Consider the following 72,089-nt stretch of genomic DNA (forward strand, 5'->3'; position numbering starts at 1 on the left):
AAGACTTTAGAGAACTGAAATTGCATTTGCATGCCAAGCTTCCAGGCATACCATGTGGCAATAGAAATCACTGGACTTTGACCTCCCACATTGGATAATTCTGAAATCCTGTTAAAATCGCACACTGCTTAATAAGACATCTTTGCTCCCCACAGCAGAGGGGACATTAAGCATGCAGTTGAAATGCAGAACATGGGAATAACTACCAGTTTACCAGTCAGAAATCCACAGGAATAAGGTGATATTTCCCAGAGTACATCAAGCCACATCCAATGCTACGAGCCAGCAAGTTTAGTAACAAGGGAAATCTGCTTACCAGTTGTGTCTTCCAATTAGGTACTAAAAATGCAGCAAATGAGACGTTTTATGCTGGTCATTACAGTGTTTTTCATTCAGGGGTAGCGTGGCTGGTTCACAGTGTAATTTATGTGCTAAGCATCTTTTTTCTCAGGGCCCGTATCATATTGCAGGAACATGGAGGGGTATTTTGGCATGTAGGCAAACAACTTTCTCATCAGTGCAAGCCTAACCAAAGTGACATCACTTGCTACCCAAGAACCAAAATCTTACACGGGCAAAATAAAATCCACACTCCAAATGATAATTGTGGAATAATCCAAAAAAAGAAATCATCTTCCCTGTCACTAAGGAAACGCATCAGCATTTATACTTAGTCAATTTTTCCCTTGATTGACATAATTTCAGGAAAAAAAAAAAAACAGTAAACAGTCCAAGTCAAAATGCAAGCTGGCTTTGCTATGTCACAACTCAACGCAAAAAGGTGACAATTCAAACTGCCAGTACTTCTAATCAAATATCTATGGAAAACAGCCAATACACAGAAACAAACAGCAGTGGAACTAACTAAAATCCAATTATTTAATAGGAAAATGTTTAATTACCAAATTAATTATTAAATTTGATAGCCCAATATATTCATCATTTACTTATCGTTTTCCATAAAAATGGGACCCTTGTGCTTTCTTTAAAAAAGTTATTTAAAACAATATGACTAACTGCTGTGCAATTAAGATTGAAGAAAAACCTTTTTACATTTTTACAATATTTACATATTTTTTCTGCCTAATTATGCATTTTGTTCCTCTTTAATATGGGGGTATATGATTCATACTGCACACAATTTCAGCACTGCTATCACTATAAGCCTCTTAAATTCCCATTACTAAAATTAGTGTGCAGACGCATGTGTGCGCATTAGTAAGGAGGAGACATTTTCTAGACTTTATGGCTGTTATTTAGCGATAAGAAGACTTTATTTGGCCTTTATTGTACTTTGCACCATCAGCACATGCTGATAAAGATCTGCCTGCATGTCTATGAGCTCAGATGATGTCTGCACAGGCGTTTCCCCCTCTGACGGACTCCTCACGATGGCCCATCACACAGGGCACAGCAGCATAGAGCTGTGTCTCTGTAATATGGAGTTCCATTTCCTGTATTAGAGGGTACTGTGCACAGGGCATTGGTCCTCGTGTACAGAGATATTGGCAGAATTTGGCGCAATTGCTGGTGAAGGAATCAGACTCTGGACCCAGGGATCTACTATTGTAGTTGTCACAGTAATGTAGATTTATTAACTGATTACAGTTTGCATGCAGTATATGACAGCTGTAACTGATGTTGTGGGTCACTTGTTTTTTCTGACAAGCTGGCGGAATGAGTCCAATGTAACCTGTCTGACAGCATGAGTCCAGCATCTAAATCACCATGACTAAGTAAAGCAAAATTACCTATATCCTGTATCCACTGTGAGAAAACAGGAAGTAGCACTACTGTGCTGTGAATCTGTCGCCCAGTTCAGAAGTCTCAGAGGTCTACCTCTGAGACTTCTATCTAAAATCTATAGTACAATTTTCATGCCCCGCGGCATAAGTGTGCTGATACTGGTGGTTATCAGTACGTTATCTTAGCTCGGGTTTACGATGTGACCTTAGCTCCTGAGATTAATATAAGTACAGACAGCCTGCATTATGTCTTTCATTCTGCAGCTGTAGCTCACGCTCTCTAGACATCTGTCTCGGTTACCGGGCGACACTGCCATGGGTTGCTGCAGCGTGAGGTGTGGGCTCATCGCCGGGGCGACGATAGGGGCTCTGCTGGCCGTCCTTGGGGGCGTCCTCATCCCGGTGGGCAACTCCATCATCAAGGACAACGTCAAGAAGGTACACTGACGGAGCGCATGGTTTCTGAAAGCAAGCAACCGACGGTTGCATAAAAAAAAGCGGGTCCGTTCGCTGTGTCGATTTGATCACAGCTGTGCGCCTCTCGATAGACAAAGTGCCTGTGGCATGCAGCCTGTATGTACAGAACTAAACCACGTGGTCTGGATAAGAAAAATCCACAGCTTGAAAGGGTTTAGAAATAAGTCACAATAGCGGCAGCAATTAGCCATAATGGAAGCACCCAATGGAAACAAGGCCTTGCTGAATTTGCAGGGAGTAAAATGGTTAACAGTGTGAGGCTGTGCTGAGATTTTAAACTATGCAGGAGGTTTGTCTTAATGTGCGTATCCAATCTGGACATTTTTTTCCTTTTTCACACTTTCACTCTTGAGTTACGCCGTGATTTTCTGCACTCCAGGAGGCTGTCATAGAGAACGGCACCACGGCCTACGAAAACTGGGTTTCCACAGGAGGCATCGTGTACAGACAGTTTTGGCTGTTTGATGTGAAAAATCCCTTGGAAGTATTACAGTATGGAGCGAAGCCAGTTCTGACTGAAAAAGGACCGTACACATACAGGTACGCATTTTCATTAAACCGTTTCACATCACAAGCACAGTAAAAATATAATGTATCACATACAAATTTTGGGCAACCTCAACTTCTTGTATCTTATTGTAGGTTTTCTTTTCTTACAAAGAAAACATATGTGCTGTCTTTTTTAAATGCATGATTTAGCAGAGCTGTGCATAAGCAATTTCACGGTTCCAGGCTGATATAGTGCATAACATATGCAGCTATGGTTGCTTTGGAGGCCTATCATTCTTTCACACGGAGGGTCAAAGGTCAAAGCAGTGGGCAGAGGAGTGAAATACCAGACTTGCTGATGTTTTCTGCGCTTTCCCTGGGCTGCCCCCCCAGGACCCGCTACCTGCCCAAAGAGAACATCACTGCCCACAGCAACCACACCATCGCCTTCATCCTGCCTGCCGGTGCCATATTCGAGCCCTCTCTATCTGTCGGACCAGAAGAGGACAATGTTACCTCTCTCAACCTCGCTGTTGCCGTGAGTTAATGTCACCTGTCTGACCCTCGCAGTCACAACAACCTTATGTCACACCAATATACAGCGTTGTGACATCCTCTGATACGCTCTGGTCAGCTGCTGTCACCTCTGAAACTGTCTGAAGCTTCATTCTTTCTCCCTTTTAGCTATACAGACAAAAAACTGACATCTGGGTTTACACCAGTACTACACAGCGGACGGTTTGTGCTGAAGTACTGTCTAGAAACAACAGCAGGAGAACATTTATGCCAGTCTCCAATAACAATGCGATACTGATTAAGTTAATTACATGATTAAGCAATTCCTCCCAGCGTCTCTGATATGGGCTTTAAAGTCATAAAAGTGGATTTCCTTTGATCGTCAATTCCTTCTTATCTAAGGGAACCTTGAACAGCACAAACAAACGTGTGTTTGCATGTGTGTGTATGTTTTGCATTAAAATGAGTTTCCATTACATTTCAATGCTAATACGTATCAGGCAGTTTATATGTAAAGTATTATTTGGAACTGTAAAATGAAACTCATTTCCTTTCTCTTTCAGGGTGCATACTCTCTCGTCCCCAAAGAGCTTCACGGCGTACTGAATTTGCTAATACAAGCAAACAAAGCCTCTCTCTTTCAGTACAGGACAGTAAAAGAAATCCTTTGGGGCTATCAGGACCCAATACTAAGTGACATAGTGGGAGTTTTTGCTCCAGTAGGTACAGCATATTACATATATATTACATATTTACATATTACATTATTAATATGATTTTAACAGTTTTGATGATTGCGGTTTTCTACTTTGTAGAAGGTACATCTATAAATGTATATTTTTCAGTGGAAACTGCAAATAACCTTAATTAATGTATGTATGATGTTTCAGTGATGCATTTCCAATGTGTTGTGTTTCATCCAGTACAACGGCACGTATGATGGTTATTATAATGTTTTCACTGGAAAGGATGACATCTCAAAAGTGTCTATTGTAGACAGATGGAAGGGTGAAAGGTGAGTGACCTTTGACCTTTACATTAAGATTTAATTAAGCAGGACAGTCCTTCACATTTTGTGTGATGCTGAAAAGCAATATTAAATGTGTCATTAACCCATAATTTGCACAGGTAACAGTTATGGCTGATGTACGTTTTTTGGGTTAATGTTGACATTTTGATTCCTATCACTTGTTGGTTATTAGTTGCACAGGTCACAGGCTCATTCATGTCTTATAGGCAGCTGAACTTCTGGAATGACACATACTGCGACATGATCAATGGTACAGGTGAGCACAAATACAGTAATGCATCTATAAGCACTAGCAGTGAGTGATTTATAAATAGTTATTAGCAGAGGTCTGATTAGTGATCAATTCATAATTACTTGCAGAGGCCTAGCAGAGGTCTGATTAGTGACTGATCTATCCATAGTTATTAGCTCAGTTCTGATTAGTGACTGATTTATCCATAGTTATTACCTCAGTCTTGATTAGTGACTGATCTATCTATAGTTATTAGCTCAGTTCTGATTAGTAACTGATTCCTCCACAAAGCAGAGGTCTTGCAGATGTCTGATTGGTGGCTAGTTTATCAATCCATCTGATTCCAGTTTTTTGTCCCTGTAATTACCAGATGCTTCCTCATTTCCTCCATTCCTGGACAAGAAGAAGCAGCTGTACTTCTTCTCCTCAGACATTTGCAGGTAATTCACCTTCAGTTCAAGTTATGTGTGTATGTGTATGTATGTATGTGTATGTGTGTATGTACTTTCCCCAGTGTGGGCGGCAGCATAGCATAGTGGTTAAGGAGCAGGATTTTAACTGAAAAGTTGTTGGTTTGATTCCCTGCTGTGGCACTGCTGTTGTACTCTGGGAAAGTACTTAACCCACAATTGTTCTGTAAATATCCAGCTCTATAAATGGATAACATTGTAAAAAAAAAAAAAAGAAAAAAGAAAAACATAAGTCACTCTGGATAAGAGCATCTGCAAAATGTCAATAATGTGACTATCAACATTTCTTTCAATAGTAAGGACTCAGATTTACATCCTATGGTGTTTTAAATGGTTTCATTTTAAAGCTCAGGCCACTGGCAAGTAGGTAATGACACACTGCATGTGCCATGCCACTGTTTTTAATTACAAAGATACTGAGGCGGGTGTGTTTTTCACTGATGGCAGCGAAAGAGTAGCCACTGCAAGGGTAATGTGACAATTCTGAGCTGATTCCACATAATTTAATAAAAGTTCAGAGGAGTTCTGCCTGGCTGATCAAAAAGAACAAAAAAAAAGAGCAATGTGACTCTCTCTCTAATGTGACTCTCATTCACTGTCTCTGAGTGTCAAGTCACCTCTAACAGTGTTAGTTTTGTTTTCAGCCCTGCCACATTTTGGCACCCTCTTAAATGACCATTGGTCCTTGTGTATGACTAGATAAACAGCTGCCTTTATCTGGGGGTAATCAGCACGGCTCAGATTGTTACATATAACCCTGTAATATGCAAGCTGGATGTAGCTAACATCACTCTGTCCAACCCGTGGATTCAAACCTGGAGCCTCCTGTTCACAAGAGCAGCTCTTTCGCCGCTCCCAGACGCTGATCCTATAGCCACAGCTATGAGAAAGGAGAACAGAACAAAAATAAGCCCAGTTCTGAATTTCTGGTGAACGTGCAACTGCAACATGGCCCTCTAATGTCACAGATAACCTGTCAAAACTGTGCGCGCATTCTTTTTTCAGGTCTGTTTCAGCGGAGTTTGACAGCAGTCAGGACCTGAAAGGGATTGAAGTGTACCGTTTCATGTTGCCCGCCTTAACGCTGGCCGCTCCCTCCACCAACCCAGATAACCTGTGCTACTGCAAGGACACACTGGTTACCAGAAACTGCACCATGGCAGGGGTCCTGGATGTCAGCTCCTGCAGGGATGGTAAGTGTAAGCAAAATCGGTCACTAAGACCAATATGTGCGAGTGAGATAAGTGAGACCATTGGGACTACAGAGTGTAAAAGATATCAGTTAGGACATTTGGATTACTGAGTATAAGACAGATCGGTTAAGTTATTGGGACTACTAACCAATGTAAGTGACATTAGTTGGGTCATTGGGACAATAAAGTGGATTATTGGGGTTAGAGGGTGTGAGTAGGATAACTTTGGTCATTAGGACAATAGAATCACGTCCAACAGGATAATATCCAAGGACATCATATTTTTCTTGTCAATTCAAGAGGTGATACAATTGGGAAATACAAGCAAAATAAATAGCAGAAAATAATAATGAACATTGGCCTGTCATCTCCCCATTTCCAGGAGCACCCATCTACATCTCCCTGCCCCACTTCCTGCATGGCAGTGCTTTCCTGAGGGAGGCTGTCATTGGTCTAAACCCCAGCGAAGACCAGCACTCCACGTTCCTGGACGTTGAACCCGTGAGAGTTTCCTGTCCTTGACTTTTAACCTCTGCGTCTTCCCCCTCCCACACCGCTCTTTACCAGTCCTCTTCAACCACCTGTCCCCCCAAAGCAGTTTCTATCTATTGTCACAGGGTTTTTTCTTTTTAAAGAGCGGGTTAAACGAGTGAGCTGCAACCTGAGAATACTAGTGAAAAAGGCCTTTTCATCTCTGGTGTTTGTTCAGTAGCCTGCACTGCTGACATTCAGTGTGAGCTGACATTCAAGACACCACTGTCATACTGTTAACAGTTAGCCTCCCCAACTTATTTTATGTGAGGTGTCTGATTGGTTATTGTGCTGTCAATCACACGTCCCTTTGGGTAGGCCAATGCGAAACAGGCAACCCTTTCCATACTGAGAGGTAACTATCCAACACTATTTGTCAAGTGAGAGGACTGAGTTTTTTGTAGGGATGGGGTAAAAGGGTATTTTTGTGCTGACACAAACTACCTCTCCTCTGTATTGCATTCAGATCACTGGGTTCACTATGAGGTTTGCGAAGAGGCTTCAGGTCAACATGATGTACGGGCCCTCCAACACGATAACGTATGTCGGAAAAACATCTGCCCATTAACTCCCTGTGTGGTTTTTAATGTCTTCTAACCAGCTGGTGCAGGCTAGATATTTTACAGTACGTCTTTTTTTTCCTCAGTGTGTTGAAGCAAATTAAGGACTACACCATCTTCCCTGTGTTGTGGCTGAACGAGGTGAGGGTTAACTGGGAAAGGCATTACATCCTTGTGAAACAGACATGACAAGGGGCACTTTTATACTTGTAGGCATGAGCCAGCTGTCTTCAAATAGATCACCTCAACTTTAACATTAGCACAACATCTGTACATGTTAAAGTAAGTGCTATCAAGTTGGGGTATATTTTGGGGCAGCAGTGTAGCATAGTGGTTAAGGAGAAGGACTCGTATCCGAAAGGTTGCCAGTTCAGTACGGCACTGCTGCTGTACCCTTGGACAAAGTACTTAACCCGGAATTGCTCAGCAAATATCCAGCTGTATAAATGGATAACAATGTAAAAATCTGTAATTGATGTAAGTGGCTGTGGATAACAACATCTGCTAAAAGCCAATAATGTAATGTAATTGTGCCATGGAAAAACACATAGAGAGCCATGAAAACCAGCCTAACTGTTGGCTGGGCTTACTTGTTCAGTCCTCCTACCTCCAGGGGGCGCTGTGGAGCAGCCCTGCAGTCTCAAAGTTCTCCTTGATCTGCTCGGCTCTGTCCGTTTCCTCTCTGTAACCGCGCCCGATTTTCTGTGGCGGACAGACCGCGGCTCTGGACGACGAGACGGCGGACATGTTCAAGGCGGAGCTGACGTCACGGATCCAGTTGCTGGAGGCGGTGCAGGTGGCGCTGCTCTCCGTGGGCAGCATCGTGTGCGTGCTCTGCAGCATCGCCAGCTGCGTGGTGGACAGGAACAGCCTGAGCAAACTGGTGTGAAGCTTAAGAGGAGCGCGTGACATCACAACAACATCACAGCAACGCTGCGAGAACGTTATGTGGACTGAATGAGCATGGCCATGATCACATGCAGCCATGCGCCCGCTCACTGTATTAAAGTCATTTAGAAGAGTGCATTGTAAAGTATTGATTTAAATGCATTGTCCCCAGATCTAGTTGTATATTACATTATCCTTAATTTATTTTCAGAAGCATGTCCTCCAAATGATCATTTGACAATCTATCAAGAAGTCTGTAGAGGTTTAACCATTTGGGAGGAAAAGAATAATACAGATAGTCAAAATTGCAGTGCTCCACATACTAATTGTGCAGGACCATGTACACAGAATTCAAACTATTCTCTCTATTCTCTGCACTGTGACTGTTCTCACTTTTACACATTGCTGAAAGCAATAACTAACTTTTGAGACTTGTCCGATAATCCAGGGACAGAGGCTCAGTTTGAGTTGGGAAGGGTGAAATGTTCATGCTAGTGTTTCTCAATCCTACTCCTGCAGCACCCCTGTCCTGCATATCTTCAGTCTATCCTTGCTCCAATCACACCTGATTGAAATGATTAATGCTCTTGATTAAATCAGGTGTGCTCAGCTAGTCAAACGTGCCACTGATGAGTTCAGTCAGGTAGGTAGAGCAGGGGAAGATGGAAAACGTGCAGAGCAGGGGGGCCCCCAGGAGCAGGATTGAGAATCAGTCCTCTAAATTAAATCCCTAAAATGCTCTTATCTGTCAGGTGTACCTTGTTTTATATATTCATAATAATTATATTTAATAATCAAATATGTGCTGGTGTTTTGATTCTCATTCATTACACTTTAGTACTGTAAAACACCTAAAATAAGCAGCAGCAGCCAACACTGGCTTCGGTTATCAAAACATAAAATGCATGTTCTGTCAGATCTTAAAACAAGCAAAAAACACAAATACAGACACAATCTGAGGGAAAACAATGTGGCCTTTCTGAAACTGACAACACTACCATCTGTTAAAATCTATGAAAGGAAATATTAAGATTTAAGATATTTTTGACACAGGTTTGGTAATTATTTCAGTTTTTTTGATTAAAATACTATACAACATGGTTTACTACAAAAGGCATTACATTTGTTCCAGTTTCAATATAAATGGAAGCATTTACACTCTCTCAATTGTATTTGAGAATGAGAATTTCATGTAGGCTGCCTGCACTGAAAACTATGTGGCTACATTTGTGTTGTATTTCATATGAAACCTGAAAGTCTCTCCCATTGACTCAAATCACAGACAAATACCAGCTTTTCAGAACTCACCAGTTCCACGAGGATCTCAGGCAAATTCACCTCTTCTTCCTGAAGATGATGTGGTGTATTTCACATGGCTAAACCAGAAAAACGCAAAGGCAATAAGGTACACTTGAGGTCCACAGCTTTGTGGGGTTCATTCCAAACCCTGATCATGATGATCTAATCAGCGCAGTATAGTTTGATTCACCTGTTGCAGCAGGTGTCAATCAGCCACTGTTTGTCAGGGCTCTAAAAAGCTCAGGACTGTGGGCCTTCAGAAGTTGTGGTCAGCAGTAAAAGGTAGTCTAAACACCTGAAGGCCACTGTAGATGATATCAGGGTATGATACACAGGAAGCAGCTACAAATTTTATGGATATTTTACTTATTTTACTTCTACTTGTTCTGGTACTTTTGTCCCAAGCCTGGACCCCAGACATGGATTGATTCCCTTTAATTTTCTCTCTCTCTTTCTCTCTGTATATGTATATATGTGCAAATATGTATACACACACTATATATATGTATATACATAATATCTATAATGTAATATAATATATTGCTCTGGAACCCACATATCCTTGAGATATGGTGTTGGTGATATATCAGGAAATTTCCTTGTGCCTGTTCAGGGGGCTTCCCATCAGCACTTGACAATTTTACATTTACATTTATTTATTTAGCAGACACTTTTATCCAAAGCGACTTACAAAAGTGCATACAGTAAGTATAGCGACAGTACGGGGACAGGATGTGTACAGTTCCACAATGAGACAGTTCTCAGCTGAGAGCAAGGTCTGTTGGAGGACACAGTACTATCAGATTTGTACAACTACAGCGTATAGGGCAACTAACACAATTCTGCATGGTAGACACAAAAAACCCATCCCAAGTCTGTGTGCTTATTGTCTGTGCGGCGTACCCCACATGTAAAACACAGTACACTGTGTACCTGCCTCTGTGACAAAATGCTCTCATCCTTTAGTTTGCTCAGGACTTGTTTATTTCACCAGCAACAAACAGCAAAATCGTCAACTAGTCAACAGAAAGCAAAGAAACCATCACAGAAAGATTTAGTAACCACTTATTACCAGTTTAATGATTTCATATTATTTCGGACTCACTTGGATTACATCGACACCCATGTACTGCATATAACTAAACGGAACTTATTAATTATACAAGTATGAATCATGCATAGGTAACATTTTTAGCATTAAGGGATAATGAGGAATACGGCACTAATACTGAGCAATATCTAACAGGAAAAAAAAATGTGATCCTCACTTAGTACTTCAGAAAGGAAAGAAAACAGCAACAGGAAAAAAGAACAAGAATAAAGACAGAAATAAGAGGAATATAAGAGTCCTTGTAAAAACAGGTATCTTGTCCGTTGTTCACTATTCACCCTACATGGCTCTAACAGCCTCGGCGGCACATCTGATTCTTCCGGTGTTATCTTTGACTGGTGACTACAGGGAGGTGGGGATGACATTCCAGTCCCTCTGCCATCTTCCACAGGGCTTTCAGGGCTGGACACCACCGCTGAGCGATGCAGCTCCAGGACAGGTTTAGCCTCGAGGGCGGGGAGGCAGCCAGCACTGCTCACCACCTCCAGGTGCTGGATCCGGACGTCAGGCAGAAGGGGTAGCTAATCAATCAGGCTTCACTGAAAGTGTCTTTGTGACACTTTGTGACAATATTCAGAGACAGAATAAAAGGACAAAGTAAAGTCATGTAATGGAAGTAATTCTACCTTGTGTTGCTCCGTCTTCTGTCCTCCCATCAGACTCAGCCATCAGTCTGATTATTCCGACCCACAACCTTTTGTTTTGAGCTATGAAATATGTTTTGGGTATATACTGCATGTCTCTACTCTATGTGTCTATCTGTATTCATTGGAATTGAAGAAATAGAATGTGTCAAAAACAAAGACTGGTGATTAAAGCGAGATGAAAGATTAGTGCAAGAGCATTGATTTTCAGGATCGATTACATTTAGTTGAGTCTTCTTAAACTACTACTGCATGCATGCTACTGTTACTCTTGCTTTTTTATTCACTGGTCTTCGCCAAAGGCTATTGATCTTGCCAGGCCTAAACCCTGAGCAATGGCAGCATCACGCATTTCATTGACAGCGTGAGCCGCTTTCCTAATGGCTTCTGACACACTTCTTGCGTCTGAGGCGGCAGAATGCCCCACACACGCTCCAGCAAAGCCCCCTATGCCACCTGCTGCTCCACCTGCTGCAACAGCTATGCCCATCCCTGCTGCCGCATTCAGTGCCACGTCAGAAGAAATCTGTGATGCAAGACCTGCAACCACATGTACTGAGGCATTCACACCGCTCTCCGACACCCTTTCCATGCCATTCCCATGAAGAACTCTGTAAACCCTCACTATGACTGCTCCAGGAAGAATCAGCATTGCTGTGCAACCCATTACCACTCCATAAAATGCTCCAAGCAGCGCCCCCGTTCCCATCCCTGCTAATTCTATTAGCAGGGCATCAATGAAGCGCCATATATCCTTTAAGCTCTGTAGCAGTGGTACTGCTCCCAGCATCTCGTTAGTGTAGCAGCCTCCTCCATTATGCATCACCATGACATCTATCTTCCTCAGTAGCTCTAGGACTTGGGCCCGATTTCCCATATCTGTGGCGTTGAACGAGTGGTACCTGCCTCTACATGCCACATTGACCAGCGCAGATAGATCGTTATCCTCTGCCACAAACTCCTCGATGGTGAGCCCCTCTCGTTGGAGATCATCTTTACGTGTGAAAAGCACCACAGCGTACTCCAAGACCTTCTTTCCAAAAATTCTCCTGATCTGCCGGATCGTGTCTCTTTCTTCAGGGGTGTATCGATGTACACCTAACACAATGAGGAAGGCGTGGGGGCCGGGAGCGCAATAAGTAATGCACGTCACTATAGCGCGCCTTAATGATTTCTCTGTGATACCAGCATCAAAGAAGCCTGGGGTATCAACCACAACAATATTTCTCCCATTGACTACCCTTTCTTCCCTCTGTGTTGCCTGTGTTACAGGGCGTGGAGACAGCCTGGCTTCAAACACCCTCTCTCCCAGGATGGTGTTCCCTGTGCTGCTTTTCCCGTGTCCGGTTTTCCCAAGTAGCACAATCCTCATCTCATTGGCTCCTGTGGGAAACAGCATGGTCACATGACCCTTACTTTCACAAAATTGTTTTCCCGCACCATTCGGACAGAAACATTCAAGGTCAGCATGATTTGTTACAGGGACCACAGAACATGTCAATATTATTATATATGTGTACATCCTCCCTACTTAAAAAAAGTTTACTGTAGATTATTTCAAGGGTGATTGTCAATGACATACACTTAAATTCCAATATTTGCCCACTTATTAAGAGTCATGTAAATACATTACCCAGACTTTTGATTGATTTTGAGCAGTATACCCTATAGGAATAACATACAATGGAGCTGCTTATTAGCCTAAAGGAATGCTATAACACCTCATGTTCTCATATTTTGAGTAATTGACGGCATATGCATGTCTTCACAGACTAACACACCTTGATAAAGTGATGCTGTTATGAAAATGGTGCAGGTAAGGGTACCAAACTGATGACAATTACTGTTATAATTTATGCACACACCTGAATTCATCAAGGAACATCATTACAGAAATTTGTATCATGTCAATTCATCATATTGGAATGAGGGACTTTATTTTCCATATTTTATCATTATAAGCTATATTCAGCATTTTTTATTGGCTGTATAACCTTGTATAACGTAATGTATAACGTAATGTACTTATATAGATCATGAAAATATATTATTCTGTTGATGCAAACTGTTCCACGTTTCAGGTTTTCAGAAAAAGAAAACATTTTGGGAGAAAGAAATGTGAATGTGGGGGGTAGGGACTGGGTTGTTGTGTCCCTACCAATATTGAAACCAAACCTACGCCCTTGGTTAGCAGTACCTAATGTCTTAAAATCTAGAAACACTCACCCGGCATCGCGCAGTCCTATGACTTGCAGAAGTTCTGACGAAGAGATCGTAAACGGCTGTCGTATGACAATGCTATTATTCCTATTGTTATTATACCTTTCAGAAACGCCTGCTTTCACAACAAAAGATGATCAGCGTGTAATGTACCGTAACGCGTTCTGGCGTGGAACTTGGAATATCTGCAAAGATGCACTTTCACTTTCGTTCGATGTCAAGGAAGACGGGTTGCCAGATATGCAAGAACGGCCAAGACAAGTCTTTTCCATGTTTTGTACGTCTTTAAGATTCGTTCTTTTGACTCACCAGTCAGGCACGTACCGGAGCCAAGACATATTTTTAGCAGTATCACAATTAATCGAAAAAGCTTACCTATGCGTAGAATGAGAAAAAATTAGAAAAATAGTTATTCAACCATTTCATGCATTCATATTATCAACAGGGCCACACTGTGGAGATGAAGCTATTTCTTTAGTTAGTTATTCTATAACGTGGTATTTTATATATGCCTTCAGCTGGCATTGCATAATCAGCTACACCAAGAAGAACTGAGAGAGTCGAAGAAATCTGTGATCATTAACTGAAGAACTGCGCTTGGAATTGCATGGGAGTCATGAGCACTTAATATAAATTGTATGAAAATTATATGGTGTCTCTGTCTGTGTGCTGGTTTTCAGGATCTACAGACAGTTTTACAGACCAAGGGCTTTTTATTCATGAAAATATACAGACATCACAATGCTATACAAATGTCTGCCATACATAGGTATTACACACAGCCTGTGTAATCAACGTCCAAATATCTCAAGATTCCCCAAGTCAATAACAATCCCTCAGATATCTTGAGGACTGTCTCAGAAGATCAACATTGTGCAGACAACCTCTCTGGTTTTCAGTTAACTCCATGCCAATGGGGAAAACTGTGATATGTTATGATTCCTCTGATACCAAGGGCCTAAATCATCTACCTGTAGTCATACATTGGTAATATACATTTGTCATAGTTACAAAGAGGACCCACTTTTAATGTAATAATAAAGTTACAATTGCTTAACATGACAGTGTTTGAAATGCAGTTACAAGAATGTTTCATAGTCAGTGACTTAATGGCCCAACAAGTCCAAATTACATTCGGTTAACTAGTAAAAACCTTAACGGGGTGCTAAAAACAAAGCAAAATCAGTTCTAACTTATTTAAGGTGTCCTTACAATAATACCTGTTCAGGTTCTGATACTACAGGTGGGTTTGGCAACCACTGCTAGTCAGGACTAATTCCCACTTCAAAGGAGAGAAGATGGGAACTCCACCCATTCAAGAAATAGTCACAGTCATAACCACACCTGTCAGGAATGTTACCTTGATTGGAATTGTGATAGTGTCACATGTAAGACAGAACAATGCTCCATACAATGGTTATTATACAATGTTTTCACTGGGAATAATTAAAAAGTGGCTATTGTGGACAGATAGAGGGTTGAAAGTGACCACCTTTCACCTTTACACTTAGATTCAATTAAGCAAGACAGTCCTTCTTCACATTTTGTGTGCCATTGAAAAGTAATACTAAATGTGTCTAACCCATAATTTGCACAGGTAACAATTATGACTGTTGTACGTTTATTGGGCTAACGTTGACATTTTGAGTCATGTCACTTGTTAGCCATTAGTTGCACAGGTCACAGGCTCATTCATGTCTTATAGGCAGCTGAACGTCTGGAATGCCACATACTGTGACATCATCAGTGGTACAGGTGGGCACAAGTACAGCAATGTATCTATAATTATTAGCAGGCATCTCATTAGTGACAAATTTATAAATAGTTGTTACAGAGCTCTGATTAGTGACTGATTAATCCACAAAGTGGCTGATTTATCAATAGTTACTAGCAGAGGTCTTGCAGAATTCTGATTAGTGACCCATCTATCTGATTCCATTTTTGATCCCTCTAATTACCAGACGCTTCCTCATTTCCTCCATTCCTGGACAAGAAGAAGCAGCTGTACTTCTTTTATAAGACACCAAGACACCAGACACTCATCACACCAAGTCTGTGTGCTTATTGTCCGTACCACATGTAAAACAGAGTACACTATGTGCCTGGCTCTGTGACAAAAAAAAAAAAAGCTCATCCTTATGTTTGTTCAGGACTTGTTTATTTTGCTGTTTGTTGCTGGTGAAGTAATCAACAGAAAACAATGAAACCATCATAAGATCATTTACTAACCACTTACTAGCCATTTAATGATTTCATATTCTTTCAGACCCACTGGGATTACATTGGCACCCATGTGCTGTATATATCTAAACAGAACAAAATTAATAGTATGAATTATGCATTGGTAACATTTTTAGCATTAAGGAAAATTAAGAATATGACACTAACAATGAGCAGTGTCTAACAGAAAAAAAAATTATGATCCTCACTTATTACCTCAGAGATGGGAGAAAACAGCAACAGGAAAAAACAGAACAACAAGAATAAAGACAGAAATAAGAGGAATATAAGAGTCCTTGAAAAAACAGGTATCATGTTCGTTGTTTACTGTTCACCCTACATGGCTCTACCAGCCTCAGAGGCACATCTGATTCTTCCGGTGTTCGCAGGTTGAAACTTATCTTTGGCTGGTGACCACAGAGATGCCAAACACAGTAGAATGCGGGAAACGAAATACATCACAATACCGCATATAAAATAAACATCAGTCCGAGAGGTGGCAGGTGTTAGGGGGCGGCGATGGAGGTGGAAGAGATGGGTCTTTAGTCTGCAACGGAAGATGGCCAGCGATTCCGCTGTCCTGACCTCCACTGGGAGTTCATTCCAGCACTGAGGGACCAGTACAGACAGGGATGGTGTCTGAGAGGAATGACCCTGTCGGGACGGGACAGTCAGTTGCCCAGTAAATGCAGAGCATAGCGATCTTTGCAGAACATAGGTTTTGTTGGGTTTATGAGGGGGCTGTCCCATCCACTGTCCTGTTTGCCAGCACTAAGGTTTTGAAGGAGGAGCGGAGTAACTTGACTACATTTAGGGAGATTGTAGACAGGTCACGCAGCTGCGTTCTGGATGAGTCGGAGGGGAAACATAGCATTGATGCTCAGCGTTCACTGAATTCAGCTTCATTAACTTAAACTGGTACCGGATGCGGTTTCCTGTTCCTCTTGCCTTTGCTCTTCTCCGAAGGCTACTGTATGTGCCAGGCGGAAAACTCGAGCGACGGCATCCTGATGCACTTCACTGACAGCATGAGCCGCTTTCCTTGAGGCTTCTGACACACTTCCTGCATCTAAGGCAGCGGAATGCCCCACACACGCTCCAACAAGGCCCCCTGCTATGCCCCCTACTGTGCCACCTGCCATGACAACTTTCCCTATTCCCACTGCCACTCTCTCTACCACATCTAATCCAGTCAGTCCTGCTGGTGGGAGGTCATCGGGAGTAAGGGGTGCAGCAAGTTGATCAGGAGACGGAAGGGGTGGGGCAGGCTGATCGGTAGAAGTCTGTGGTTGAAGTCCCATCATTGCTGCAGCTACACTTAACACACCATCCACGGTGTGGTCTGATACCCTTTCCACGATACTGCTATGAGCAGTTCTGTAAACTCCCACTATGACTGCTCCAGGAAGGATCACTGTTGCTATGCAACCTACCTGCACCCCATAAAATGCTCCAAGCAGCGCCCCCGTTCCCATCCCTGCTAATTCTATTAGCAGCGCATCAATGAAGCGCCATATATCCTCTGGGCTCTGTAGCGGTGGTACTGCTCTCAGCATCTCATTAGTGTAGCAGCCTCCTCCATTATGCATCACCATGACATCTATCTTCCTCAGTAGCTCTAGGACTTGGGCCCCATTTCCCATATCTGTGTTGTTAAACACATGGTACCTGCCTCTACATGCCACATTGACCAGCGCAGACAGATCGTCATCCTCTGCCACAAACTCCTCGATGGTGCGCCCCTCTCGTTGGAGCTGATCTTTATGTGTGAAAAGCACCACAGCGTACTCCAAGACCCTGCTTCCGAACACTCTCCTGATCTGCCGGATCGTGTCTCTTTCTTCAGGGGTGTATCGATGTACACCTAACACAATGAGGAAGGCATGGGGGCCGGGAGCGCAATAAGTAATGCACGTCACTATAGCGCGCCTTAATGATTCCTCTGTGATACCAGTATCAATGAAGCCTGGGGTATCAACCACAACAATATTTCTCCCATTGACTACCCTTACTTCCCTCTGTGTTGCCTGTGTTACAGGGCGTGGAGACAGCCTGGCTTCAAACAGCCTCTCTCCCAGGATGGTGTTCCCTGTGCTGCTTTTCCCGTGTCCGGTTTTCCCAAGTAGCACAATCCTCATCTCATTGGCTCCTGTGGGAAGCAGCATGGTCACATGACCCTTACTTTCACAAAATTGTTTCCCCCACCATACTGAGAGGAACATTCAAGGACAGCATGATTAATCACAAGGAGCACAACACATGTTAATGTTGTTACTTATATAATTATATCCTCCCTACTTTAAAAAAGAGAAAAAACAGGTTAAAAAGGTGAAACCAATGACAATTTCTTTTATAATCATGCAAACCTCTGACTTCATCAAGGAACATAATTACAGCAATTTATATGTCAATATATCATTTGTTTAAAAACAAACAACAGCATGAAGTTACAATGCAGATGAATTTCATTTTCCATATTATATAAGTGTACAATATATTGAGGATTTTCTTATTGGCCGCATATCCTTGTGCTCCCCATGACTAAAAACACAGTATTGCAATACTCCTATTAAGCATTCTGACTGTGTAAGACTTATTTAGGGAGTCAGAACTCCCTCCCTCTTCAGAGGACAAAGGATGGAAATTCCAAGCAGAGACAAACATTCAAGAAAAAGTCCCAGGCATTACCGCACCTGTCAGGAATGCTGACATGCACCCTGTAGAATACTCAAGTTACCAATTTGCACTTTAACTGGACAAAATTGCTCTAAGTGTCTATACAGCGAGACAGTTACTTGCAATTTAATAAATAGGAGTGAAAGCTTCAAGGAAGCTGATATAAAAAAATAGTCATTATTTTATTTCATGACAAAAACATGGAGACGTGGGTGTGTATATATACACACACACACACAATTCTGTATGCCAGACACCAAACATCCCAAGTTTGTGTGCTTATTGTTGTCTCTGCAGTGTACCTCACATGTTTAACACTGTGCCAAGAACATTCGTCCTTAAGTTTGTTCAGGGCTTGTTTATTACCTGAGCACTATTTCTTGTGAGAAATAGCAGAGAAATGCTTGCAAGAAATATTACTTGTGCACTACTTTTTTCACCACTTTTATGAGCAAGCAGCTGAATGTGTTTGATCCTATGGAATAAAAGACTTAAATCACACCATGCATGTTCATGGTTTAGCCTCCAAAATAATCTGTCAGCTTCCTCCCCTGTCCTCCCTTTTCCTCCTCCTCTATTCATCTTTTAAAGATGTCGAGGTAAAATACAGTATTTTTCCAGCCAGAGGAACTTTCAAAAATAATCATACAATCTGAAGAGGCCAATCTGAAGAGCTCTGGCTACCTAAACACAGATCTTAAAATCTAAAAAAAAAAAAAAAAACTCACCAGGCATCGTGTAGGGCTATGGCATGCAGAAGGTCCTGAGGAAGAGACTGAAAATGGCTCTCTTACAGCAATGTTATTAGGTCACAATTCAGACACTTTTCTTATCGTGCTACTTCACATCAGAAACTCCTGTTCTCACAATAAAAGCTGGATCAGCTTGGATTATGCCTCAACACGTTCTGATGTGGAACTTAAAAAATCTGTTCCACATCAGAACGTGATGCTCCGTGCCGTGTCGAGTGCGACGCGTCGTCAGATACGCACCCCAGTTTTTTATATCGTCCCAAAACCCTTGGGTCCGTTGGAGTTCCTATTGGTGGCCAGTGGATATGGCCAGATCACAGGACAAATGGTGAAGTGGGGGCTGTCCTCGGGGGTGTGCCTGTGCCTTGTGTGCCTATGTCTCATTTGTGGAGGCACTGCGGCTAGGGGGAGCAGCAAGACAGGTTTGGGTGGGTTTGAACTGGTTTGAACAAACTTGAGAGAGGAGGGGGTGGTGTGCACAAACTGAGACAATGGCCCTTTTTAACAACCTTGTATGTCAGTTTCACAAAATCGGTGTACAAGATACAAGACCCAGTCTGAAACAACGAAGCCGACTACTTTATCGAAAGGCATGTTTGTTCTGATATGTTCTTTATTGTAAATGATCATGCCACTACCTGACCAATGTCACACCAAGAAAACACTAATTGAAGCATATCAATTTACTTCTAAAGCATCATGTAAACAAAGAAAAAAAAAGTCCAACAGCCTGATTCATGATTTAAATTAAGGAGGCCTGTGGGAGACAAACACATTGACTTCTGAAATCAGTTCTGCTAACCCACAATCTGCCCTCAAAATCATCTCCACAAAATAGTGCCCTTCAGGGACAAGCTGTGTAGTTAAACACACAGACAAGCTTCAGGTTATTCTTAATGCATTTTACCAGGTATTCAATATTATTATATTCATAAATAAGGTAATAAAATAATAATTGTAAGTTTTTAGTTCAGATTTAAAATACACAAGAACAAAGTCAATCACTGAAGGTAGTTTCATACTTTAAGTAAAAGTTTACATTTTCTGTTTTTATGAATAAAATATGAAAGTTCATGTCTAATGTTTCAGACACCAGTCTTGTAATATATAGAGAAGCAAACATATTATGAAAAAATAAGTTATCAAAACAAAGTTTAAAAAAAAAAAACATGTCTCTGTTATTTGCAGGTCTGGTCTAAAATGCTTGAAGTAATGTACAATGATAGTAATTATTATATACACAGACTAATCACAGGTTTTACTGTAAAAATAAGTTCAGACTCTAATGGCACAAAACAATTAGCACTATTCACAAAACACACACACACACACAAACACACACACACACAAAGGGGACTGTACAAGTAACAACACTTTCCAACAATTCAACATGATGAACAAGCATTACAGTGCTTATCCCAAATAGTAATAATAAAACTAAATAAAGACAAGCAAAACAAAGGACATTTTTCCTCAACTGGATGTTTAAATGTTTACAATATTGATTTAATTGTGTAATGAGGATCCTCAGACATGACATCCTCTCATTCCTACACCAGAATATGCAAGTTACTGTATTAAAGCAGTTGCTAAATACTAATGTTTTATGTGCAAGACCATGTGCAATGCTATAAAATGCTATAAATATGTTTTTTTTTTAAATCAATAGTGTGAGATTAAAAATTAAAGTTATCTCATGGCAAGTGATGCCTACTTAAGTTTTCATATTTCATAATTTGTGTTAACCTATTTTCAACAAGAGTACATAGTAATGATTAAACACGCTGCTGGAACGTCTCTGGAGAAATGACTCAACAGAAAACAGAAAACAGAGTATTTTCCAGTTTAAATGTGCCATTTCAATAAATGCTTTTTAAATGTGTACCTACAGCACAGTTTTTTTGGTTCACAGATGCATGAATTATGCATGATGCATGAAATATTTCTATTCTGCTCCACAGCAAGCTGTTGCTGTGTCGTCAGACAAGTCTAGGCATGCCTGTGCAATCAGAAACAACTTGAATGTGACATTTACTCTTGAAGTAAGGCCTTACCGGCAACCCACCCTGGCTGCACTGGACAGTTGGCCCGTAGGGGGCGCTCTCTTGTGTGGGGCAGGTGAGGAGATGAAATTAACAGGTGTGCGTATGCGTATGCCGCTCTCACAGTAGTCTGGTCGCAGTACCTCACACAGCAGAGGTTACAGGGAGGGTATGACGACCCTTGCTCCTGCTGACATTGCGAGTTTGGCGCAGGGGAAGAAGGCAGCCGGGTCTTCCTGTTGTGGGGTGTGGCCCGCCCCCTCACCGCACCCCCTCCCACCCCCCCCAGCTACTCCTCGGGGAGGTGGTTCCTGCGGTTGCGGCTCTTCCTTTGGTCCATGAGGGGCTTGAGTTTGGCCAGGTCGCCCCTCAGCGGGCCCGGCTTTTCCCCCTGCCTCTGCTCCTTGCAGTACTGCTGCAGAGCCAGCGCCTCAGCGGGACTGAAATCCGACACCAGGGCCTTGGGGTGGAGCGCTCCCGCCAGCGCCCAGGGCGAGTGCCGCTTGTCCGTCAGCGCCTCCACTAGCCCGTCGCTCAGAACCTTCAGCCGGATCTTGGCTGCCGTGCGCTTGAAGCCGTTTTCCGCGGCCTGGCAGTAGTACAGCCCCTGGTCCGAGGGCTGGACGGAGCGGATGAGCAGGCCGTGACCGGAGGAGACCACGCGCTCGCTCGGCTTCACCTGCAGAGAGAGGTGGCGCCTTACCCTCAGCACACAGAACAGGGCTCTCAGACTCTCAGTCCAACAGAGCCTGCTGTGTGTCTCAGTCATTAATTAGTGATTGCTAAATGACAGTAATGTAATGTAACATGGCTTAATCAGCCCGGTTAGTTCAACACCAGTATGCATTCGCACTGATCCGTTTTACTAAGCACACTGCAGTAATATGTACTGTAAGTGTTAACCCTGTGTGCCGTCTTCAGCTGTGACATATCATGAAAACATCTAAATGCCGGAGCAAGCGCATTGGGCCAAATTATTAAAGTCAGCATACAAACAGGCCCAGTCTGACTACCCTCACTAGAACCTGGACCCCTGACTCTCAAGTATAAACCGCACACATAGCAAGAGTACAGTAACACAGTAACATGAAAAACTATAGGTGTGGTGGGGACAGTTTTGAGAAACAGGCAAACAACCTTCATTAAAGCGAAAATGCCTAATGACATTTCTCATTTTTTGAGACAGAGAAAAGAGACAAAAGTGATCTCCCTGCCGTAGTGCTTCTCTCAGACTGTGTAGTCACAGTTTCCCTTGGCAACACGGTTCTAACAGCGTTTCCAGCAGAGCTCTGTAAGTGCATGCTGATTCCTGGCTTGTGAACAGCCCCTGTGACACGTACACTTTGCTTATCGCTGACTCCACCCATTCCCCTCAACAACGAGAGATCTGGCTGTAAAACCCGTGTTCAGCCTTCCTTTGTGATTGTGATTTTGTATGATTAATGTAGACACCTTGAACTGATCTAGTGGCCTTCGGATTGGCCTCCACCTCCACGCAGCACTGTGGAACGCCTCTTAATTAATGTCCCTTTTTATGTGACCCGATGGGTCCCATTAGGAATCATGTCGACTGCTTTGAGTTTTAAGAGACCCCCCCCTCCCGTCACCTCTTTTCTCCTGTCAGTGTCTCTCTGATACAGCCATCTGGTAGTGGCGTGGGGGGATTTGGGCAGGCACTCCAGAAAGGTGGTGTTGTTCTTCACCCCATACTGCACCGTCTCCACTGCGTTCCTGTAGGCTGAAACGAAGGCACACACACGCTCGCACTTACACAAACGCGGAAACACACGTCTACACGGTGCAGGATGCACCGTCTCCACTGCGTTCCTGTACGCTGAAACGAGGGTGCACACACACTCACACACACACGCGTGTGCGTTTACACAAACACAGAAATACATACCCACAGTGCGGACTGACTGTCTCTGCTGTGTCCTAGTATGGTTAATCAAGATCACACACACACACACACACACACACACTTCTTACAATTACAGGACGTAAATAAGTCTTCTGACATTTGTAAAGTTTTGTTTAGGGACACAGAACAGATAATTGATTTAAATTTATGAATTCACATAGCTTTCATATTTTTTGTGTATTTTGGAAGAACAAATATGTTTGGCTTGTGTATGATGTATTGGGGTAGAACAGTAATTTCCACCAGACTTGTCCTGGATTCAAAACACATACAGTAACATGCCTGGAACATGCAGTACACATGTTACCCTGTATAGTAACTATAGTAACAGACAGAGTTACCCTGAGGCTAATAACACACACGGTTACCATGGATACAGGGTATGGGTGGGTCTGTGGTGAGTGTGTGAGTGTGCTGTTCTTGCACTACCTCCCTCTGTGCCGCCTCTTCTGAATCCTACCTTTAAGATTGAAGCCTCTGCACTGTGTCAGTGGGTTTCCGTGAATAATGTCCTGCCTTCTGCTCCTCCTGCATCAGAACACACACAGGCACACACAAACACACACACACAAGCAGATAAGTCCACGTCCTGTGGGATAAATACGTTACATTGGAAATGATATTGCATGGAGATAAAATTGCATTTTCTCTGCTGAAACTATGACAAGTATGATGTGGTGAACCCAGAGTAGCTTCCAAACCTCCAGGTCTTGTTTTAATTAAAGCAATTTTACTTGACACTGTGCGTATTAGCAGATAGATATGCTTCATTTTCCAGAGTAGAGCGGTTTTACTTCTGCTATTTTTGGCCTCTCTTCTCAATGAAAGGCAGATGATGTCAACAGAGAAACGAAGCGGCGCTTGGAGTCAGACCCGGCCGCCAGCGTGGCGAGCGCTCTGCCGTGTTATTCCACTGCAAGGTGCAGCCGAGGGGAAGCCAAAAACGACATGAAAACCCAGCGTTTCAGGAGCTAAAGGAAGCGTGGCTTTTTGTACCCCAACCAAACTAAACGTGAACTGCGGCGGTAGCTCCCAGGCGGATGGCACGGAGGGAAGGAGCATAATGAGACATGACTCAGATATCGCCAACTGTTACTGTTTAGACAGACGTATGATATTACAGGGCTCATGACTGATGCGGTAATTCTGCATCCGGGTTTCACTCAGCGTACAAAGGCGAGAACCGCACATGCTTTCAGTCATGTATAGCAGCGACTCACGGTGCGTTACACCAGAGGGAATGAGCACTCCGGTTCAACAGCCCATAATTAGTCAGAGACGTCGGCTTGGTGACGAACTCCCGTTTTCACCTTTAAATAGGGAGCAATGCCTATGACGAATCCATTGTTCCTCCTGCACATAGGGGGCGCTGTGGAAAACATGCCATACCTCTTGCCCGTAGGGTAGTAGCGGGAGCAGCTCAGGCCATCCCAAGCACAGTACGGGTCTCTGGCCAGGCAGCAGTCCGCGCAGGCTGAGCCGTAGGCATGGCAATGGTGCAGAGCTACCTGGGAGATGCCGTGCTCCGAACTCACGTAGAGCTGTTGCTAAAACGCAAGTGGGTCACACAGTCACATGAGCATTTGCTTCAGTGCGTATGAGTAAAACTTCACACGTGAATTACTTTACACATGACTGAAATACATGCATTCATTGGATTGACACCTTTAAGTCACACCCCTGCCTCCCTGGTTGATGTACAAAACAAGATGTTACTTTGTTATGCATTATAAATCACTGTAATGCATGGCTCGTGAATCAATATCAGTACAAATACAGATTGGTTTAACTTACCTTTTTAGAGGAGATTCTTAAATTTGTCACAGGGGCTTTATTCTGGAAAAAAGAGAGAAATTCTGAAATTGGTCAGTATTTTTGATAAGACTTTGCCACCCGAATCAGGTGTTCTTTGAAAATTTTGAGATATCTGTAAATGCGTCAATTTCCTGTATTATCTGCCCTTATCCAGCATGTTTGGCTTGGTCTTCTCCATCTCTTTGTGCTCCAGCCAGCCTCTATGCTGCACGTTCTTTTAAAGGCTTTGATCGGTCAACCATGTGGAGAACCAGGAGAAGATCCAGTCTTTCCCTTATAAAAGCTTTGATCTGTAACCCACATGGTGAATGAGGATAACGTGTTTTACTGGCAAATGTTAAATACTTTGACCTGTTTGTACAGAGAATGAGGAGAAGACCTAGCTCTCTGGTAAAAGCTTTGACCTGCTTATTTGAAGAACACAGTGAAGGCCAAGTCTGTCTCTAGCAAAAGCTCGGACCTGCAAATTCAGAGAATTTTATCAGAGAAGGCCAAGGCTGTCTCTGATAAAAGCCTCACCTTAAAGACCTCCAGCTCCTCCAGGATCAAGTCTTCGCCCAAGGAACGGTTGGTTGGGAGGACAACAACCTTCTGCACTGTTCCTTTATCTGAAGACAATGAGAACCAATACAACAGTTGAGCAAAGAACCATTAAAGAATTAATATTGAATCTATCTATATATCTATCTATCTATCTACAAATGCATTGTCTTGTGAAAGCATGAATACATATATTTATCTGTTTGAATATATTCTATATCTATAAAAATAAAATGAACATTTTTGCTTTTCCCTGATGGAACCTGTTTATAATGCTTCATCAAATCAGCTGTTAAATTCACAATTTAAGCCGGGGGGGGGGGGGGGGGAATAACATGCGGGGTAGCAATGGAAAAGTGGAAGGTGGGTATTCAGAAACAACTGAGGCGGAATAAAAGTCATTGTAGTACATCCTCAGTAAGAATCCCACTGGAGTGGAGAAAAGTTTTTAAAATGATCTGGTTGTTATGAATATTAATGTTTCATTTCTCTCAGGAAAGCCATGCCTTCTACAGCTGCTACGGGGATGGCATCTTTGGCATACGCCTTTAAATCTGTGGAGATGAAGAGAATAAGTTCTCGGTGGAAGAGTGTAAGCCATCCACTGGCGCACAGCGCTCTGTTTATGCAACTATTTTCTTAAAGGATTAGAAAAATGAGTCTGAAAATGCTCTTGGAAATCCCCAATAAACCCCCCCCCCCAACAACAGCAAAACAAAAGCCGCCTGTGGCAGAGGCTGTGTCTGACACTGCTGGCTTCCTGTCAGGAATCCGGGAAAAATGCGAAACTGATAAACACTAACAGCTGTGAACCCTTTAGCCTGCGCGGTCAGCCCAGAGTCTCCCAGAATCCCCCGCTGTGCTGTCGCCACGCAATCTCCCTGCATCAGACTGCGTTCGGCCTGTGCCATCGACCCAGAATCTCCACAAATCTGCACAGCATCTGCCCGCGCCAGTGCAGGGTCTCCCAGCACACACATCCCGGAGTCTGCCTGCATAACCCCACAATCTTGCTTTATTTTGTGTTGTTGGTAACCCTACCTGACTTTATGTCATCGGTGTTATTACATGCTTAATGGCGAAGAGGGTAGTCCCACTCAATTAATCTCAGACAGCCAGTATAAATGGGCTTATTCACATATTATGGGTCTACAGTGATGCTGCCCTCTGCTGGACTGAGTCATTTTAATCTGCTCAGATACAGTTTGACCTTGATGGAGCATTTCTGCTTGAGCTGTGTACTAATGTGAGGATGCGTTACCCAGTGAAGATGACACTGGTTACATTAGCTCACCAATAGTCCCCATTTTGCAGACTGTTATAGATTGTAAGTGAAGACAAGTGCAGTGACAGCTTGGAAACTAAAAACAGATTAACTAAAAACAGCTATAAAAGCAGATACACATGAAAAAATTGCTCTCCTAGCCAAGAATAAGGAAAAAATGTGATCATTCCTGTTTTGATTCATTTTGTAAATGTATTTTCATCGGTGCATGTAGCACTGCCTGGTGGTCATATTTACCATCTCCTAGAATGTCATAGGAGTGGAATGATAGTTTCTCCCCTTTTACCTGTTCCCAGGAAGAGGACCTGGTAGCGGCCGTCCGCGGCGACAACCTGGTCCACAGCGATGGCAGTGTACTTGTACTCTGTATTAGTGCGCACAAGCAACGGCTTCCTGCCCACGGGGTAGATGGGATTGAACATCACAGGGTGGTTCCTGACGAAGGTCACCACATCGTCAGGGAACTCTTTCGTCGTGTGGATGTTGGGGGTGAAGGCTCCACCTGGGCACTGTGAAAATTAGGGGGGAGAACGTTTTTGGTAATCAACCCCCAGCTGACAAACTGATACGGTGGGCACCACAAACTCTGAAGATTACATCTCAACTGGATGTTGCTTCAGAAAACGATGAATCCTGGCCTGTACTACAGCCCTCTGTGCCTTTTCTCTTTAGAATGGTATTGTTATTGAATCGCTTCAATTGATATATTGAATCACTGGCTCCAAGAAACATGTCTGTCTACAGCTCTACTCAGCAACGGAATCCCAGACCTCAATGCAGCCCTGTGACAGGGCTGACGAAACGCTCTTCAGCCCCTCTAGGACTCTACCATTCAGATCTCGCAGGAAAATCTACAGAATCAGGAAATATCTGCAGTATATCACAATGAGTATATCCAGTTTTTATGTGACACTTTAGTGCCTCCTGCCAATAAGAAATATTTCCCAGTGTCCATCTCTCTCTCACTGGAGAATTGGCTGGCGTTTTCACCTGTCACTTTTATCATGAACGCCCACTTTACCTCAAATGTATATTAATCTCAAAGGCTGTGCAAAACAATATCCAAATATTTTGCATAAGAGTGGGGGAAAACTTTTTTGTTTCATGTGCAACTGTGTATTGGAACATGAGGGAGAAGTCAATAGTGGATTACATTTATTCTCAGCTAAGCACAGCAAAAGAAGGCAGAATCCCATTCCGACCGATTGCAATGCAATCAAAAACGGTAACAACTAATGAGTGCTCAAAGAAACAGTACATAATACATATAAAAAATATTTAAAAAAATAAATATTAATAGTGCTATTTCTGTTGATTGTGTCTAACATGGAGATGCCTCCATCAGTTGCAGCTGTATGGCCTCTGTACTAGAAAAATAAATGTTACTTTTGGTGAGAAGATTTGTTCATTGCTATTTATATTAAAAAATAAGTTGCAGACTTTGCTGCATAATTTCATAAATGTCACCGCAAAATTTTTACATCACAGAAATCACAACAAAAAAAAAATAGGGAAATCATTTACTTCCATTTAAGCTTTATTTTAATGGTTGGTTATATTGGAGATTTTAAGGTGCATTAACTGGGCTACTTGTTTAACTGTGTTTCTTGAGCTGTAGAAAAGGACACTGCGGGGTCTGTTGCTGTCTCTTAGACAATGACCTCCTGCTCGCTCAGAGTCATTCTCCGTTCTGTGACACTCCACCTCTTCCACCCTTCACTCGCACCCCTGTAACTCACCGTGCCCGGGCGGGGGTAGGGGATCCGGCCCTGGTACGCCCCCCACTGGAAGTTGGGACCCTCTCTGTGGGCGAAGGGGCCATTGAAGACGGTCAGGATGTCGGCCATGTTGTACACGCACACGGCCGAGCCCTTGAACACTGAGCTGAGGACAAAAAAAGCCGCCCGCATACGTTTACATTCACCAGGAAGAACATCCGAAAACAGAACTGCCGCTTTCCGGGATGGTGTTTTTGGGATATCCCGCTTCTACGTTTCAGCAGGATTTCCCAGTAACACAACCCCAATGTACACTTTGTCTGCCCCCACTGTGGGGGTATGTGATTTAGCCCGCGTGCCAGGCTCCAGCAAACCTCTGCTGCGGAGACCAAACAATTCGACAACAAAGGAAGAAATGCACTGCACGAGTACTAAAAATAATGGTCGGAACACAAAGCAAACGCAAAGCTCTCCCAGTTTGGCTTGGCGGAAGGTGTGAAGCCTCATGGGACTGCCTACGGGCTGTGTTACATGGAAATAAGCCCACTGTGGATTATCTGGAGGGCCAGTACGAATGAGCTCACAAAAGCAGAAATTCACTCCCAGGGTAAAGGCCCTTCATTACCATAATCACAGATTCTCTATGTATGGATATTCCTGTCCCTGTGCTTCACCTTGACAGTTCTGCCTCTGCCACTGTTCAAGATTTAAGTGTTCTGATTGGCTGGCTCGGTGTAAAAATTCTAGAAGGAGCATGATCAAACACAGAACATCTATGTCCACAAGTACAGCCAGAGAAACAATACAGATGAGGAAATGGGGGGTTAATCCGTTTTCATCAAACAAATAAAGTCACTAATTTCCTGAGCAATAATGTGGTTGTGGTAAGCACAGGGCCGAGTCTTTGTAAAACTGGTACTGCTGTAGTGAGAGGTTTCCATGTTTCCTGCTGTATCTTGCTGTCTGGCTATGCCCGGATCTCCCCTACTGAGATCAGGCATATCCAACATCTATATTCTCATGGGGCAAGAACAATATTACAGTTGGCTTACCTTGTGGATGTGAAGACGGCGAACACCAAAAGGTTCTTGGGCCGCTCCGATTCCAGTAAAAACACGCTCTCTAGACGGAAAACACACATTTGTGTTACCGGTCACATTCATCAGCCAGCCTGTCTCCTCATTGGATTGCACAGTTGAGACCAGGCCAGGGTCTGGGTCTTACAAATGCTGGATGAGGCTTTGTTTGAATAGTAAGAAATAAAAAACCTAAAAACCTCAACACCTAAATAACCTCAACATTGTTCTGATAATATCTGATATTTTTTATCATATTAATGCTTCTACCATATCTTATTATTAGGCACACAACACCCAGAAATGAACGCGCTGTATGGAGCTGCAATATCTGAGTATCAGACAGATCACTCAGGCAACTGTATTGTGCCCTGAAGCTCTGACTTCAGGAACACAGAGGAAGAACAGCAGCTGGTTTTCGATATTCTGGCGAATGCGTGTTACACCCTGGGTCTCACTGACCGAGCTCGTCAAAGTGCGTTTCCGTGCCGTCCTGCTCCAGCACAGCACACACCATCCGCGCTTTCAGGAAGGTGCTCCACTTGTTGACGAGGCTCCGCTGACCGCCGATGTCATTCTGAGATGTAGGGGAGAGGGGACGGTCACTGTCTGAGCTGAACTTAAACTCTCAAGTGGGACTGATACCATTTTAAATTTGCCACCTGTCTTTTTTCCCCACTAAGAGCAATAGCAAGAAACGTTTGCCCCCTCCCACCCTCCCAAATGTCTGCCTTCATGAATGCTCATAAACAGAACACGTACATACATACACACGTGCGCGCACACACACACACACACACATACATACACAAACACTCACACATACATATATACAAGCAAAACGCACATCCATGTGCACATATACACATATGCATGTGCACACATATCCACATACACACACACACACACACACACCCACACACACAGTGCCCCGCTCCCTCACCGGGCACACTCTTGCCACCATGGTGTGGATGTGCCTGGTGTTGCCGCTGTTGTCCGTCAGCCTCTCTCTGAAGAAGAAGTAGAGCTTGGCGTCACTGGGATCCAAGCCGTCTGGGATGAGCCGGGCATCGATGAACACCGGCTCTGCAAACCCAGAAACGAGACCCAAATCCAGCCTTGATGAGAAACCATGCAGGCGTGCACTGCAGACAGAGTCTGCATTAAATCACTCCGGTGCTGAAAACATGAGCTACATCAGAAACGGGCAGTAGCGTTTCCAGCAGAAACAATCTGGACCTGTTCAGAGAAACCAGTGCAATGGAATTCAACTATTTTACCCACCCCTATTTACAGGAACATGAAATTTTCACTGGCTGGACAGTTTTACCATGACCACTCCACCCCATGTAACTGAGGGAAGAGCCTTCACCTGTCCCCAAAAACTAAATTACATGTTTGTAATGCGTGTGACATATTTAGTGTGCTTAGTATATTATTATAATTATTATCACTATTATTATTTGTAGTAGTAGTAGCAGTAGCGTTGTAAATAATAATATTTTGTAATATTTAATGCGTTTAATGAAGGAAATCTTTGTGTTAATTACCAAGTTAAATTTACCAGCCATACCTCAGCTAGTTACTTTTTATTGCTTGTGTAATATTGCTTATGTGAGAAACAGCTACTCGATAATGAGCCACACCTGCCCTAATCGGCTCAGAATACACAGGTGTGGCCGGAGAGCCAGAGTTTGTGAGCAGTTTGCTTGCTGTGGCTTGGCTCTGCCTGGCATCTGTGTAGCACTGTTTCATTTTTAAAATGAATGATTAATTTTCATAAATATTTCCCCTTCTGTTTATTTTTCCTCTGTGCAGAGCATGAGCCAGCAATATTACAGTAACACCTTATAAAATTTGTGTAGTTATTCATTCTTCATAAAGTAATAGTAGTTGCATTATACATCATTAAAAATATACTGTTGTGTTTATTGCGTGTGGCAGGGGCAGCCAATAAGCCGGGCAGTGATTGGACGAGAAAACAGGCACCAGAAAATGACTAGAGAAGGTGAGTGGCCCTGATCAAGTTCCAAACCCATCAAAGCAGAAGTCCCAAAGACTTCCAGGCAGTACCCTGGGCTCCTCCTCCATAGACACCACTCGCTCCTCCCTAATAACAGCCCTGACAGAGACAGCAAGCAGCCTCTGGGCCCGTTAGCAACCAGCCCCCACCCCTGCTGCCGTCACAGGCCAACAATAATTAATGCTGGCAAATATGTTAGTAAGGAGGAGGCCAGGCTGAGACCATTCCATTCAAGGTTACAATATGCACTGTGGTTATACTGTTTATATTTCTCAACAGCGCACGTTAAAACCCTGTGTGGAAAATTTCCCTGGTCTCCTACTTAATAATTCATTTACTAGAGTGTATTAACATTTAGCTGTATGTAAATAATGTATTTTTAATGAAGTATAAATCTGTTATTAGTGCCATTATGATAATTAATAACTGCACTATGTTCTAAACTGCTACCTTCTTGTGTGAGGTGCCACTTGGGAAAAGAATTACTCTGCAGCCCCTCACATTTGCTGGGATTTGTTATGTCACAATAAGCACTTTGTCTGCTAAATGCCACTAAGCATTGGAAGTGGCACTGAAAGCGAATGGAAATAAATGGAAGCGTCTGTATTCTTGGAGGCAGGAGCTTGAGTCCTGAATCTTGATTCCGAAACACACCGCATAATGAAGAACTCAATGGATGGTGTTCCATTGTGTTCCTTTTGGGCTGTTGACTTTTGGGTTGAAATTTCTTAAACCTTTGGCTCAATGTTCTCCATCTCAGGAGCATTACAATGCTTGGCCCATGCAGAGCTGTTCAGGTAGGTCTTTGTTTCCAACCAGTTCCTCACCGCTGAGCCACTTGGAGTTGTGCTGGTCCGTCCTCACGGCGTTCCTCCTGGTGAGGCTCCTGAAGATGGCCGCGTCGGTGCCCATGAAGTCGATGTAGACTCCAGAGAACAGCTCCTGGTCTGCACAGGAGAGCAGCGCTGTGTCACAGCTGAGCAAAACATCATAGCCCAACACTCCACCGACCCTTGTCTGAACTATCAAACAGGCGGCCTTGAAGCTCAGAACACAAACCGGGCTAAAATGATCAAATCGAAGATTCGCAATGGTGCAGTGGCGTATTGTGAGAATTGAGGTATGAAGTTTGTAATGGCAGATCTCCTTTTTTTAACTGGCACATCTGATTGAATTGCCAAGTGAAGCAGGAGCCTGAGTGCCTGAAATCCAACCTGTAGGTGCGACACCGCCCACTGGCTGTTTCATGTCAACTGGATACCAATCAGAGGTCAGAGACCAGTGCTGAGTGAAAGGGTGTCCAAAGCTTGATGTGGTGGGTGGGTGTGTGAGCGTGTGTGCGTGTGTGTTTGGGGGGGGGGGGGGGGGCAGTGAACTTACTGAGCATGACAGAGACAGTGTTGACTCTGGGGCTGAAGGAGCACCTCCCCTTCCCCGATTCAGCCCGTGAGTCTATGTGGAACACTTGCTCCTGCGGGAAAGGAGAGGAGAGGAGAGGAGCAGAGTGAACACAGGAGAGGCTTCATTACATGGGATACGTGTTAAAACGAGGGCCTCCATTCAACATAATTAAACACACCAGGTAGCGACACCACACAAGCTCTCTGCTGTGGAACAGCAACAGAGCCAGGACTGGGGTCCGGTTTTTAAAGCCCTTTGCTGGGCCATTAAATGTGAATTCCAGCCTGCAGACAGAGGGAGAGGAAATTCCTTCCAGAGAGGCGAGGAGCTGCAGCTCCGGATCTCTGGCTCCCTGCCCCTGGCCCTCAGCAGAGCCCATCCGCCGGTCGCTTTAGGGGTTCTGCGGCGACGCCCGGCGGAAAGCCCCGGAGGAGCCCAGCAGGCCGCTGCGGAGATGGGGGGGGGGGGGCAGGGTGGGGGGGTCAGGGGGAGGTGTGGATCTGTCAGCCGGGAGACTTTCTCCAGGAAAGCGTGGCCTGCGTCCAGCTGGTGTTTGACGACCGAGAGGCCGTTTGGCTCCGCGCGGGCCAGCGGAGCAGGGCGCTGTTCATCATCCCTCTGACGCTCGTGCGCTGTGTACCGCGGCGGCCTCGGGCCCGCACGCTAACACAGCTACACACGCTAATGACGCGCTGCGGACCTCTGGCTGAGAACTCAACAGTGACATACACCACGCCCGCCCGTAACACTCTAACCCCACTTTCAACCCCAGAGGGGGGAGGACTGACGCATCCAGTGCTGCAAAGGAAAACAGACGCAAAATCGCAATGGCAAAAAAAGGCCGATCCTCTGCGGAAACGGACAGGGCAAAAGCAGCACATTTATTAGAGCCTGGCAGCTGCTGCAGCCCCCAGGCATAGACAGCGCTTGGATCCTGGAGGAACAGTCCCGCCACGTTTCCAGGGCTTTTCCCTCCGACGCGTTTCACTGCCTCTTTAGGCTGGGGAGCAGGGTTAACATCCTGGATCAACTGAATTCAGCTTTATTTATATAGCGCTTTTTTACAACATGAGCTGTCGCAAAGCAGCTTTACATCGGTATTCCAGTGCCTGATACCCCCTATGAGCAAGCCAAAGGCAACAGTGGCAAGGAAAAACTCCCTGGCTAATAGGAAGAAACCTTGAGCAGAACCCGGGTCAGAGGAGGAGCCCATCTGCTTCTGGCTGGCACTGGGTGGACAAATGGAGTAGGAAAGAATTTCCAAAGAAATCCTTAATAGTACTTAAGAATGGTGAAACATGTAGGTAGTAAGACATAGCAATATACATCATGCATTGATTGGATCTGCTGTCCTCATACCCACTTAGAGTGTAAATGGCAGTAACACCAACAGATATCACCTGTGCATAATATTATGAGGGATCAACAACGACGACATGATAACAATGCTGACCTCTGACCTCCGACCCCTGTTGACGTACGCACAGATGGGGCTGAAAGCGCCGCTGCCGCAGACGAACAGGTGAGTTCGGTTGAAGGGCTGGATGACCCGGAGAAAGTTCCCACAGCCATGCTGGAGAAACGGAGAGAGAAGGAGGGGTAGAAGGGGAGAGGGAGTGTGTCGAACGATTAACGAGCCAGTCAAACAGAAACAAAGAGCTTCCTATGAGTCCTGATTAACATTTCAAAAGATCAGAAGACACAGGAGGCAACTAGCAATACTCCAAAGCTGAAAAAGGGCAGGACATTTACTTCAAATTCACAGAAACATCCTACATTGTGAGAATCAAATAAAATCACTGAATGTGGATCCTGACCACAAGGAGCCAAGTGATGTGGTTCAACTCATGAATTGTGCAGGGTGTCATATTCAGGGCTACTGAGAATAACAAAGCAATAGTGAAGCATTACATTACATTACTAACATTCAGCAGACCCTCTTATCCAGAGTCAGTTACATTGGTTTCAGTTTTTTACATGTTACCCATTTATACAGCTGGATATTTAGTGAGGAAATTCTGGGTGAAGTACCTTGGCCAAGGGTACAGCAGCAGTAGCCCCAGCAGGGAATTGAACTGGTTACGGTTATGAGTCCTGCTCCTTACCACTATGCTACACTACTGCCCTAAAACTGGCAGTGGGTGGACTTGAACCTCCAAGAAGACTGAAGCCTTTGCGCAGTGTCTTAGACCACTTAGAGAGGAAGGAGAAAGAGAGTGAGAGGTTGAGAGACAGAGTGAGAGAAAGAGTGAGAGAGATAGGGGGGGGGGAAGAGGGAAGTAGGAGCATCGAGGGGATCGTCACTAACTTGGCGCTCGCTGGTGAAAGTGCAGCTGTAGGTGCTGTATCTCTGCAGAGAGCACTCCTGAACAGCACTTCCAACAGCACACACCCCTCTGCTTCAACCAGCGCTGCGTTACACCCCACAGATGTATCACATTTAAAATTTAATGTGAGCAGCACACTCTGTCGTATTCCTACACCGATGCAACACACCCCACTCTCCTACACAGAGAATTTCAGCACTGTGCACCCCGCTCTCTCCTACAGTCAGTTTCAGCACCATACATGCTGTTCTCTCCTTCATTCTCAACACTGAGCCATACAGTATTATCAACTAAAGTTCCAAAGAGTCAGCATGATAATTTAAACATAATCCCTACGCAAACAGATTTACCAAACCCAGACCAACCGATACCAACCACGACTACGAAAATCCTTTCCCACTCACCGCTTCCTTTCCATGTCAGCTGTTCACAGCACCCCCCCCCCCCCCCCCCCCCCCCCTCATCTTCTACCTTTCTTTTCCCTGTTTATGATGTCCACACGGGGGGGGGGGGGACAAAAACCTCAGCCTACGGCCAGGTGCGATCCCTTCCTTGGACTCCAAGCTAAATACAAGTACTGCTACAACCACATAAAACACACACCAAAGAGATGCATTCAAGAAGAGTATGCCACTTGTGTGCATGTGTGTGTATTTGTTTGAGTGTGCATGAGGTGGCATCTGAGCAAGCCTGACCTGATTCAGTACATATTCAGCTCTATAAGTGGATAATGGCTTTGGGTGAGGGGGGGCTGTTCAGTGAATAGTGTAATATAATTTGCTTATGTCTAACACCTCAAATGTCTTCTTAAACTAATATACAAGTCAGGAAAATGATGCTAACAGACTGAGAAAATCAGGACTCAAACCCTCTGGCAAGGATATCTTGAAAAAAGGCGAAAGACTGGCTGAAAAATCCCTAACAATGAGATCACAGAGTAGGCGGGGGGTGGAGGAGCAGACAGCTCTGCTCATACAAATATTATTATTAACCTGTCTGTAAAGTGTGCGCTGTGACTCAAAGCAGCACCAACCATGTGTGGTGGAACACTTTGACACGCATCATCCGTTATTTCAAAATAAGAGCCCCTCACGTAAAGCACAGACAATGAAAACCCATTCTTACAAGCTTGGGGGATGACTGAGAAATATAATTATACATATTTCTGATTCATATATATATATATATATATAGTTTTCTAGTTCATATAGGATTTATAGTTTTGAACACCTCTGGATTCCTTCAATCCTGACAAACGCATTAAATCCACCTAAGAGTTTAATCTCCTGAAGAAACAGGGGCGTGCCCATTTTAAGTCAGACCGACTGGTGCATGAGGCCCATCACTGCATTTATTCATTTCACTCTGTGCTGGCTGGCACATCTGAGCCGACGGGGGCGTCCCGGAGCGACACGACGCTCCTCTTACCGTGGGATCTTTTCCTGCCATTTGGCACTCCTCGACCTTGCTGCTGGAGGCGGGCCAAAACACCTGAAAGAGAGAGAGGCGGGAAAACGCACCCTTTCAGGATCACTCCACCACATTCCATTTGTTCTATCTGTCTGTGCAGCCTTCAATTAACCAGGTATGTCAGTTGAGAATAATCCTCATTGACAGCTTTGTCAGACGGGGAAAAGAACATTTTGTGCTGTAAAGATGATGGGGCTGTAACAGCAGCCAATCAGCAAGAGTGAGAGACTGCTGGGGGAGGAGCACCAGTAAGGCACAGATCAGTGGGCAGATGAGGATTACCAGCATTATAATCCAAATATTCAACAAGTGCTAGCATTCTCAAAGAAAGCTCAAAGAAACAGCATATTAAGATTAGGATTAAGAAGACAATTAAGAATTATGACCATTCATCTGCGTCAATGGCTGTTCATTTCTTAATCTGTGAGATCATATACTCTGTACCTCAGCAATATGGGATGAGAATAAACTAATAATATGCTCCAACCATTCAATCAGTTCACTGAGATGGATCTTGGTCATTGGCACAGTGTTTGCCCAGTTGTGATGTGTAACACAGTTAGTCTCAGTCCTGGTCCTTTGAATACAGTACATGAAGTCATGTCCCTTAAACACAGTGTATGAGGTTGGGCACATCCCGTATGCAGCCATGTTCCATAACACGGCGCACACGTTATGCACGGTCACATTGTGTAACACAGAGCACAGTGTGGTAACCGCACGGCACCGAGCGGGGGGGGGGGGGGGCACTCACCTTGAGCGTCCCGCGGGTGATGTTGTTGATGTTCATGGAGAGGACGTGGTCCTTGCAGCCCACATACAGGCGATCCTGGTCCTCGTCCATCAGCAGGAGGCGGTAGTCCATGGGCCCCTCAGACAGGGTGTAGTGCTCAAAGGCCTGGGATGCCTGGAGCTCTGGAACAACAGATGGAATGACGATGAGGCTTAATACTAAGGTACTGTGGTTCAGTTGCTAGTGTAATATATATTATATACAAGCCTAGCAGGGCTGGATGGCCTGTTATCATCATTTAGTAGTTTGCATTCTCATGTTATAGGAGATAGCATTTGATTTTCTCATCTGTGTGCTGTTCTGCGCTGAATGAAAAATGATTGATATATACCTAAATGTCAACAGATATGATATCCATTATATATTAGTGTTGATTTTAAATTTGATCCTCATAATCTCCCTGTCTCTCTTTCTCTTCTGTCTCTGTTTGTGTGTGTATGTGCTCAAAATACTCTCAAACCAATTTTTATTCCAGAAGCGTCTGCCCAAAAGTTTGGAGAGATCCGTAGAGGACAGACAAAAGGGAAGTCTCTGTTTATAGCATTAGCATATGCTTCTCTGAAACATCTCCCGCCGGACCACATAAAGACCGCTAACATGAACTGCACCGTGAAGAAAACAAAGACACACAGAAGATGACTGAAATGGCAGTTGAGATGAGTAGGGGTGGAGGAGACAAAGGCGCCATGAACGAGTGAGGAAAGGAGACGGCGTCTTCGCTCAAACGACTTGAATGCACACAAACTCTCGTTTGTCGCTTAAGCAAGCCATCCATCATGGGGCTGTGATGAATGGGGAAGGGCGACACAAAGAGTGACACAAAGTGATCTGAAGAGGCAGGGCTCCCGCGAGGGCGGCGTTACCCTCCGCACGGTGAGAACGGTCTCACGGAGCGAACGCGGGCCATTCAGGAAGAGCCGCGTAACTCGGCGTTCCACGGGGAGTGCGGAGGGACCGATGCCCCCTCGAAAAGGCAGCTTTCTCGCGGTCGATCCCCTGACCCGCTCAGAACCCACTCATTGTGCCGCTTCCAGAGGGAAGGGGCGGAGAAGCATCTGTGCTTCCCTTTACAAAGGTTCATCTCAAAAAATCAATACACAGAGTGACGGAGAGAGCTCTCAATGGCAGAATCAAAGCTCTCCACAGTCAAAGCACAACTCATGAATATTAATCGCCTTTCTAATCTGGACTGAAAGGAAGTTGAAGTGGAGCAAGTTGATGTGGGCTTTCTTTCTTTCTTTTTTCATTTTCTTTCTTTTTCCTGGACTTGTTTTCTCTCATCAGGCGGTAAAATGTTTTTTTTTTTTTTTTTTCCTCCCTGTGCTTTCACCCAGAGTCACAGTCTTATTATTCAAGTGCACACGCCTTTGATACGTGAGCTCTCTCCTCCGTAGAAAACACGCATTCCACTACACCCTCTCCCTCCTCATCATCTCTCGGGTGTCTGCCCATTCTACCACACTAAAAGTACAGTAACGCCCATGCCCAAAGTCTTTTCATGGGTCTCTTTTCCCCGAACACAGGGAATGATTGCTAATAGCCATTGCACATTCATTTTCTGCTACCGAGTCTCTCTCATTCATACACCCCACTGTTCAGTGTCTGCTTGTCCTGTTCTGCATATTCTTCAGAAATAACACTCTGTACCACCTAAGACTTTTACGAGCGAATATGTAGGTCTTGTTTTTGGGGTGAGGCCTAATGATAGAGGACCTTTCAAAAGTGTTCAGACCCTTGACCAATCCTCATACTTTACTGAGTTAGAAATTAAATGGATGATTTAAATTTTGCTCTGTGATCATCCATTGATTTAAAAACACTGAAACTCAAAATTAATTATCTCAAGGTGACATAGGTTTTATTTTATTCTATTAAGTATAATTTAAATCAAATATTTCTAATTCAGTAAAATGCAAGAATTGGTCAAGGGTCTGAATACTTTTGCAAGGCACTATATAAAGTAGCATGAACGTGAACATGTATCTTGCCCAGACTAGATGGATGGATGCTTCATTAGGAGACGCTTCAGAAAAACAATCCAATTATGTTGGGATGAGACCGACGTCAGTGTTGAGAAGATCATGTGACACACAAAGTACTAAAGCCGGCCATAGGGCTGAATAAGTGGTCAATCACGCCACCATGAATGACAGCGTAATAAAAAAACCCACACACATTCAGTAATCCAACCTGACGCTGCACGTCTACAAAGTTTATGACCTGTTTTCCTTCCTTGCTTGGAAGGAGAAATCTTTACAGTTTATAAGCCTGGGTTTCCTGTTTTGGGGATAGGTTGGACACACAACAAGAGCCACGTAGTAATGACTGTTTGCTGAAACTGTACACTGTGAACTGGGGCCTCAGAATTCCCCTGAAGGCGCACTTTACGGGGTGACATGACATCCTTTGTTTGTTAAAACTTTGTGCTGGTGACACGGTGTTCGGCGGTCTTTCCCATCCACGGAGCCTGTGGCTTTGTTATTTACATCTACACATGGAATCGTTCCTCACTAGGGGCTTCTCTGGGTAACAGGAGCGGGTGGTCTTAACCCCTTCAAACAAACAGATAAATCACTCCCACCCTCCAACGCGTTTCCATTTTGAGTCTGTCCCAGCCCAAATGAACAAAACCATGACTTTCTCGCACATCAGCGGCACTGAGACTTGATCTTTGAGCAGACAACACAGCAGTTGGACGCCTGAAAAAAAAGTATAGCAGGCAGCATATCAAAAGACATTTCAAATCATAAGAAATCATTTTTGGGTTTTGGGGTGAGTCTTGTTCATCTCAACATGCCAACTGAAAATGATTTCCAGTATTTCTGGCTACATCGGCAGAAGGAGTGGGGAACTTTTTTTAATATAGTTATTCATTAATGTCTCATCGTAGTAAAAATGTCATTATACTGACATGGCCTCACCCAGATTGATGTTACTTTGACCGTCCTCCAACACATTGGTGATGTGATTTAGGATGTGGTCAGATCTGAACTCAGTTCTTCCATTCAGGTGAACAGTTCACACAACACAAGCCCTCCCGAGAGACACTTGGCTCAATTCATTGGCCAAGCATTGAGCTTTTGTCAAAAGACAATGAATATGTCCTCTGCATTAAAAACCACCAAGCAATCATTTCGATAAAATAAAAGCTGCATTCTGACATATAGTTTCCTGGGGCATTTCAATACAATGCATTATACTTTCCTCATCATTTCATGCGCTATGAATTGTTGACACATGGTTCAAAGCCATGCACGCCCAACTTGTTATTCTAAATAAACAGTGAAATCAGAGCCTTTCCTTTGTCTCGTAATGAATGAAGCCGTGAGCTGTGACGGTCTCTGAACATGTGTTGTATTAGTCATGGGTTTGGATGCATTCCTCCTCTCTGAAATCACAAGCCGAGATCCCTGAGGGATGTCGAAAACGTTTTGCGGAAATTCTCGCCTGACTCTCCTGCCCGTTGGGGCTCCCCGGTTGTGGGCGGGGGTTGTTTCTGTTGTTCCTTCTTACGGTAAGAAGCTGACTGAAGGCGGTCCAAGTAGGACAGTAAACAGACAGCTGATCAATGCTGACTGAGACTGCAGACTACGCCCGTAACTGCAGGCATTGATTTTGTGGCATGAAGATGCTGAGAGCCACTAGAGTGCTCAAACCCTGGACAGAATGTCAGTCTGTCACAGTGCTATTACCCACAATGCACCTCTTTTAATGCTGAATGACCTGCGGCCATTTTCTGGGGACACATGGGCCTTCTAAACACCACCGTACGTGCTTATGTTTATATTCCCAGGGTTTTCATTACATTAGTACGGATTTAATCAACATCAACGTGGCCAGGTAGACCACACCCTTCCCAGCATGTCTCTTACCCCCTAACCCAACCTGTTTTCAACCAGCACGCATTGTGAGGGAAGCATTTGAGCCAGGAACATTCCAACGACAGGTGGTGACCGTTCAACGTACAAGACGTGTGCAGTGTAATGTATACACAATGTGGGTGATGTATGACGCAAGTAATGGAAAAAGGATGAAATTTTCCACTTTCGCTGAAGACAGATAATACATCTATGGTATGGCTTCAGAGGACGGTCCTGCTGAAGGGAGGGGCCACATGTTCTGCTCGCATAAATTTAAACGAAGGAAGAAAGTGCAGTGTTTATTTGGCTGCACTCGCACACCCAGGAGGAGCTCTGTGGCATGGAGGCCCTGCTGGCTTCCACTCGGCCTATCGAATGACAGCTCAGCTCTCCACTAATCCAATCAGAACAGCCCAGCCAAGGACGCCTCGCACAATAAACAACACAGGAGCTCTGCACTTTAGCTCACCATATAAGGTGTGCTGTACTGTACCAAAAGATCATAAAAAGCGATTCATGATGAAAGAAGGCTTTATGGGAGCTGCAGGGGGGGGAGGCTGGTCCCCCTGGATGGGGTTAAGGGACGTGGAGCCAGGTGACACTGTTCCGATGTGACGATCACCAGAGCCCTCCTGAGGGAGGTGGCAAGGGGTGAAAGTGGTGGTGGTGTGCAGAAACGAATTGCCCGGATTTCCCCCCAAAGAGGAGAGACAACAGTGGCCTGCAGCATGTATGGATGCAATGACACAGGATACATACAGGTCCTGTGATACCTCCATACTCCTGATGTTACACAGTATCCAGGGCATGTAAACCAGAAGTCACTGCTTTGATTCTCAGGTTGAGCAGTGCCATTGTACCCTTTAATGAGATACTTGACTCAGTAAATATCCAAATATATAAATGGATAACATATAAAAAAAACTGCATCTGTTAAGGAAATGTAATGTAATGCGTCAGTGAGGAAAGGGTCAACCTGTTTCAGTCCAACTTACTGCTAAATGGTTCAGCCTCAGGGCTTAGCCTATCTGTGATAGGATGACCTTTCTTAGCCAAGTTCCAATCACAAGTGCTGAATTTCCTTGAGTTATTTCAAACAAAATGCACACCACACACTCTCGAGGGCAAAAGAAAAAAAAAGCAGAACAAGCCATGCCTTCAAAGGGAAGAATGAATAAATTAGCCACATGCTAGTCAGAGCAAGGCTCCTTACACACAAGTAGAACCTGTGCCACCGTTGCCAGGGGCAGCAAGAGGTTGGACCTCAATCACCCGTCTCAATAAATATTTAAGCAGGAGCTTAATGCGCCTGGAATCCAAGTTCCCTGTGAAGCCTGAGAGGGATTTACAACAAATAAATTAACTGTAAAGCACTGCCAAGAACCGCTGCTATTGCTTGGATACTTCTGGGTTTCCTCAGTTGAGCTTTGCATAATTTAATTCCCATAATGCACCCCGTGGTTAACATATGCTGCACACCTCAGTGTCTTTAACTCGGCAACCCTATCCTCTTAGAAGGGTAGTGAATTCAGTCTTGTAGGAACATTGGGGACATTGCAGGTGTTTTGTTGAGTGAAGCACTTAGCTGGAATTGATTCAGTAAATATTTAGCCATGTAAGTGAATAACATAACAGTAGCAGTGTAGCATTGGTAAACCGCAAGACTAGTAACTGAAAGGTTGCCAGTTCAATTCCCTCTCTGGGGCACTGCTATTGTAACCTTGGGCAAGGTATTTAACCTAGACTTACCTCAATAAATATCCAAGTGTATAAATGGATAACATATTAAAAAGTAACCTATGTAAGTAGCTTCAGATAAGAACTGCTAAATGTCCATAATGTAATCTAATGTAAAAATGCAACAGAACTTAGGAAGTGGGGCATTAGTGGATGAAAAATGCAGTATAATATGACTGCTAGCGTGACATTTTGGTTTTCTCCAGGTGAATCTGCACCACAGTCAGGACGCCCGGGCCGAGAAGCGCTTCTCCTGGCTGGTCCGCCGTGTCCTCAGGGGATGGACCACCCAGGGCGATGGGCGGGGAGTGATGGAGTCATCTGGATGCCACTGGCATCCTCTGCCTTCTTCCACCGGCAGCAGGGAGACGTGCGCACGGAAAACCCCTCAGCAGACATTCCCGTCTATAAGCACCGAATGAGGAGGGGGGGGGACCAGAGGGGGCAAGAAAAATGGCCTCTCCAGCCAATCGACACCCAGTCTGCATATGCATATTTCTTACATATGGGAGACACCTGCACATGGGAGTCTATCTTTAGGTCCATCTTTAGGTTAAAAGTCTACTCCCCTCAAGGGTAATCAGATTAAAATCAAATCAAAGTATCAAGACAAGTGTGTCTGAACAAAGGGGGGGGGGGGGGGGGGGGGGGGGGGGGGATGGAAGCTGGAGAGTCAGGCTGGTTGCGGTCGGGCCATGTGTGGTTATTTAATGTCAGGGTCATGTTGCGGTCAGGCCATGTGCAGTTATTTAATATTGGGATCACAGCAGGTCTGATTTCACGGCCGTTGCTGGGTAATGTTCCCCCTAGCCTGCGATGAGAGAGCTCCGCCTGTCATTCAGACCGTGGTCGCGGCTGTCGTTGCCCCAGTTGGCACCTGGCCTCCTCTTCACCTGTCAAGGCCTTCCTCCGGGCCCTCAACAAACCCGCCCAGTGGGCCTCCTGTGACCTTTGACCCCTGTGCCTGTAAGATATACACGTCAGAGCTTGCGTTGCATAAGCCCTTCTGATGTGGCAGCAGTTTTATTAAAGCTGCATCTTAATGTATTAACTGCTATTCCAAGCTGGATACTCGTAAGGTGATAAACAGAACAAGGGTGGTATACTCCACACTGCTCGGCTAGTTCTGTAGCACAGCGATGTATGGACTTTATACATTACATTATTGGCATTTAGCAGACACTCTTATCCAGAGTCTACAATTTTTATATGGTGCCCACTCATACAGCTGGATGTTTACTGAGGCAACTGTGGATTAAGTACCTTGCCCAAGGGTACAACAGCAGTGTCCCAGCAGGGAACTGAACCGGCAACCATTCAGTTACAAGCCCTGCTCCTTACCATTACGCTACACTGCCTCCCTTTAGGGATGTAAATTTTGAAATGCCGCAAACCCCCAGCTGACGCAAGTAAGGTCCCATGGCCTTTGTGATGTCGTACAGTCATGATGCTCTGTTCACTGAAATCCTTATTTAGGGTCAGGCTGGTCATTCTGTAGATCTGTTTAAGAGCAGAATTCAGTTCTACCTACTGTATGTCTAGCTCAGATAGATCAGACAATACTTTTCTTCACAATCAGAAAAGACACAGCCAGTTATTCTTAAAATAAACTTGGATTTACAGTCTCATTCTCCTTTCAGGACAGCTCATAACTGTTGCAATGAAAGACCAGCAGTTTCCACTGACCGACAAAACTGGCTGGAATTCAAAAAGGATTAAATATTAAGCTGAATTGCACTGGAAATGTGTTTTTCCTTTCGCTGTTTGATGATAATATCCTCCGACTCCCAGTCTAATATGAACGCCCGAGCTTTGGCCTTTTCAGATGGAAAACCACTCAAGTCTGAAGCCAAGCTGAGAAGAGTTGAAAACTTCCTGGTCATTGTGGTCTTGTGCTAATATCTTCCAAAGAATTCAACAGAGCTACATTAGTACTGAGACATAAGTATTTGAATCTGAAGAAATGCCTGTTTTATGAAGTCAGGTCTTGAAACAAGGCCAAATTGCATTCTTTTTCATTAAAATATACTATTCATTCTATTCAAATATTCTATTCAAGTCCAGCTCAATCATTTCCATATGAACTCCTCAATAGGACCGGTGCTTGGTATTGATGGCAGTTGATTTAGATGTTCAAAAAGATTCATATTTTTCTGCTCATTCTATGTTTGACTCAAGACATTAATATGGAAGCAAGCAGAGAGCCAGTAGTCTACAAAATGTAGTGCCATGAAGTATGAATATGAGATCAAAATCTTTAAAAAATTACTGAAAATATTTCTGACAATTTTTGTACCGCATTGTCATACAAGGAACAATGATATGACAATGTGCTCAAGAGTGTGACTTTTGTTACCTTGGTTCTGACTGTGGCCACAGAGGGATTGCTTAGCAGTTATTCCATTCCTTTTGCAAATAGTTTATAGTGCTAATGGTTTCGTATAATTGGTCGTTTCAGTACACCTGGTCTAGCAATTTGGCACCGATTATTGTTCCTTGACAGTGATTTTCCAGGTTTTTCAGCTGGAAACCAGCACACCCACACACACACACACACACCAACGCACAGATACAGACACAGACACAGACACACCTACACACATGCTTGTGCGGCCAAAGCACTGAAATAGCTAGCCTGCAGCAACTGTTAAGCAGTCAATGAGGCAGAAAGCAGCCCTCTAAGACCTTCTGCGTGTCCAGTGCGGCACCTGTAGCAGGCACTCTAGTAAGGCTACAGCACAGGGAAAGTTCAAAGTTATGCCAGTGCCTGATGCATAACATAACAATGGGTATCCCCTGACGCTCTGATGCGCTGAGAACGACACACCCAAATCTCGATGTCTCCCTACATGCCACTCCCATTCCCTTGCAAGGAGAGCACAGAACACAACCTTGTGCACTTCATTTCAAACAGGCGTCATAGCACAGAATGTTCCAATGAAGAGTTATGATATTTCAGGCAGACACTGGTGTTATTGTTTCGACCGAATCGGCCCAGTTGCATCAGAGAGCAAGGTTACACAAAAACGAGCAGACATTGTGGAAACGCTGTATTCGGACATGTGCACTGAGATTGTTTATTTACTTTGTAACTGTACGCTGACCGACCTCCTCCTCCTACATAGGTATAATACAGCTTCACAGCATTAAACTCTGACCTTGTCTGAAGCTGAAAACAACAACATATTTTCTTGGTTTAAAATGTTAACTTCAGTACATAACCCAACAACAACCCAGACATCTCTCTGAAGCAAGTAACAGCTAGCATACATTTAACAATGAAGGATGCATTATATAATGCAACAACAGGTATATCTGCTAAATTCACATTTCAGAACCACCTGTAGATATATACCGTTTTTCACATTATTTTCACTTTGCACTAAAAAGTGGGCAGTTACCAGTGAGTTACTGTGATAAATCAATATGAAAAAATACTCGTGGGGTGAACTGGTGATAATTTCTCAGCGAGGTACCCTGGGTGTGCTTGAATGCTTTAAAAATAAAGGCAGAGAACCCCACATTAAAAGATACCCTCTTTCTCGGGTTCTCAGACAACTATTGCTGTCACGCTGAGACTAATAACAGGCCAAGACAGATGAGTACTGTCAGATTCATTTTCAAAATTTTTCATTTAGAAAAAAATCCATTCAATTCCTAAGTAAGACCCGTATCACATTCTGGGGTAATGTCAAATCCCATCTGACATTTGAGTGGAGCGCAGAGTTGCAGAGTCAAGTCGATACCAATTAGTTCCAAGTAAAGCTCTGGCAAAGGCAGAGGTTTGTTTAAAGTGAAACCTAAGCACCCAGAGCTTGGTAACACTTACAAACACACAGTGAAAATAAACCAGTCCCAAGAGACCCATCGCTGGCACTGAAGCCTGAGTGCTGTTTGCTTCCTAACGTGTTTCGCTCAATGCCAAAGTCACGCCATTAATTGCCTGATATTGATTTTAAAATAATATCCAATCATCAAAGTTGTTTCCTTATCACAGTGAATTCTGAAGCCATGTTATTTTTTATGTAGTTGAATGTTAGAGCTGTGGTGTTATTGGTTTATACTGTGCTTTAGTGAATGCTTCAGTCATGTTATTAATGGTTTATTACTGTATGTAGCTGAATGCTGGAAAGTGGTTATAACAGTTTATTACTACATTTTGTTCACAGCTACAGAGTACGCAAACAGGGGAAAGGAGTAGAAATGTCAGACGAAGCTTCTACTGTAAGGAATGAGAGCAGACTCTGCCTTTTTTAAGTGCCATCATCTTGATAAAGTTACAGGAATGAAAACAAGAAGGCAGTACCCCTAACCGGCAGCAGATCCTCCACGCTTCTTACACTTAAAAAGAACTACAACCTCCAACCTCCAAAAGTATTTCCACCAATGTCCCCCGAAGCCACAGAAATGCCTCAACCCCCAGTACCCATCATCCACCCCCCCCCCCCCTCCCTCCCCACACACACACACACACACACACACACACACACACACACACACACACACACACACACAGGTTGTAACCCATCTGTGCCCTTCCTAAATCATACCCTTTGTCTGGACATCATTAACAAGGGTAGAGAGGGCTTTGACCCCTTCAGAGAGGAGCTCCAAATGGGGGTAAGCATGAGAAAGGACCCTCTACCCTGGAGCCAGGAGCTTCTGCAGCCCGGAGACCATCTGGAGTTCCTCCTGAAGAGATGGAGAAATACAGAGCCTTTCCGTCCCGCCAAAACGATTCCTAAAGTACCTGCCAGGAAAAAACCCCACAACTTCTGTCTTCTCTTTTTCTGCCTAACATCTCCCATGAGTGGAGCTGAGAACACAGTCCCATTTAAATCAAAATAAAAAAACGCACCACACCCAAACCGTTCAATCTGCTATTTAGCTCTCAAATGTGTCCGGGCCACATCACAATCTCAAATATCAATGCTGCAGTTCCTGTCTCCGGTCATAGTATTTCTCTCTAATGTCTCCTTTGAGCATAACAGACCAGCACAAAACACATTTAAGTCATGAAATTGAGGCAAAATGAAGACAAAGGCATAACTGGAATTTAACTACGGGGATTTGATTTGATTTCAGCACAGTCACCTTTGACATTATAAGGCAAATCTCTCAATGCTGAGAACTCAATAATATAGCCTTTTTTAAATGCCAGAGATACTTCAGGATGTGGGTGCGGATTCCTTTCGATGACCAGAGTTTAATGAGCCTCCACGCTTCCTTGTGGCCCAAGGTCCACATCTTGGTTCTGTGACCACAGCTGAACCACACATTTCTTTATTCTCTCATGGAGCCGTGCTTAAGCATTCAGCAGCCCAACCACAAGACATCAACAGAGGACAGAGAGAAAGAGAGACAGAGACAGAGTGAAAGACAGACCGAAAAACTCACAGAGAGATCGAGAGATGTGGGAAGCAGGGAAGGAGAGAAAGAGAGACAGACAGAGACAAAATGAGCCTTCTCTCCCCTCTGTTCCAGAAACAGAGTTTCCTCTCAAGCACAGACCCGCTGGCAGCTTGCCGCATGGCTAACCCACCAGCCACGCCAGCCAGCTCAACAAGGTCACTCACCCGCCACTCATTCACATACATCACTGAAAAGTCAGCTCTGAGAAAGAAAGCGAAGTGGAAGGCCACTGCTGCGGATGGGAGGGTTGAGCAGAAATGCGCAGGCAGCCCGAACACCATCCACGCACGGCTTTGCACGTCAGTTGGCTGCAGCTACAGGCACAGAGCAGGCATCCAGAACGCATCCCATCCTCACCACCGTGTGGGCTTCACTGAACTCCCATGCCATTCACTAAATCAGCTGTCGGTAAAGGCAAGTCAACCAGTTCAACCACACCAGCGTACAGTTACAACCAGGGAAAGTGAAGCTACTGAAACCACGCACCCAGGAACAGAGCCTAGAAATCCCCCACCCGAGCTAAAGCCACAATGCCCAGGGGCTGGAATGCGTGTCCGCGTCGCCCACAGCACGGATTAAAATGCTACTATGGTCAGCCCTCCTGGGAACAGTACGGCCCATTCTACTGATAGCCAGGCCTCGATGCAGAGCAGCCTTCTTCGTCAGCTTGATTACGAGTCAGTGACATTTCTCGGTGACCTGTCCTGGCAAAACATCACAGAGGGAGTTCAGGCTGTTTGAAACAAAGCTCAAAGCCAGAGAAGCCGATCAAAAAAACAAAAAACCCAGCAGTCAACCATGATCAACCATTTGCTGTGCATTATCAAGCTATAAAATAACGGCGCCACTCTCAAGACAGAGAGCTGTGTTAATGTTTTACATGTGGTTGACAGATGGTTGGAACGAACATTAACGGTTCTTTAACTGGTCTTTACCTTTGAAGGACAGGAAGAGTCTCGGCACTGGCTGTGGGAGGCTGGAGACACTAGTGAAGAGAAGCAAGAGAGCCAAGATCATCCCGCATCCTCTCGACCGCAACATGACCCCAGCTGACCAAACCACCACCCCCTCTGGCCGTCCCATGACCGCCGGGCTCAGGAACCACACCCAGACCACAGTGCCTGCAGCGTCAGGGGAGAAACAGAGACAGTTTTTAGAGATCATATCCATGTTATTGACCCATCTAAGTAAAAACATTGGCCATTAATTCAGATTTAAAACTCCAAAATGAAACACTCTGTGCATTGGGCTGGGCATGCATTTTCTTTTATGAACTGTTGGCTCAATGTTTTTTTTTTCTCTTTCCATTTGACGGGAAGAGCAAGCTGCATCATTTAAAGATCATGGGTGTTCTCTTTGCCAGATTGAACTATGACCACACATGTCATCAGCAGTCACCGCTGGGGACTTCTGTGTGCTCCTGGACTCCTGCCATTGTGACATTTCCAACGCTAATTTTGGACTCCATTGGCGGTCTCTTTGGAGTTTCATAGATCAGAGTGATGGATTTGGACATGCTGTCTGAATCATTGCTGCTGGTCAGCGTTTTTGTTTGAGAATTGCACACTGTTGGTCTTTTGGCTGTGGTTGATTATTTTGCAACCTCACATTGTTTGTATTATAAACAAAATTGCTCATAATCCTAGGCATTAGCGGAAATTATTTCTTACTGTTAGTTATTTGCAACCATTAGACAGCAACCCTTAACAACAATAATAAAGTTTGGCAAAATATTGCTTATGACCCTTGTTAAAGGGTGTGGGAATGTACAGCACAAAAGCTGTGAGTTGTGACACACTACATGTTGGTCAGAACCATAATTTAATTTCACCTTTACTGATTCTGGAGTATTGTATCCTATCCATCATATATTCCCAAGTGAAAGCTTGTCTTTGCATGTTGGTTTTTATGGGAACAGATTCATCTCATACCTGCAGCCAATCACCTGATGCGACATGATTAACAAAGTCTTCAACAAAAGCAAGTACAGGAAAAGAGACACATCAACGTCTAAACATTATTGAGCAGCAAACTGATTACTGATTAGTCAGTCAATCAATTAGTCTATTATATATAGTATTCATACATACATACACACACACACACACACAAACAAACACACACACACACACACACACACACTTCAGTCCACATCTTGGCTCATGCCTTGTAGGTAAGACTCATAAAAAATTAATATGGACCTTGAGGAAGAAACCTGGTCTTTAAAAATCAGTGAAACCTTCAATTTAGGATGCAGCTGCAGGTAAGGCTCAGATGACAGCGGAATTTATAAGGCACTGTAGAGACTTACAAAATGAGAGGTACAGTAGAGAGCTGGGCAGAGGGGCAGGGGTTTTGTGTGAAAAATGGAAACAGATTGAAAGCCCATTGGCAGTAGTGTCATGCTACACAGTTCTCCTAAGGATATCCCAGGACGAGGCCCCTCATACAGTGCAGTGGATGTTAGCCTCACAGCTGCTAAAGTCATTGCAGGAAGCTCAGCATGTTGCAAGCAAGTGCCAGATATCATTACCCTGAGATAAGACACAGCCTTATATCCCAAGGCACTAGAAGTTATTTTTTGGCAGCTTTACAAACTACTGTAGTGATATGGCATGTCACATTGGGGGCGACACAGTTATACATACAGCTATATTACAGGCAAATGAAGCACTTAATTGCCTCCTAGTGATCTCTTCAATATCCCAACTGTGTAACACTACACGCTTATCATGAGGAATGAACCATAACTGATAAGTCAGAATAGAACATACTGTAAATGTCCCAGTTTCATTTGTCTTGAAGGGCTGAAAATGGAGAAGGAATTCAGTTTAAATCCTCGCAGGAAATTCTGAAGTGCCACCTAGCTTTGTCAGAACAAAGAAACCCAACTTGAGGGAAATTAGGAGGAAATCATGAGAGAGAAAAATATTGTAATTATGTTTACTGTGTGTTCTTTGGCTGCCCTGACTAACTCACTTATACATTGTGTTGTTTGCAGTCTGTTTAAAATACCAAGAATGGAAATGCAAACACATGAAAATAAAGGCGTGCTTTCACAAACTGTTTTTTTCAGATGGACACAAGTGCACACATTGTTGGTAATTACAAATCTAAAATTACTGGATGTTATTGTGAGCGATTCTAGTCTGCTAATAATGGCTTATAAAAATGTACACAGTCTGGCCTCTTGAAAAGTAAATGGCTTCCTTTGTTCCTTTGTCTTGTTTCTTGGTTAAAGGTAAATATTTCATCCAGGCTGACTGCCACACCCAATATGAATGAAGTACATAAAATAGCAATAGCAATAAAAAATAAAATAGCAACATTAATTAAACACAGCTTTGTTAACAGCTCTAATGTGTATAGGAAATGAAAGACTCAGTGTGAGACAGTTTAGCCTGGCCTCTACAATATCACTCACATCTGCACATGTCCTTTGAATCAGCTGCTTCTTTGATATAACAGTCCTCCACACAAACTTGAGATTAGCTGCCTGAGAAAGAAACCACACAGGCTGCTGCAGGACGTTCAGATCCACCCTCTACAATATTGCTCATACCTTCCACCTCGTACGTCTGCACAATTGACTGGCTCTATGGCATCACCCAGACTTCCACCCGCACTGTGAACAGCCATACCCCGTCACTGAACAGGCAACAGCTCACTGAAAATGCTCACTGAAACTCCCACACATATGACACAACCTTCACTGACACAGAGAGACTCCCACACACGCAACACAGCAATCACTGGCACAGAAACTCCCACACATATGACACAACCCTCACTGACAGAGAGAGACTCCCACACACGCAACACAGCATGACATAGAAGCGTGGTATGACAGCCTTTACACAATCTCTCAGATCCCACTGAATTCACGTTAAGGTAACCCCAGCAAGATGAACCATCAGACTTTCTGGTTATCTACCCTTATACTGCAGCACTGCCTGGAATTACAATGTTACAAACCACTGTCTCACTATCCAAGTCCTCCACCCAAGAAGGAACCAACAGCCTAAAACTGTCAAATTAAATCTTAACCCATTATAATAAAAATTAAGAAAATTTGGTCATTGGTCATTCTGTGGCTGTTATATAGCATTTAACCTTAATACTCTAAATTGTATATACCATATTTCAGTTCACATTGATAAAGAAAACCCCTCATTTGTGGAGCTGAAGTAGTAGCTGTAATAACGGCAAGCACTTATAATAATCATAAGTCAAAAGTCAAAATTGTGTTAGTGATGTGAGCTGCCTCTGATCAGTGCTTAATATAATCCAACTGCATTCAAGTATGATGCATGAACCACACTGTAATGTAATTAAACTGAATTAACGTATGATGTGTGATGAGTAAGAGAGGAGAAACACAAAACATTATGAAAAAGCGCAAGAAAAAAAAGTGTATTATCAAATAGGGACATGCAACCTGAGAAACTGATACAACAAAGATATTCATCCTAATATTATATTCAATTAATATTAGATTCAAGTCCATTAAATGTGTCAAATTTCATAATTAAAAGTTAATGTTAATTTAAGAAATTATTTCAGCCATTATTATTTTATTATACACAGGTCTACTGGGCTGTACACCTGTTAACAGCTCCCCCCCCACCCCCACCTCCTATCCATGCAAATAAGCTGGTTCGTATCAGTGCAGCGCTGGGACAGAGGCTGTCTTGGACCCACCTTTGCAGTCTGTGACCGGCTCAGCTCTGGTCCTTTTTCCTGGTTCCTCCACGGACCCAGTCCCCTCGGGTTCCCGTTCCTGGAGCTCTTTACTCCACCGCAGTGCCAGGTCCCCTGTGAGCTCCCCAGAGAGCGGAGAGGCAGGCGAACGCTGCTATCCCATAGAGCACAGAGCAGCCTGGAGGACAGGCAGGAGTGGAAGACAGAGGGAGAGGAGGGAAAAGAGGGAGGTCTGGTTTCCTATTACTTTGCCTTCTACTTACCCCCCCTCCCTTCTATCTCCTTCACTCTACCGCTCTCTCCCTCTCTCTAATTTTCTCTGCCCTGGTCTTTCTCTCATTCTCTCGATCCCAGTCTCTCTCTCCCTCTCTCAATGTGGCGGGATCACTCAATCTTTAGAGCACAAATGCTGGCCCTGTAGAGGAGTCCCACTCCTACACCACAGAGAGAACAGAAGGGGGGGGGGGGGGGGGGGTCCCACTATACCAGCTGTGTACAAACTGTTTAACTATTGCTGCCCATTAGACAGTGCTGGAGGAGAAAGTCCTTTTTCAAATCAAGAGACTTCAAATAATCACATGAGAGGCAAGGGCTAAGGCTACAAACATTAAAATGGATGGTTTACATTCCAAACGAGAAATCAATTTGGGGATGACTGCTTGCACCATTTATCAGTGCTGGTGTCAGAGCAGCACTCGGATTCACAATTTACCTGTTTTATTGGTAAATTAAAGTGAGATCACTGAATTTTCGTATTCAAACACGTGAATGCAGTCAAGGCTACATGACACGATCAACTAAGATGCAAATGTCAGTTTGCAAGGCACAGAGAGAGAATGGGGGGGGGGGGGGGTCGGGGGGGGGGTCGCTGAAGGGTGCTGAAACAACAGGGAGAGAAAAAGAAAAATCCCAAAATCCCAGTGGTGGATTATGACAAATGATTGACCTCAGAAAAAGAGAAAGGTCTCTGTGTAATTGTAATTACAATAGCAATGTGAGTGTCAAGAGGATGCATACTGTATCTCCACACCTACATCTGTACAACACCCTTTGTAGTAAATACACTAACCATGAACAGCCATCCCTCTGCTGTTTAATACAGGAATCAATGAACCGCTTTCAGTGTTCATCGCTCATGGCACTTTCCTCAAAGCAAATAAATTCCTAAAATAAATAAATAATAAAAAAATATCCCAATCAAAAAAAGGACGGAGATGCCACCCATCATCCTCGAGCCAGCCAATAATGTGACTGAATCAGTGCTGCCACAAACACTTTTACTTTCATTGTTTCTTTGTTCTTTGTATCTGTGTAACAGTCCACACATTCTGGCAGAAGGGCAAACGACTGTAACTTGATAGCCGTATTTCTGCGCCTTCATCCTATGATTATCGCTTTATTGTTGCAAATCAAACAGCAGCTCACACCTCATCTCTCTTGGGACCAGTTCAGTGAGGCAGGATAGAGTGTACGACTCGAGCAGGGAGCTCTCGCTTTACGACTCCGGTGTTCTCCGCGTCTTTGAGGATCGGGTACCCCGAGCAGTGGAAATCCTTTCTGGGTCGCGGTGCGAAAGCGCGTCCAGACACACGGAACCCATTTCCTCCCCTCAGACGGAGGGGGACCGATTCACGCCTTCCCAATTAAGTTGTCAGGTCTGCAGCAGAGGAGAGAACAGCTCACGGGGCAATAAAACGCCACACGCTTGAAGCGAAAGGGGAAAGAGCTTCCTTTCCCTATCACAGAGCAGACACGCAGGAGTAAATTACCATAATAACACAAACACAGTGGACCCCTTAAAGCCTGTCAGAGACCGGTCTAATAGAGCGCAACTGTGAACAATGACATAATTCCTGAAAACAGGGAAAACTGCATCAGATCAGCTTTGATTCCTGTAATATACCCTAGAATCCACAACTCTCTATGACTGTGGCAGATACTTAAGGTTTATACATTCACCATATGGGCCAAAAAACTGCGCTGTTCATTCATATGTTAAAAACTCTTATACGGTGCAACATGCCTACATTCTTACTTAAAACTCACTTCCACAGAAAGAAGTTCAAGTTTTGGCTCAACTTTCAGAGACAAGATGTCAACCTGGCACGAACAGCAATTCGGCACTTAGTCATAAAATTCGTGCTCAGTTGATGAAAATGACCAAATGCTGTCTGCTTTTATAACAAATGCTTTTATGTGCTTAATCTAAATTGGGAAAAAATCCTGTTACTGTGTCATTGTTACATGTGTGCACAATGTTCCCCGTCATCTCAACATCCTGTACCTATCTCACCTGTAGCCACTGTCCTTTACCTGTCTCACCAGCGCCCCCAGCCCTCTACCTGTACCTCTCTCTCCTGTACCCCCTGTACCTGTACCTCTCTCTCCTGTACCCCCTGTACCTGTACCTCTCTCTCCTGTACCCCCTGTACCTCTACCTCTCTAACCTGTACCCCCTGAACCTGTACCTCTCACCTGTACCCCCTGTACCTGTACCTCTCTCTCCTGTACCCCCTGTACCTGTACCTCTCTCCTGTACCTCTACCTCTCTCACCTGTACCCCCTGTACCTGTACCTCTCTCTCCTGTACCCCCTGTACCTCTACCTCTCTCACCTGTACCCCCTGTACCTCTACCTCTCTCACCTGTACCCCCTGTACCTGTACCTCTCTCACCTATACCCCCTGTACCTGTACCTCTCTCACCTGTACCCCCTGAACCTGTACCTCTCTCACCTGTACCCCCTGAACCTGTACCTCTCTCTCCTGTACCCCCTGTACCTGTACCTCTCTCCTGTACCTCTACCTCTCTCTCCTGTACCCCCTGTACCTCTACCTCTCTCACCTGTACCCCCTGTACCTCTACCTCTCTCACCTGTACCCCCTGTACCTCTACCTCTCTCACCTGTACCCCCTGAACCTGTACCTCTCTCACCTGTACCCCCTGAACCTGTACCTCTCTAACCTGTACCCCCTGAACCTGTACCTCTCTAACCTGTACCCCCTGTACCTGTACTTCTCTCACCTGTACCCCTGCCCTGTATTTCTCTCACCTGTTCCCCCAGCCCTCTACCTGTCTCACCACTACCCCCATCTCTCCCACAGTTACATGGCTGTTGCCGCATTGGTGGTGTTGGAAATGTGTGGAAGGACTGACGCTCCTCCCTCTCAGAGTCCTGCACTGCCACAGGCAGATGGTCTTTGTTTGCCACACTGCTGTAACACTGAGTCGGGGATTCCTGTGCCAGAACAGCTGCTTCCCCTGGACCTTTCAGAGGAAAGGCCACACTTGTTCAGCGTTATCCTCAGGGAGTGACAGAATAGCTGCTCACTGCATGTGTAGTCTTCACAGGGACACTCCCCAGAGTCCCCGCCCCCACCCCCATGCTGCTCCAGGGGTCCTTCTTTTTAGAAATTTTGAGCGTGACTCTGCTGTCCAGGAATTCCAGGCTCCAGAATTCTGCATCTGTCCCAGCTATCCCACAATTCCCAGAGTCTTCCTTCCTTCACGTTTGACCGCCCTGTCTCTCGATCGCCCTGTAAGTCCTGGGTCAAAAGCCCTGCCATCCCACAATTCCTGTGCCTCTATATATCTGACCTGGGTCTAGCACTGACAGAGACATGAAGGGAGGGCCAGGACTTCAGGAGGACAATCTCTAGGATTACTGTTCTGCTGAAAGATTGAGCGTACGCCTGAACGTGCTAGCTGAATATGATTAATACCCAAACGTAATAACGAACTCCTTCCTGGTGTCGGAATAATGACACATTGTTTCCTATTGAGGCAGCTGGTCCCGGTTTGCATGTCTTTCATATCTGTTTGCAGACAACAAACAAACACTTGAGGTTGCAGCTGCCACAGAGGCACGAAACTCTAGAAAAACAAAGAAAGAGAATAATGCTGACGGCGAACTCCAAGACAAACACCCCAGGACAGAGCAATACAAGCAAACAGTGCTCCAGGCTCACTTTCACCTCAAAAACAAATGAAGACACTGTAGGGGGGGGTTGCCAGCTCGAGTCAAAAAAGAAAATCAGTCATTGCCACTGTTAATGAGAAAACCATCCGCGTGATGTATTTGGATGCGAGTTACGCCATGTATCGCCATCTCTTGTTTTAACACGTACACTCCATATTTCGCAGCATCAGATCTGCTGCAACAGCGGTCTGCGGTCTGAAACGGCTGTGTATTATGGAGGAAAACAGAGAGAGAGAGAGTCTGACTGGGAATGGGCATTATTAGCATATCTAAAGGACGTCGGACGCGATTAAGCATCTCAGACAAAAACGGGGGTCTGAAAATATCTCCCCGCGCAAGCCCATGCCCTCGCCTGTAAATGAGACGAGTGTGTCTCTGTCTCATGCCCCCGTTTGTCAGATGCCTCTGCTACATTCCCCACATATAATACAATTATAGCGATGAATTAAACACTGTGTCCATTGAGAGAGTCTCCCTGTGCACAGGACCTCTGCTCCCCCTTCCTCAAGGCTGGTTTCAGTTCTGAATGGACTTGAATGCTTAATGTTTTTAAATCACACCGCACAATAAATGAGAAATACCTAAAGAGAGCCCTTCTGCTCTCGAGTGAAACACATGGTCCGTGTATGAAACACTGCGGTGCCGGTCCTTCCTTTCCTTTGTCGGACTCGGCTGCCTTCATGCCAGCGTTACGCGCGGATCAGGATGTGCACCTTGCTCTCGGCCTTCTGGGTAAAATCAGGATGAAAGATGAAGGCATCACGGTCCAAAGCATGCTGAGGTTTGTCCAACTCCCAAATACAAGCGCCGTCTATCACAGCTTGCTGTAGAGTGCCCTTCCAAGTATCCAAGTGCCACAGGGCAAGAGTGCTTCAAAAATGTGTGCTCCCACTCCTGCCCCCATGCCCTAACCCTCTCCTTTGCCTCCCTCATAGATGAGCATCATTAAATTTTAATCTTCTCTGTTTTGTCTATGTCTCGAACAGCCTGGCCGCGTGAGAGGACTTCCTGTTATGGCAACCCATGGTGGCTGCTGCAGAGAGCCCCACCCTGGCCCATTATCCTGCGCTTAGAACTGCCACAATGGAATGCACGGCAGTGTACGCTGTATCACAGACACAGACAATGTGCTCTTAATTTGCTCTATCCCCCCCAGGTATTAACTCCAATAGGGAGAGGCCATTTCCAAACCGCTGTTATTGGAAGGAATAAGCATTCTTCCCTTCAGTCCGGCAGTTTAAAAGGTCCCCCACACAGTTGTCTAGGCGCGTCCGTGACACCGGGCCAGGGCGGAATCACGATGCCAGCAGAACATAACAGAACACTAAATCCTCGTCTCCTTCCCCCCCGAGTGTGGAGGAGGCTGCGGCCAGGCCACAGAGGCAGGGCAGTCTGTTGTTATTGAATGCATCTGTGTGCGACGCCCAACGCAACACGCAACTGCACACGACCACTGGATGTCACGTCAGAGACCAATAACATGTAAATGCGATTCGCTACAGTGGGGACTTCAAACAGGAAAAACAAACTGGATCCTTTCAAGAGTTTGCAGAGCCAGATTTCCCAGAATGCCCAGCCCCTAAGATGGAGGTGAACAGAATTTTGAGGACCCTGTAAAGGAACCTCTCTGTCCAGGCTCTGCTTTGCTTCAGGGTCCCCGCTGATCCTTCATCCCTGAAACTGGACAGGAAAGGATCAGGACAGGAGCTGAGGTGATCTAATTGGGAGATTCAGATTTAAACTTATTACTTTACTGGTGTCTGATTGGCTGGAAAATCTGATTCAACTGTCATTTTACATGTTCAGTGATGACTTATAGAGCTGGACAGGGGGTTTTGGAATAAGCCATAAAAACAGAACCTGTTTAGCATGAAATATGTGTTTTGTATGAAAATAGTTTTGGTGTAATACTAACTTACAGTGTAGTTCCACTGCAGTGTTGATTGCCATGATGTCTAGTGACATCCCATGAAGCTTTGCAAAAGCCTCCTGAACATACTTGCAATATCCTATCACTGAGCAAATGTTTTTTCCCTCCTTTCACATTTATCCTACCCTGTACATAACAATTTATTTATTTATTTTTTTAAGTTTAGCTGGGAGGGGAGGGGCATATATGGTTGTGACGTCACTATGAGGAGGTAACGTTTGATTGAGGCACAATTTAACATGCTAAGGAAAGTCCGTTCTAGGCTGCGCCCCCTCATTTTCCGCCACGTGACAAAAAGTTCGGCTCACACAGAGACATCAGTCACGCCCCTCCTCCTCTCTGTCCTCTGTCCTTCAATGCCTTCCTTTGATGAGCAGCAGGCATCTGCTGGTGTGTCATCTCATTGGAAATTACTCAAACTTAAACAGATTATTCAAACGGGACACAGGCCAGAGAGGAAGGGCTGGTAGATATGTGAGATTTAGCAGCTCTGACAGTCTCTCTGTGTGGGTCGTCACTTCTTTCCACAGCAGGCACATCATTGTATTTGGTCCCTCCCAGCTGTCATGGTAGAGAGGTGGGATCAATGCATTTCAACGGCATGTCGATACTGGGTATTGACATGCCGGGTTGTTAACCATTAGCGGGAGGCATGCTGGGTTTGTTAACCATTAGCAGGAGGGTGGCTGGAGATTGTCCAAGTAACTGTGAGGGGACTGAAATGGTTTTCCTCCTCAGAGTCCAATGTGAACAGAAGACTGTGCTATGAGCACAACAAGCAGGTCAGAAAACACTTGGTGGTACTTTTCTTTACTACTGACTTAGAGTACTACTCTCCGGCATAGAAATATCACAGTTTTACTATACTCAGGTTCAAACATATAGTGACATATAGTACCAAGTGACATATAGTACGTTGCTCAGGGTATCATATGCAAGGTCATACACGTTTACCATGAGCTACATCAGTGATGCCTCCTATTTGCCAGGATAGCTGTTCCATTTAAATACAAATATGAAGTTATTAAGTTCACTAAATGGAAATGTTTCTAACATCCATTTTATTACTTATTCTGATTCGTATTTCACCTACTTTCATACCTCATTTCGCAACATGAATGCTGTGCATGCTTTTTCCAATGACCTAATTGAATGAGTTGGAGCAGGAAGGTTGAATGTCTCCAAGAGCCGGGCCTGCATACGTCAGTCATAATGTAGCAAGCAGACACAGAAAAGTGGCTTAAGCATCAAGCAACCAGAAATAAACCCAGCTGTGATTTCTCCGGAGTAAAATCCACCTGAAAACAATTTATTTCCAAATCTCCTTTTCCAGACTTACCAGCAGCACAAATATTTTCCCCATCTGAGACTGTTTGGAAGCTGGCCTGCCGCTCAGAGATTGCTGTTGAAAGATCGCAGCTTTGATGGTAAAGTTCATTTGATGGGCTATGACTGCATGTTGTCCCACCCACTGTCTAGAAAGAAATCTGGTGAGAAGAGTAGCCACCCTGCAAGAGAGGCTGCTCAAATGCCAAAGGGAACTCTCTGCCAGCCACGGGGCTGTAATTTTCAGAGGTGAGACAAAACCATCCCTATTGCACTGAAAAAGGCCTGAAACACAAAAACTAATAAGCTATCTGATGCTGATATATGTCTCTTTTTGTTGCAAATAAAAAAAACGAGCACCTTTTTACAGCATGTTGAAACAATCACTATTAATCAATAATGAGTAACAGTTAATAATCAACAGCATTTATCAATATTCTAGATTGCACTAAGACAAGTGCTGTTGTGTAATGATTCAGATAACCATGCTTCACGAACACCAAGAAGTATGAAGTCATGATCTTCTATCAATGTCTTACTGATTTGAACCAATTAGCTTTCTGCTGTAGAGAGTAAAGCCTTTTGATTGGTTCAACAATTGAAACAATTGAATAAAAATGGTAATCAACCATTATGGAAGCCTCACTATGCTGTCACTGCCTTTGGCATCTCTGTGGCCTGCTTATCTCCTGAAGCTAGTAAAGTTCTGTAGCTAACACATGGCAAAGCCACGGTTTCATCAGAAGAAAAACATGCTCCCATCTGCTATAGTATCTTTGTTTCATCAAAGGTTTCTCTAAATCCATGGTACACTTCAGTGAGATCTGAATGATATCAATTTTTTTTCAACTGAAATCATGGACAAAAAAGTTTTGAAGTTCCTTCAGCGATCTCATACCACTATCTACTACTTTTTCCTCATTTTCTTGCCACACGAGATCCACTGATTTATATATTACATAGATGGGTTTGACATCTGTGTCCACAATGCGACCATCTAGACACAGTGAAGATCGTGGTCTCTGCGTCAGGGGCCAGAAACAACAGATCATCTCACTGTGCGGGTAAGCCAAATCAGTCGGCGCCGCTTGGAGTTCAGTGTGGCCATGAGAGTGCACCTGAAACTGAGTTTATCAGTTGAGCGCGAGACCGTGAGAAAGGGCCTCAGAGCGTGAGAGTCACTGCGAACGCATGAGAGCTGGCAACCCTTCTCTCTCAGATTATCTGCTTGGTATGATGTGAGAATTTCCCTGTCACGCTTCTCCTTTGCTGGAAAGCAGAGGTTTTTCTAAGCAGCGAGCCCTGCATATACACTCTTCAGTCTCACTCTTCAGATGAACTGCTCCTCGTGGCCCGAGAAACTGTAGGTAGGCAGCAGTAAGGTCATAAGGAAACGCAGGGTCAAATAAATTCAGTTTACACGCATTAATGTGTTCGCCGGCTAAGGGATTCCACATGGTACCTGCTTTTCAACAGATGTGTCGGAAGCTATTTCCCCTGTTTACACCACATGATCAGTGGCTAAACCCCCCAAGGGTCAAAGGTCAGTCCTTACCCTTTTCCCAGACTGGCATTAAATGCAGATACATTCAGTGAGTTCATCGGAGAGCTTGTGATTGGTCAGCTTATTGTAGGGGCTGGGCAGCAGCTCTTGTACATTGATATTCTCAACTCCCCCACTGACTGCATCAAGACCCCCACGACCATGTCGCAATTCCTACAGACCGCATCAATACCAGGCACCCACCTGTAACTGTCCCTCCCTAAACCCGCCATGACTGTTGGCAAAAATATCCTGTTACATATTGGATAACATGTACTGGGAGGTCACCATTTGATCTTTGGATCGGTCCACTGTTTGATCTGGTCCAGCTTTGAGTTCATCAAACACAGATGTGCAACGCCGTCTACAACAAACGCCGAGATTCAGAGAGGCTTGTGGTTGGGGGTAATGCAATCGTCATGTAGTCGCCAAAATAATCAGATAAAGATCAATTATCCCAAATGTTATTAGATAATCAATGTGTGGTTTTCTGGTGCCAGTTTTCCTGGATGAGAACACTCAATTCTGGCCTGAACCCCTTCGCCAAAGTAAACATTTTCCAATAAAACTGCATTTTAGACCTTATTTTCTACGGCAATATTAAAGTTTTTATTTTGCCAATGCAATAACAATACAAATTTTAATATACAAATTCTACTCCAAAAACCATGTGTGGGATTAATTAAAAATACTGAGAAAAGAACCTCTAGCATAAATTGAATTGCCTGACGGTTATTCATTAACCCTCCCAAGGGCATGACCCCATGCATAATTACATCATGTATAATTTAATGTACTTTCATTTTACCTGCCTGCTTCCAGTACTACTTCCATTTGACATTTCTCATAGGCAGTAAGGAGGTATCTGACAATTTTTACCTTTTATACATACTAAAGAAGCGATACTGGCGAATTCAGTCTACAACAATAAAGTCATTTCTTATTCTAGGGCAGCGTTTCTCAATCCTACTCCTGGAGCCTCCCTGTCCTACATATCTTCTATCTATCCTTACTCCAAACACACCTGATTGAAATTAGTGTGATTAACATGCTCTCATCAGGTGTGCTCAGCTAGTGAAAAGTGCCACTGATGAGTTCAGTCAGGTAGGTAGAGCAGGGGAAGATGGAAAACGTGCAGAGCAGGGGGGCCCCAGGAGCAGGATTGAGAGTCAGTGTTCTAGGGCATTTCCTTTGAATGAATGGAACATGAACATTTTCGGGGGGAGGGATGATGGACCTGTTTTGTTCAGACATGCTGTGGCTTCACTTTGCCTCCTGGGGTCAGAGGTCACCATCGACAAGTCATAACCGCTCATCTCATCATATGAAGGGCATTCCCTTATTGATGCAGTACAATTCAATTACTTTGAAAGCCCTTTACAGATCCGGAATCTGTTCCATTGTCACTTTTCATAATTAATGACGCATTTTATGTGGTTTTTACACAACGTCCACATGCAATGCAACAGAAAAGTGACATTTTGTTTCCACACATAACTCATATTCTACTTGAGATAAACTGCCCTTTTTAGCCGTCTGTTCCAGCAGGCTGCTATTTACCAGCAAATCAATCTGTGGGGCTCCTGAGGCCTGACTTACCGGCCTCGTGCTGAATTGCAGGTGTGAACTCCACGCTGATAGATCAATATCCCCAGTTTCTCTTTATGAATTTGCAGCTTCAGCTTTTGACTGTGATCTGGTACAAGTGCACATAAGTCCACTATATACTACTATTTTGAAAACAGGGCCAGGTTTATCATTCATGTTCCCATCCTATGTGCAGTATTTCAAATGAAATATGTGCACGCTCTCTCTCAGATACGCAGAGGAGGAAAAATATGTGCTTTTCTGGCCCTCTCATCTCCAAATTAAGCGCTCACCAGTATAACAGAAACAAACTATTTCAAATGTGTATACAAGCCCTGACGAATGCAAAAGCCGATTGGCTGACTGATGTGACTGACGGTTGTATGAGCTATGTGATTGGTCTTAGCCTTGCAGCTGTGGACAGAATACCACATGAGCATCACATGAACACCACATGCAGGTTTGCTGCTTTTTTTCTTTTTTTGCTGTTAGTGATCCAGCCCAGCTCAGCAAACGTCAGACGAAAGCCACATTCGTTCAAATATGCAGAAAATATCCCGCTGCTGAGAGTGGTCACGGAAATCAAGCGATCAGAAACGGTGCATTTGGGATATCTGCATCTGTCGAGGGGCACTTAGCCCCTGTCCCCCATAAAACTAAGCCAGCTACTTTCTGTTTCATTCCTGACAGTCTTCAGCATCCTATGCCTGTTTAAACTATCATCGTCGCTGGCCCTTCTCAAAACAGGCCATGAGGATTGATGATTTGAACCTTGTGAGAGATATCATAGGAGTCCAATAACGGGTCGAGTCCAGTGATGCAGTAACATCTGTTGCTGGATCCGTATCAACGCATTTCTCACAGGAGAACCTGAAGCAGGCCCATATGCCTGAACTCACTCCACACACAACATAGACACTCACTTCCCCTCAGTCTTCTTTTTGACTGACCTCTTAATACAGGTATGCATCCAGACTGCTTGATTTTTTAAAAAAAAAAATTTACCTTGATTTTGTAGGGCAGTTCAAATTCATTTCATGGGCATTTAAAATTGGATTTATTCATAATACTCAGTAGAATCCATTTTGGCTGGTTAGACCTGGATATTACGCAAATGCAACAGTGAGCAAACATTCTATGGGAAATTCACAGACCATTATAAATAACATAGTTTTATATATAGTAAGTGTCTAGTTATATATAGTAAATGGCTCATAAGGCTAAATTGAATGGTGACTTGCGCAAGCGCCCCGAGACGAACAGCATGCTATTATTAGAGACATTACAGTGAACACTTAGTCTGTATTCTGCTTGTTAAGCTTGTGACCATGTACTTTCCCTTCTCGCCTCCCAGGTGCATCAGCCATGAGCGTGTAACCCTAACATCTCTGTACAGGCAAATAGACTTCACAGCTTTATCGTGGATTTGAAACTTCATGTATGTCTCCAGCTGGCACATAATGCTACTGTACTGCGATTTGTAAGGAGATTGGCCACACCTGTCAAGCCCCAGATTTTGGCTGAAAGGGAAGAAAGTTCAGATGTGCAGGCAAAACCCCTGGAGGGGGGAAAAGCTGTCTTTGCTGAGACAGAGAGTTTTTCTTTCCATTAATCCGTAACTTTTGTGGCAATGTCAATAAGCACATCTGAGTCCTTATTTTCTAAAAGCAGAAAATCCACAGATCGTTCTGTATTGTTTGGAGCCTAATTGGTCTTAAGTAGTTTTCTGGGAACACTTAAACACTTGGAGCGCTCTCAGCTGGCAGATACAGTGTTGCTACAGGCTTGAGGGCAGAGCCCAGACTGTGTTTTAGGCCGGTGTTCTGACAGGCATGACCCAAACAGCTTTTTAGGCCAGTGTTCTTACAGGCATGACCCAAACAACTTTTTAGGCCAGTGTTCTTACAGGCATGACCCAAACAGCCTTTTAGTCCGGTGTTCTTACAGGCATGACCCAAACAGCCTTTTAGTCCGGTGTTCATGTTCACACAGGCATGACCCAAACAGCTTTTTAGTCCAGTCTTCTTACAGGGACAACTCACATGTCAAAAAAGTCCAACAGGCTTATAGGCAGAACACAAACATAGTTTTCATACAGTGGTCAGGTTTCATTCACCACTCAACAGCTGGGGGGAAAAGACACACACACAGGGCTCACAAGTGCAGCGCAGACACTGAGTATGTTACAGAAGGAGGAGAGTTTGCCCCATATGAGATGCTGGACATGCACACACACACATGAACACACACGTGCACACATCCATATGCACTGTGCATGAACCAGGGCGAGTAGGAAAAGCCTAGAATCAAAGAGCCGGCCGTCTCAGGCTACAAGCATCTGACCCAAACCCCAGCTGTTGAGTGGGGTTTCCCAGGCTCACATGCATGACGGAAGTTCCAGCGGTTAGTCAGACACGTCCTGCATGCCTCTGTGAATCTGATTCTGCGTGTCCCTTCAGAGCAACAATCAGCCTCTCTGTGGAGCCTGCAGTCACCATTCGGTCTGGTTAGATAACCAGGCTGGTCCAGTTCATTCCACCTGACGGTGTCGGTGTAGTAAGGCACATCGGACCTGCCACACCCCTCACCCATCTGCGGTCCCAGGCTGCTTCTTTGGGCTGCCACCAGAACCTCCGACATGTGCAAAGAGATGGCTTACTCGACTCAAACTGTCACCGACAAGCTGACATTTTGGACCCGACTGCTGGTCACATCTGCCAATTCCATCACGTTTATGGGGATGACCTCAGGCAAAAAAAAAAAAAGAAAAAAAAAATCAATACAGGTATCAACAGAGGCCCTGGTCTCTTCAAAATGCCTAGGTAATCACAGAGAGGTCCATTTCACTGTGGCAGTGGGTTTTCGTGCACGCTCTGTCTGCATCAATGGCATTACCTTAATGGGCCATGAAATTTAGCGTGCCGAGGGACTGTAACTGGCTGAAGACAAATACAGCTAATTAGGTGCAGTGTACCAGTCCCTGGTCATGTGGCCCTGTTTGGAGCCAGATCAATTCCCCAACATTATACTCACCTTGCACAAAAAAGGGCCCACACAGCTCAATCCCAACATGCCTTGTAATGTGCACGCAAATGTTGGTCAGTCCCAGTGAAGCCAATGGCAGATACACACACATACCAGTAAGGCATGATCACCATGGCATCCCAGCTGCTTATGTCTCCCAAAAGGATGACTTAAACCTCCTTTTGTGCTCACTGATCCCAGTGCTGGCATTATCGCAGTTTATCCAATCACTGTAAACATGGCTCTGCAGTAAGACAGCCATATTCAGTTCAGTACAATTATTATCCTTAATTTTTACTCCTGAAATACTTAAAATTTGATATATCTATATGAAAAGTGATATATTCTATAAATAGATTAATAAATACAGGCATAACAGCACACCCAACTCATTCATATGTCCAGTCAGCACATGGTAGGGTTAACGTGTCATCTAAATCATAATCTTCATCATTCCAACACCCATGGACTTAATTATTACGTCACGCATTACAGAGGGAAATCCACATGTCTGTTCATACGCATATGTCTGTTTGCACACAAAGATAGAGACCCGTCTATGTACACAAATCACAATGTGTATGACATCTATTGGTAATATATCCATAAAAATTAACTTGGTGATATAAAACAGTGCATCTTCCTGGTAACTGACATCCACAGGTAGATGTTATTAGTATTCTGAAGGAACCAAAGAAATCCAAAAAATCCCTTAGTGTTATGAGAAAAGCCAAAATGTGTCCCGAACACACTCAGAATTTTTCAACATTTACAGCCAAGGAAAACAACAAAGCAGCCAAGACAGGCCTGTCCTGGGCAGGTGGTAAAAGTGACACTAAGTAGGGTAGACTGTTTGGGGAGTACTAATGATGAATTCAAATCACAACAAGCCTTACGCCGCAGCTGATTATACACCAATCAGCTTTATCTGATCCTAACAACCACTAATCATAACTCTGTGTGGAAATGACCATGCGTTGGGTCCGAAGGACCACCGACCAGAGTGGCGGAATTATCTGAGGTAAACAGCTCCAGATGCTGAGGAACCGCTGCGGTCGCCATGGCAACACGCTGCCCCTGCGCGCTCTGTGCCAGAACAAGACGCTTCTCTGGCGCGAGGGCCGTCAACCGGAATCGCTTTGTCCCACGAGCGAGTTTCCCTTCCCTTCTCTCTGCAATGTGTCACTATCTGCCAGTGGAGGGGATTATTCACACCTTGATCGAAGGCATCTGTTGCCTCATTTGCCAACACAGTCCACATTGTTTCCAAAAAACAAATTAAAGTCTAAGTGTTTCTCAACATGTTAAAAGGAGAAGGATCCACATCTGCGTCTTTTTTACTCTTAAAATGCAATGACACAGAAAAAAGGGGTTTTCCAATTGCGGAAAAAGTTCTGTGACCTTTGACCCATGACACAGGAGAATCTGTGCATGACAAAAGAGTTTCTGTGCTCAGATGCACTCAAATATATGCATCCATAAATCATACTTATACAGTCCCAGTCCTGTGAATTCAATCCCATCCATACACTCACACTGTGCTCACACCCCTCTACATTCATGCTACTCCTACACAGACACACTAGATCATTCACACTCATATCACACAGGTTCACACCCAAACACTCAGACATGCACACTGATACCACAGTACAAGAGAATACATACGCTTACTGATAGCAGTTAGACCAATACGTACTCTCTCAGTCTAAGTAAGCAGCTGACAGTGGGATAATGTATGAATTGGAGTGGGGGAAGAGCATGTCTTTGAGTGGAGCACAGTTTCACACAAAGGACTGTAAGACAGCCTGCATGCAGGCAGCTGGCTTCACAGCATCGCACAATAAAACTCATTATTGTCTGTGGAGTGCTGGCGTCAGGGAGACGCAAAGGGGCGAGTGGGCATCAAAGGTAAAATACTCCCACTGCCTGGCCAATCACGTTAGACAGAGAGACAGAGATAACAGTGCTGCTTGTACCAACTGCCCCGCTCAGCCAATCAAATCAGAGAGAGACGGCGATCACAGTTCCGCTACCACCCATTTCCCAGCTCAGTCAATCAGATGACAGAGGCATTGCATTCCATTCCAAAGGTTGCCGAAAAGGACTTGGCTGTTTATAAAAAACATCTGCTTTTAGGATGATTGAACATTGAGTATTTTATTTGCCAGTGACCATCTGATTAGCCAGCTCAAATGTGTGCTCATCCCCTGTCGGAATGCGAAACCTCCATGCGCATGAAAGTTAGCGACTGCGAACGCTCATGCCAGTAACAGACCACCCACCGCGCAGGTCCCACAGCCAGTGTTTAAACTGTCCCCACGTTCCAGTGGGCCACACGAGTCTGCCTCTCTGCGGGAAAGCCCATAAGAACAAAACCAAGAACCGCATCTTCAAAAGCACTGGTGAATACAGAGCCTTGCAGTCACTCTGCAGTTCAGGGGCTAATGACGATGCATGTATATGCAAAAGCATCCACACACATGTAGTACATATCAAAAGCACTTTGCAGATGCGATTATCCAGAGTGACTTACATAGCCAACACTTATATATTGTTATATGTTGTCCATTTGTACAGCTGGATATTTACTTAAGGACATCTGGGTTAAGCACCATCCCCTAAGGAACAGCAACAGTAGGGAATTCAGCTTGCAAACCTTGGGCTATGAACCATGCTCCTCACCACTGCATCACACTGTGTCGCTATGGACAGATTCAGCATTGGAATGAATTCTCTCAAACATGTGCACAGACATGAGTGACTGTGTCAGCTGACTTGGAGCTACGAACCTTCCAGAATAAAGACAGAGACCTCCAGACACACGCACACACACACGCACGCACACACACACACACACACACACACACACACACACACACAAGCAAATATGGCAAGCAAAAGCCAACTTTTCAAAACAAACACACCTATTCCCCGAGTGTCGATCCCCAATGTCAGGGAGTTACCCTTGTGTGTTTAGACAAGACACTTTCATTGCATAATGTGTATGAAAACTAGTATTATGATAGAAATCAAGCCTGAGTTGAAGGAAACCCCATAGAAAAACACAGGCCGGCGGCTGCGTGGTCTGTTTTTGCAACCCATTAACTATCACAAAGCTGAGGGCTCCAAAACCACGCTGAGAGCTGAGTTCATTTGCAGTCAGGCGTCTGACGACTCAGCCACCTGCCGGCACTTAAACACTAACGGAATAACAGTCAACGGTTCAATGTCAACTTTCATTTGAGGCCAATTCCTCAATTTCATTGTTCTCTGTGGCTCTTGTGTTGGTTACTCAAAGCTATGATGTCATTAAAGTTAATAAATACACAACAAATGGCATTTTGTAATAAGAATAGAATGTCGTACAGATTCCAGAACTTGCAACAGGGTAACAGTGTAAAAGGAAAACGCCAGATGAAGTCCCAGGACAAAATGACTCCCTCTGGCAGCTTATCTCCCCATTTCTTGCCATAAACACATGCTTTAAATATTACTCCTGTCCGTGTGATTACAATAGCACAAAACATTACATTATTTATTTGCTCAGTGACCCCTTTATCCAGGGTAATTTTAAAAGCTTACATGTCTTGACGTTCAGGGAAAGTATCTTGCTTCAGGAAGCACCTGTAGTTTGCCACCAGGAATTAAATTTTGCAGCTCATCAAAAACAAGGACTAAAGTGAAGTCAAATTAAATGCCTTTACTGGGGGATTTCTTTACAGAGGAGTTGGTAATTGAGGTTCTTTATTACCTCACTTATCCATTCTATTAGATACAGATTGTTGTGGTGGCAACTGTCCTCTCAATTTTACATTTTAATGAGAGATTCAAACTCGCATTGCGAGTGATAGTGACCCTTTAGCCACAAGCTGTATTAACAGCGTGTGACAGTGGCGTTGCCGAGCTCTGCATTGCTGTGTGTTCAAACCCGAGTCGTGCCAATGTGACAGAGGGCCTCCGGAGCCCTGAGTGTGGTCACTCTGTTCCTACTGTTTAATCATCGAGCCACGGGTTCATTACAACAGGCAATGTCAATGAATCAACAGGCCTTCAACAGGGATCAGCCCACAGCTAATCATCGCCTCGGGGATACCCCCCCACTGCACAAAATCCACAACAATGATGAAGTACATCTGGAGCTCATTGAAATTAAAGCCTCTTTTTTTTTCCTTTTTTGTTTGTCCTGTTGAGCCCAAACCCATAGATCTAGTTTCTAAAATACACAATAAGCCAAATATTTAGCTGTGTGTAGAATGGAAAATGCCATTTGTCATGATTAGAGCTTCAACTGTCCTTTTACTGTAGCCTGAATTTTACCATTGGAGCTGGTGGCCTGAAAAAATGTGTGTGTGTTTGTGTGTGTGTGCACACGCACTGTTTGGCTTTACCGGTGTTAGTGTAGCCAGGGCCACCCCTAGCAAGCCTCGCATGATTGACAGCCTGGAGTCCAATGTAAGGACAAAATGAGAAAAACAGAAGTAAATGCATTTTCATGAGTTACTATTTAAAGAGCAGAGAAAGGTGAAATCTTTTCGAGTTCTAAGACCACTGCCTCATGGAGAGTTCAACTGATCCATCAATTCAACAATGAAATGCAAATATGACACAACAAGCGTGTGTAGATCGGATAAAAAAGTAAAAGTAAAAATCTAAACTGTTATGTTTAAATCTTAATAGCATTGCAAGGAGCAAACCTGTATTATTCACAAATAATGGATTTTAAGGTTCCCAAGGTGGTATGGTCTGGTCTGATATGGTCTGCATTACTAAGACCAATACACAGCCCTGTTACATATAAATATACTGTGTAATATCACACACCATATAGACGCTTGCGTGTATATTTGCAGGCGCTTATACAGAAGATGGTATCACTGTTTTGCAGCACAGCAAAGGGCTAATCAGTCCATTCTTTCACAGCCAGCTGGTCCCAGACTGATTACAGCTGCCTGTGCTGTCATTGTAACCCATCCCAAATGTTCCTGCCAGTTTAAACATCTGTGTTTTTGCTGACCGGGAGACCGGGTTCAAGTGCAGGACCATCCAACACACACCTCTTTCAGAAGGTCATTCCAATCTCACATTTGAACCCTCTCTGACCTTCTATCCAGCTACCCTGATAACATGCACTATTTGAGACAAACAAGAATACATTTGCTTGCTCACCACAAGTTGCCATGACAGGCTAGTTCCTATTGCTAGCAAATGTATTGATTTAGTGACCTGGTATCCACCAAGGTCACAAGTAATTATCCAATAAGATGGCCGAACAAATTTCACTGGGTCACTGAGCGCTGTGTCCCTGGAGCTCTGCCATTAACAAAAGTATTCGATTCGATTACCTCAATCTGAAGATTTAGATATCAAATAACCTTACAGTGGGAAAAAAACATCATCAAGCAGCTTTGAAGAATAGCTTTGGCAGATAAGGATATAAAATCCTATGATCACAGCTTGGAGGTGACTGAAAATCTCCCACCTTGTGAGACCTCAGTTACAGCCTGACTCTTCAGTGGAATCCTCT

The 72,089-nt window shown here is 44.3% G+C and overlaps 4 protein-coding genes across 4 annotated transcripts; 1 reads left to right on the forward strand and 3 right to left on the reverse strand.

The window, feature by feature from the left end:
* The first annotated feature begins 2,060 nt into the window (after positions 1-2,060).
* cd36 (CD36 molecule (thrombospondin receptor)) lies at positions 2,061-8,132 on the forward strand. Its single transcript, XM_036519697.1, has 12 exons — positions 2,061-2,183; positions 2,602-2,762; positions 3,105-3,249; positions 3,791-3,946; positions 4,151-4,242; positions 4,464-4,513; positions 4,860-4,929; positions 5,965-6,152; positions 6,535-6,653; positions 7,150-7,223; positions 7,330-7,384; positions 7,959-8,132. Exons 1-12 carry the CDS (start codon positions 2,061-2,063, stop codon positions 8,130-8,132), a joined length of 1,407 nt encoding a protein of 468 aa, XP_036375590.1.
* Positions 8,133-9,044: 912 nt separating this feature from the next.
* LOC118771690 (GTPase IMAP family member 9-like) lies at positions 9,045-13,542 on the reverse strand. The gene is made up of 3 exons (XM_036519698.1): positions 13,412-13,542; positions 11,856-12,568; positions 9,045-9,050 (listed from the first exon to the last, which is right to left on the reverse strand). The coding sequence occupies exons 1-3, from the start codon at positions 13,416-13,418 to the stop codon at positions 9,045-9,047; spliced, it is 726 nt and encodes a 241-aa protein (XP_036375591.1). The 5' UTR covers positions 13,419-13,542.
* A 2,262-nt stretch (positions 13,543-15,804) lies between these two features.
* Positions 15,805-19,263, reverse strand: LOC118772005. Its single transcript, XM_036520225.1, has 2 exons — positions 19,030-19,263; positions 15,805-17,774 (listed from the first exon to the last, which is right to left on the reverse strand). The coding sequence occupies exons 1-2, from the start codon at positions 19,034-19,036 to the stop codon at positions 16,531-16,533; spliced, it is 1,251 nt and encodes a 416-aa protein (XP_036376118.1). The 5' UTR covers positions 19,037-19,263; the 3' UTR covers positions 15,805-16,530.
* Positions 19,264-20,971: 1,708 nt separating this feature from the next.
* Positions 20,972-53,228, reverse strand: LOC118771792 (semaphorin-3C-like). Its single transcript, XM_036519830.1, has 18 exons — positions 53,175-53,228; positions 49,409-49,594; positions 37,426-37,586; positions 36,630-36,692; positions 34,328-34,447; positions 32,854-32,944; positions 32,301-32,420; positions 30,394-30,536; positions 29,913-30,027; positions 29,427-29,496; positions 28,396-28,540; positions 26,943-27,165; positions 25,351-25,439; positions 24,811-24,852; positions 24,406-24,563; positions 23,477-23,544; positions 22,703-22,833; positions 20,972-21,774 (listed from the first exon to the last, which is right to left on the reverse strand). The coding sequence occupies exons 2-18, from the start codon at positions 49,554-49,556 to the stop codon at positions 21,385-21,387; spliced, it is 2,277 nt and encodes a 758-aa protein (XP_036375723.1). The 5' UTR covers positions 49,557-49,594; positions 53,175-53,228; the 3' UTR covers positions 20,972-21,384.
* Positions 53,229-72,089: the final 18,861 nt, after the last annotated feature.

The sequence above is a fragment of the Megalops cyprinoides genome, chromosome 25 (assembly GCF_013368585.1).
Source record: "Megalops cyprinoides isolate fMegCyp1 chromosome 25, fMegCyp1.pri, whole genome shotgun sequence".
Lineage (NCBI taxonomy): Eukaryota > Metazoa > Chordata > Actinopteri > Elopiformes > Megalopidae > Megalops > Megalops cyprinoides.

Coding starts and splice junctions, on each gene's coding strand:
- cd36 (XM_036519697.1), top strand. CDS start 2,061: ATGGGTTGCTGCAGCGTGAGGTGTGGGCTCATCGCCGGGGCGACGATA. Junction 4,514..4,859: donor CGACATGATCAATGGTACAG/GTGAGCACAAAT, acceptor TGTAATTACCAG/ATGCTTCCTCATTTCCTCCA. Junction 7,224..7,329: donor GGGCCCTCCAACACGATAAC/GTATGTCGGAAA, acceptor TTTTTTCCTCAG/TGTGTTGAAGCAAATTAAGG.
- LOC118771792 (XM_036519830.1), bottom strand. CDS start 49,556: ATGGGACGGCCAGAGGGGGTGGTGGTTTGGTCAGCTGGGGTCATGTTG. Junction 32,945..34,327: donor ACAGGGGTCGGAGGTCAGAG/GTCAGCATTGTT, acceptor CCTTTCCCGCAG/GAGCAAGTGTTCCACATAGA. Junction 27,166..28,395: donor CCTACCCCCGCCCGGGCACG/GTGAGTTACAGG, acceptor TAATTTTCACAG/TGCCCAGGTGGAGCCTTCAC.